The 51,511-nt window shown below is 47.0% G+C and overlaps 4 protein-coding genes across 12 annotated transcripts in view; all 4 read left to right on the top strand.

Moving 5' to 3' along the window:
* Window positions 1-9,518: 9,518 nt before the first annotated feature.
* Window positions 9,519-18,696, top strand: lpar2b (lysophosphatidic acid receptor 2b). 4 transcript variants are annotated; one of them, XM_034294546.1, is made up of 6 exons: window positions 9,519-9,780; window positions 10,746-10,855; window positions 10,953-11,367; window positions 12,600-12,862; window positions 17,599-17,681; window positions 17,727-18,696. In XM_034294546.1, the coding sequence occupies exons 1-6, from the start codon at window positions 9,573-9,575 to the stop codon at window positions 17,740-17,742; spliced, it is 1,095 nt and encodes a 364-aa protein (XP_034150437.1). In that variant the 5' UTR covers window positions 9,519-9,572; the 3' UTR covers window positions 17,743-18,696. The 4 variants fall into 4 exon arrangements, with proteins under 4 accessions (XP_034150437.1, XP_034150436.1, XP_012987508.3 ...); XM_034294545.1 differs by having other exon boundaries at window positions 17,599-18,696; XM_013132054.4 differs by lacking the exons at window positions 17,599-17,681; window positions 17,727-18,696 and adding an exon at window positions 15,415-16,713.
* Window positions 18,697-19,515: 819 nt separating this feature from the next.
* Window positions 19,516-23,751, top strand: LOC117594909. The gene is made up of 4 exons (XM_034294452.1): window positions 19,516-19,542; window positions 20,018-20,524; window positions 20,577-20,838; window positions 21,123-23,751. Exons 1-4 carry the CDS (start codon window positions 19,516-19,518, stop codon window positions 21,260-21,262), a joined length of 936 nt encoding a protein of 311 aa, XP_034150343.1. The 3' UTR covers window positions 21,263-23,751.
* A 3,300-nt stretch (window positions 23,752-27,051) lies between these two features.
* Window positions 27,052-46,789, top strand: LOC105005714 (calmodulin-regulated spectrin-associated protein 3). Of its 6 annotated transcripts, XM_034294518.1 has the most exons (19): window positions 27,052-27,574; window positions 31,525-31,793; window positions 31,911-32,051; window positions 32,664-32,750; window positions 33,926-33,958; window positions 35,474-35,521; window positions 37,420-37,558; window positions 37,894-38,033; window positions 38,477-38,570; window positions 39,212-39,263; window positions 39,755-39,816; window positions 40,209-40,239; window positions 40,364-42,923; window positions 43,090-43,202; window positions 43,394-43,698; window positions 44,079-44,343; window positions 44,792-44,907; window positions 45,013-45,131; window positions 45,543-46,789. In XM_034294518.1, exons 1-19 carry the CDS (start codon window positions 27,442-27,444, stop codon window positions 45,843-45,845), a joined length of 5,010 nt encoding a protein of 1,669 aa, XP_034150409.1. In that variant the 5' UTR covers window positions 27,052-27,441; the 3' UTR covers window positions 45,846-46,789. The 6 variants fall into 6 exon arrangements, with proteins under 6 accessions (XP_034150409.1, XP_034150410.1, XP_034150411.1 ...); XM_034294519.1 differs by lacking the exon at window positions 33,926-33,958; XM_034294520.1 differs by lacking the exon at window positions 35,474-35,521.
* A 4,290-nt stretch (window positions 46,790-51,079) lies between these two features.
* The window catches only part of LOC105005706 (keratin, type I cytoskeletal 9), an 8,939-nt gene continuing 8,507 nt past the window's right edge, over window positions 51,080-51,511 (top strand). The window contains exon 1 of the mRNA XM_029121991.2: window positions 51,080-51,511. This exon is cut by the window's right edge and continues 168 nt beyond it. Within this exon, the coding sequence (XP_028977824.2) occupies window positions 51,212-51,511 (300 nt within the window). The 5' untranslated portion in view covers window positions 51,080-51,211.

The raw sequence follows: 51,511 nt of genomic DNA, 5'->3' as shown, positions 1-51,511 counted from the left end.
GCTAAAGGAACAGACGCTCACAACTGAAACTTTGGATTTTAACTTTTGTCCAGGTTTGTGGATTAAGAGAATTCTGCGCGTTACCCCGGAAGGCGATATGGAGAGATAGGCTCTAAGGTAATCAAGACAAAGACAAAGGTAAGGAACTCTGCCTTTTTACGAAATTACCTTTTGATAGTGGACTTGGTTAAAAGCTAAGCTAGGGTAAGTGCGACTAACGAAACGAAAGGCTTCTTTATTAGTCAATTATGCAATCACAAACTAGGTGTTAAAAAATGTAATGAAATGTGTTCATGGAGTTCGTCAATTTCTGCTGGACTAGGTTGGTGGGGTTTTGCTGCAGATATTCTCCACTCAATGTTTTTATCTTCATAAAATAATGTTGTTTGTTATTTTTTGCTTTGTGACGCGTTGCTTTCTCTCCACGGCACCGCTGTATCGCATTTCGTTCTATGGCAGCTGCTGGGTTGGTTGCCTCCAGAGGTTTGAGCGTGTCTTGTGTACTAATGTGCAGTTTGCACGTTTTCCGGGTATAGCCTGTAATGTATGATTCGTGGTGGGTTTTTTTTTTAACCCGCAAGTCGCGCTTTGGCACTTTACTGTAAGCATCCAGGCGATGTTTTTATATCCTATAAGACCTATCAAAAAAAAGTATTATAAACATGCGTGTGCTTTACCCAAAGTGTTGCGTTAAAAGTCGTTATTTCTCCGTTCACGCTCTCACACGCGCAATTGTTCCGCGCCTGCTTTGTGTGTGGGAATTCCCACACACACTGTGGCAAAAAAAAGAAAGGAAGGTATTTAGTGGGTCAGAGTTGATCTCCGTGTTATCTGTTATTTTTATTACCCCCGGGCGGCTCCAAATTCACCCCGCCCACAGTGATATGACCTATCCCGCCCTGAGATGCCCCTTGTAGGCTTACTCCGATCTGATATGACCTACCGCAGTACCATAACAGAACTTTGATCTCTCTTATCCGCTCGTTAAATTTAAAAATTGTCCAGGTGTGTGCTTGTGAGTGGTTGGTCTAGACAGATTCAGAGTGTCGGCGTTTCTTCTCGGAAACAGTTTTTGTAACGCGTATTTCCTCTCCTGTAGACCACACTCTAAAAAGCTGAAACTGTGGGGAAAACCTAAGTTCTTCCAAGAACACTTTAAACGGTTTCTTCGAATAATCACTTTAAATTACCTCTGGAAAATTTGAAGAGGGGTAGATTTCATGGTTCATAGTAGTAGTTATTTACAAAACGCTTTGGCATTTTCTGTTGAAGAACTTCACGGGGTTCCCCCAAAGATTCAAACTAAAGGGTACTTTTTGGATTGTGTATATCCTTCCAATGCCTATATGTCCTTCCAAACCAGAACAATATGAGTTTCTAGGGTCTATATGTCATCAGTATGGATAAGGAGTTTCCGCTTGCTGGTGTTATTGCTCTGTTGACGCCTCATGTGTCTCTGACACACACCCACACAACCCCCCCAACACACACAACCACACACACACACACACACACACACACACATCCCCAAGGTCTAGGGCCCAGGATATGTGGCCCCTCTCTAGGTTCTATAAAAGACCCAGTAACGTGGGTTGTATAACACAATGTAAATGTTAAACGGGAAGACAAAGGATGGCATTCCCTGCTTCTCTCTCCCCTCTGCGTGTTTGTGTGGGCCGGGAAACACTTGGGTTTTGCAAACGTGTCCGTAAATTGCTTTGTGCAAAGCTTCTGCTGCGAAATCGGGAGCGAGGGAGAGACTGGGAGGAGCAGGAGGGTCAGGGTGTGGCTTTTTCTGTAATTGCCAGTTTTCATTCAAACTAGTGTTTACTGATTTAACCAGTCCACACAGACACACACACACACACACATGCAGCAGACTGACACACAGGTTTACCGCCATCAACGGTTCCCCAGACTATCTGGGGGGGGGGGGGACAATCATTGGGGAATCAAAGTAAGTCCTCCCAAAAACGTAAATATCAGGTTTTATTATTGACCTGATGAACATGAGCAGGCCTGATCAATATCTTTCTCTCTCCGATCCACCCCGACCGGCAGTCCTGTTTCCCATCCAGTAATGTGATTTATAGCCAGGTTTTAGTGAGGGGCCCTTTTGTTTTGTTTCCCAACCAGTAATGTGATTTATAGCCCGGTTTTAGTCAGGGGCCCTTTTGTTTTGTTTCCCAACCAGTAATGTGATTTATAGCCAGGTTTTAGTCAGGGGCCCGTTTGTTTTGTTTCCCATCCCGTAATGTGATTTATAGCCCGGTTTTAGTGAGGGGCCCTTTTGTTTTGTTTCCCAACCAGTAATGTGATTTATAGCCAGGTTTTAGTGAGGGGCCCCTTTGTTTTGTTTCCCATCCAGTAATGTGATTTATAGCCAGGTTTTAGTGAGGGGCCCTTTTGTTTTGTTTCCCATCCAGTAATGTGATTTATAGCCAGGTTTTAGTGAGGGGCCCTTTTGTTTTGTTTCCCGCTGTTTTAATTGACGGGTGCCTCGCCGGTCTGTCGCTTTCGCTGTGGTAAAAACCGTGTCTGGTTGTGGAAAGGGAGGGAGGGAGGGAGGCGGAGTGTTGACTTCATGACCTTCCATACAACACATTCCAGTACAGTAGGAATCTTGTTTTGCTATCAGGCTGGTTTTGAAAACAGGATACAGTGATCCAACTTCTCCAGTGAGTCTGAGGGGGAGGCTAATGCCGTCCCTCCTTAGATGTATGTCTTTATTAACCAGCTTCATCATGGAGGGTATTCATCATGCATCTGTCCAATTTCGGGCAAGGGCCAGATCATTCTGACATTTATTCTTTCAAAGGAATGTAATATTATTTCAAGTGCTGATGTATGACATTTCTAAAAACCTGTGAGATGCGTTACTCTTAGTGTCAGTCAGTTTTCAGTTTTGTTTCAATATATTTTCTTCTGTACACCGGAAGATATATTAAACCAAGATGCTTAAAGGGGCCATGTGTGAAATGTTTGACTTTACTGCCACCATAACAAGCAAAAAATGTCCCGTAGAAATCTGCAGTTACTGTTTTAAGTACAATTTTGGAAATATTATTGTTCTGCAAAATGGTTGCAAGTTCCTGAGATATTCCCCATTGTTAACATTTTCTCCAGTCTGTCTATTAGTTTGCCTTTACTTATTTTATACTCATACACACATTTAGACACTCAGTACTATACCCCCACCTTAAACAACCCTGGACTAGTTAATACTACACCCCCACCTTAAACCACCCTGGACTAGTTAATACTACCCCCACCTTAAACCACCATGGACTAGTTAATACTACACCCCCACCTTAAACACACCATGGACTAGTTAATACTACACCCCCACCTTAAACCACCATGGACTAGTTAATACTACACCCCACCTTAAACCACCATGGACTAGTTAATACTACACCCCCACCTTAAACCACCCTGGACTAGTTAATACGACACCCCCACCTTAAACCACCCTGGACTAGTTAATACTACACCCCCACCTTAAACCACCATGGACTAGTTAATACTACACCCCACCTTAAACCACCATGGACTAGTTAATACTACACCCCCACCTTAAACCACCCTGGACTAGTTAATACTACACCCCCACCTTAAACCACCCTGGACTAGTTAATACTACACCCCCACCTTAAACCACCCTGGACTAGTTAATACTACACCCCCACCTTAAACCACGCTGGACTAGTTAATACTACACCCCCACCTTAAACCACGCTGGACTAGTTAATACTACACCCCCACCTTAAACCACGCTGGACTAGTTAATACTACACCACCACCTTAAACCACCCTGGACTAGTTAATACTACACCACCACCTTAAACCACCCTGGACTAGTTAATACTACACCACCACCTTAAACCACCCTGGACTAGTTAATACTACACCACCACCTTAAACCACCCTGGACTAGTTAATACTACACCCCCACTTTAAACAAACCCTGGACTAGTTAATACTACACCCCCACCTTAAACAAACCCTGGACTAGTTAATACTACACCCCCACCTTAAACAAACCCTGGACTAGTTAATACTACACCCCCACCTTTTCATTTGAATTTGGCGTCTGTGGGTCTGTATGATTCCCTTTTTATACAAGACTTCATAATATTACAGTCTTACATGTCTAGACTAGGGTGAACATATATTTACAAAACATTAAGGGTGTCTTCGATGTGTGAAGGTTTGAAACCTCCCCCCTGATCCCTTCACAACCAAAACTTCTTAATTACTCTCTGAGATCTCATGGCATGACTTATTGCCTGATAAGGGATTATTACACCTTTTTTTTCAACAAGAACACAGACTGAGTCCAAGGTCTCTTTCACGGCTCGGCCCTGTGTTTATACGTTTACATGTACAGGTTAGTTTCAATGATAAAAAACGAGGAGAATACAGACAATACAGACAAAACAAAGCACACAGTTTAGGCACAATCACAGATAGCAGAAAACAAGCAAAGAAAAATGTCAGTTACAATTCTCTAACCACCCTCCAGTGGTGTGGATCGCTGCTTATGTTGTATTCAAACTGGTTGGACCACATGTCATTGTCTGAATTTCCATCCAACCTACTAGGGAATCAAGCAGCCATCTGGTCTTACGCACATTTAAAAATAAATAAATAAAAAGGTAATGTAAGCGTCCATGTGTTGTATGTCGCCCTGTTTTCACAGTGATGGGGCCAAGTCAAAGAATCTCCAGGTATAAAACGTTTTCACCGCCGTGTTGCAAACCCTGGTGTTTTATCAGAGGGACGTTTCGCAGGACAGTCTTCAGGTAATTGGTGGTCAAACCCCTACCATATGAGCTAGCAACACATGCGACATTGCACCTGAAAGCACATAGTCAAGGTTATGACACTGTGGTTTTATGTTTTCACTTCTGAGTTTCGTTTCCTTTATGAGGTCCAAGTTAGTCACGAGAGTGTCACTTCTTGCTAAACCTACAAACTGTTTTAGGATAGAAACTAGTAAATGTCTTTGTTGCACAATTAGGAACATGGAGATTTTATCGTCTGATTCACACATGCTTCAGAAGAGCAGTTTAAATGTAGGTATGTACAGATGATTTTTCAGAGAAGGTATGTACAGATGATTTTTCAGAGAAGGTATGTACAGATGATTTTTCAGAGAAGGTATGTACAGATGATTTTTCAGAGAAGGGATGAAATATGAAGCAACTTAAAGTTGGCACATTTCAGGACAGCTAGGTTGAAAAACTAGACGTCCCAGGAGCATTGAGCCTTACTTAATGATTGAGATTTTAACAACAATACATATTATGTATCTGCTGAGCAATCATTTTGTAGTCCTATAGGCCTGTCTAAACAGCAGTGTTTATTTCATTAACAGAAACTCGCATAGATGTGTATGTTTTGTTGTTCTGTGTACTATCATCTGCTTCCTGTGTTATGGTGCGGCCCTCTTATTGGTTGAATTCCCCCAATCAGGTGACCTACCTGTGTGCTGACGCCCCTCCTCTTCAGACTGACAAGTGTGAATGTATTCCCAAATTGTGGCTTTGACACTTGTTCTTCAAGAGCTTAGGTGGATCTCTGGATCCATTTAACCTGTCAGGAAACCGTGAGAGATCTCAAACAATGAGTCATATTTCGGGCTCAGAAATAAGGGGGAGCTGTATACTTGCACGATGACACAATCTCTCAAACAAAGAAGGTTTTATTGAGTAATAGTCAGGTTCTTATACACTCAACTGCCGCTAGTATATTTCAACTGCAGTAACGGCACATCTCCACAACCTGCTCTCCTGCCTCGGTTCAATAGACTGATTGGATTGGTTTGGGTAAGAGGCGTGAAAATATCATAAAGCTGTGGTCCCTTGGTCTAAGATTATTTAGATACTGTAGCATGGAATGCAAAACGTAAAATGGGACTACCCTGAGAATACCGTGAGAATTTTTATACAAACCAAAGAAGGCTCAAAATGACTAAAATGGGTGAACCTCAAATGCATATTTGTACAATGACTGTCATAATTAACCCAGCTAAACAGAGATGTAATGGAAATTAACATCTGCCGCTGATTTGTTCGTTATGAGTCCCCATGCTCCAACGTTCATTATCCACACGTGGACATTTCTTAATATTCTCTATTTGAGACTTTCTCATAAACCCGGCCTAGGAACTCATTTCCGAAGCGGTGAGTCCAAGACCCCCCCCCCCCTCTCGGTCCCCCCCCCCCCCCCCCACGTGTGCATAACAGGAATCATCCCGCGCGGACGCGTTGTGTAGATGGAACAGAAACACGCCTTTTGAAGAGCAATTTACAATCTTTAATGGGCCCCGTTTGTGTGTTTGTATGGCGAGGGCGGGGTCCGAGGCAGGCGCTGGCGAGTGGCCTCTGGGCTCTCGTACGATGTTCTCGGGTCTTCATGCTCACACGCTGGTCTCCAAGATGTTGTTCTAGTGCTGTTTGAGGCGTGTTTTGAACATAAAAGCGTTCCTGGTGTTACAAGTAACCGTTTTTTTACTTATTTTGAGCCCTCGCTTTCTGAGTGTTATTTTTTTTAGATACTTTTGGAACCGCATTTCATTCACCGTGAGACTTGAAACCGAACGTGTGTGTTGCTACCGAGCTTCTCTTCCCCCTGAAACAGACACTGAAAAAAAATGTGTGAGACTGACTTCCGCTCTTACTTTTAAGGTTTAGAGGTTTTGTACTCCACAAACCCTACATCTTTGCGCGACAAAGCAGTTCCTGTTTGGTATCAAGTACAAATAGTTTCTTACAATATCGGTTGACGTTTTCCTTGACCTGATCCCCCCCCCACAGTTTCAGAGCGAAGGACACCAAGAGACCTTCTCTTTTCAGCGTGTGATGTCTGACACTCAGAGCCCGACTGTCTACAGTAACACGACACTGTAGCAGGTCAGTTGGTTTGTCTTAGATCCCTGTAGGTCTCTCTTGCCGTCTCTCACTTCCTGAAACTGTTTTCCTGTAACAGTCATACAATATTTTACCCTAGTCCACTGTACCGGCACCAGAAGAACATGATTATTTCTACATGAAGAAAAAGCTTTTTTATTATATATTTATATTGTAATAAAAACAAATTCCTTCAACTGATCCAAGCGTTTTTCTTCGTCCTGTGCTGCAGATCGTTTGTAATCATCCATTTTCGGGGAGGGCGATCCTGTTAGAGGAGATAATGTTTCGATACCTATTTACCTCATGAAATGCCTGTCGTAGTGACATCGTAGGATGACGTCCGTGATGCCTGTTGTATCCACCGAGAAAGAAACGGGGGAGCGGAGTGATGGTGTGGAGAACGGATGTGTTGTGTCAGCACGAATGACCCGCAGTTCCCTGGGTCAAGGTTGAGACGCTGGATCGTACTGGTTGCCTCTGGGTTAACGCCTGTGATTTATCAGGTTACTTAGGTGTGGGAAAAGGACTTAAGAGGGGCAGGCTAGCTAATTAGTGAAAGTAGATAGTTCATCTTAATTTTTCTAGTGTTTGACATTTTCTTGTTCATTAAGGAAGGTCTGGGATCCTCCTTTCCGCCTGCGAAAACACGGAGTTGAGTTTTTATTTTTGTTTTGTGTATCTTTCAGAGTACTTGCGGACGTTAGTAGGATCAGTCCATACTTGGTTTATAGTAAACACCTGTGTTAGTGGGCTAACGCTTTGACTTGGCTTAAAACACACGCTACAGTCCAAAAGAGAATGTATGGTAGTGTGTTTGTCACTCAGAACTGTAGAACCTGTAGACCCACAACGGCTTGTAATACCAGGGTACTGGGTTCAAATCCCGCTGGCCACTCTTGTTCAAGGCGTTCAGGATGGAAGTGCCGGCTGATTGGATGATGTGGTCAGGATGGGGTTTGTTTGGGTCACATTTGAAATATTTGGCGGTTTTCCTTCTGGATGGCGGTAAGGGATGTGGGAGGGACTTCTAGGGCCGACCGTCTCTAACTGACGTGTCATTTCATTACTGTCTTATCAGTATCAGCTCACATCTAGAGAAACTTAAAGGAGTGACTGCATGGAGTTTCTCTCTCTCTCTCTCTCTCTCTCTCTCTCTCTCTCTCTCTCTCTCTCTCTCTCTCTCTCTCTCTCTCTCTCTCTCTCTCCTCTCTCTCTCTCTCTCTCTCTCTCTCTCTCTCTCTCTCTCTCTCTCTCTCTCTCTCTCTCTCTCTCTCTCTCTCTCTCTCTCTCTCTCTCTCTCTCTCTCTCTCTCTCTCTCTCTCTCTCTCTCTCTCTCTCTCTCTCTCTCTCTCTCTCTCTCTCTCTCTCTCTCTCTCTCTCTCTCTCTCTCTCTCTCTCTCTCTCTCTCTCTCTCTCTCTCTCTCTCTCTCTCTCTCTCTCTCTCTCTCTCTCTCTCTCTCTCTCTCTCTCTCTCTCTCTCTCTCTCTCTCTCTCTCTCTCTCTCTCTCTCTCTCTCTCTCTCTCTCTCTCTCTCTCTCTCTCTCTCTCTCTCTCTCTCTCTCTCTCTCTCTCTCTCTCTCTCTCTCTCTCTCTCTCTCTCTCTCTCTCTCTCTCTCTCTCTCTCTCTCTCTCTCTCTCTCTCTCTCTCTCTCTCTCTCTCTCTCTCTCACACACACACACACACACACACACACACACACACACACACACACACACACACACACACACACACACACATGCGCGCACGCCCAAACACTCCCTCTGCTTTCCTTTATCTGATTCCAGCTTAGCTGTTTAACACCCCTCTGTCTCCAAACAGTCTTTTTTTATCTCTCATTTCTCTTTGTATCCTGTGTCTCTCCTTTCATTTTAATTCAAAGGCTTTATTGGCACGGCAGACATTTGTTTACCTTTCTTTTCTCTTTCCTTGTCTTCCGTATCTCCGTTCTGACCCCCCCCCCCCCCATTTTGCGGGCGGAGGTCGAGGCACCGAGCCTGTGTGTGTTGGAATTAGGTTACATTGCTGGACTGTGTAATAATGAGGTGCGTCTCAGCTCCAGAAATGTGTTTCTCTTGCGAAGAGCCTGGCGCTGAGGATCTGAGGGAGGAAGGGGCTGAGGGGAGATACTCTGCCAGTACGTACAGTCGTCAGACTGACCTGCCACAACAGACTTCCCTCCAAAGGAGAGGCGCTAACTCTCCTGGTATAGTTATGACAACATAAAGGGATGAACACAGGGAGTGTTTTAAAATCACATCACTGCAGTCTGCCTTCGTGATGCTTGTTATTGGACGTGTGATTTAACGTTGATTTAACGTTGATTTAACGTTGTTTGGATTAGAGAGGGTGTGTGTGGTGTGTGTGTGTGTGTGTGTGTGTGTGTCATCTGACAACCAACACTTTCTTTATTGACCCACTCTTTTCCTCTACAGGCCGCAGCAGAGGGACGACGTTGGTTGGTGGAGATAAACATCAATCAAACTGGACGCCCCCCAGGGCGATACCACCCCCGACTCAACAATAGGGTGTCTTCATGCTCCCCCGACCCACGTAAACCCCCGCTAAGCCATCCAGCCCCCCCCCCCCCCCCCCGGCTCAGCCCTCCGCCCCCCTGCTCTGCCCCCGGCTCTGCCCCCGGCTCTGCCCCCGTCAAGATGGAAGGGAACTGTTACAATAACGAGACGATCAGTTTCTTCTACAACCGGAGTGGCAAGAACATCAGCAAGGAATGGCGGACGCAGGACTACGTGGTGGTGAGCCTCGGCCTCACCGTCTGCATCATTGTCATCCTCGCCAACATCCTGGTCATGGTGGCCATCTTCACCAACCGAAGATTCCACTTCCCCATCTACTACCTGTTAGGTAGGGGTGCGTGCGTGCGTGCACGCGTGTGTGTGTGTGTGTGTGTAAACCTTGGTAAACAAATTTACAGAGATGGTAAACATGGTAAACAAGTTTACAGCAATATTCCGGAACTGTTGACGGTCAGGAAAAAACAAAGCTGCCAAGACGCCTAAACATTTATCTTGGCTAGACCACTGCTGCCAGTATGGCGCTCTGTCTGTTTTGGAATGCAATTTTCTTAAAGGGCTAGCGGGCTATTTTGAGTTTTATCTTGAATCCACTCAAAATAATATACTGTACATTATCAGAAAATAAATAAATGAATGGCATGGCGTGAAACTGAATGGGAGATTAGTCATATATGCAGATGGGTGACAAATTAACAAATGCAGGTACTTCCATAAAGGTGTACTGCATGATACGATAAAGCAATTAACATCCCATCATGCCCTGTGGCGTGTATAAAAAGGCTAGACAGGCCCAGTTGGCCAGAGGAAAGGATCTAAGGGATTAGGAAAGAGAGTTAATTATTGGGGCTCTTCCATGGTGCTTCCATCCACAGGGCATGTGAGGTCAGTGAATGGTTTGATGAGTGTGAAAATAGTCTATGGCCTTGGCAGTCACCAGATCTCAACTCAGCTGAACACCTATGTGAGATTCTGGTCCAACGTGTTGGACAGCTCTCTCCACCGCCATCACCAAAACGCCAAATGAGGGAATATATTCTGGAAGAAAGGTCTGGAATTCATGCCCGGATGCATTAAAGCGCTGTCCTGGCGGCCCAGCACTTAACGGAGACACTTTGTGTTGGCTTTTCTTCTAATTTGTCGCCCGTCTGTATGTGTGCTTTGCTTCCTGATGCCATTAAACCTTATTTGTAGAATCTTTGAAAGTACAACCACATTGGCTAGTCTCCTGGATAGACTTCTGATGTTGCCAGTGACAATTCTTCCATGCTCATTTCCCCATCTGCCGTTTCCTAGGGAACCTGGCGGCAGCTGACCTGTTTGCGGGTATCTCCTACTTGTATCTGATGTTCCACACTGGACCCTGGACAATGAAGCTGTCCACGCAGGAGTGGTTCCTCCGCCAGGTAGGTCGTCGTCGTCCCCGTACCCCCCCCCGGTTAACCGGCGCCGCTGTATTGAGCTGTGTGCCGACTCCTCTAAACACGCTCCCTCCCGTCTCAGAACCTAATCGACACCAGCCTCACAGCGTCGGTGGCCAACCTGCTGGCCATTGCGGTCGAGCGCCACCAGACCATCTTCACCATGCAGCTCCACAGCCAGATGACTAACCGGCGCGTGATCCTCCTGATCTCCGGGATCTGGGCCACAGCCATATTCATGGGCATGGTGCCGGCGATGGGCTGGCACTGCCTGTGCAACCTGAATAGCTGCTCCACCATGGCGCCCATGTACAGCAAGTCCTACCTGGTGTTCTGGGCCGTGCTCAACCTGCTCACCTTCTTCATCATGATGGCCGTGTACACCAGGATCTTCGTCTATGTGCGACACAAGAGCCAGAGGATGTCCCAGCACACGTCAGAGACGCGGCAGAAGGAGACTGTGGTGAACCTGATGAAGACTGTGTCCATGATTCTGGGTGAGGAAGGCGCACTAACGCACACGTGCACACACTAACACACTAACACACTAACACATGCGTACAGAAGCAGAGCCATGCTGGTAGAGGGTAAACCCCCAAGGAGACCAAAAGCTGTGATCAGTGCCAAAGGCACTTCTACGAAGTAGTGAACATTTCCATTGTGTACATCAGTGTTCAGAATGGAGAAAGTTAAGTGGTCTGAATACATTCTGAAGACTTTGTATACTCGCTTTTATACACACACACTACTTTGGCGTGCCCCAACTCGTTCAACAAGCCACACCACTTCCTCTACATTCTCTTCAACATATCTCTTTTGTGTTTTACTCCCCCTCTCTTACACCCTCCCCCATCTCCCCCACGTGTCGCCGTCTCCCTCTCCTACTCCCCACCTACTCCTCTCTCTTCTCTTCTTTCACACTGTTTCAAGCTGATGCTGCTGCATTTTTGACTTGCGATTAGATTCTTTATGGAAAGGAATTAGATTTCTCTTTCACATTTAGACTGATTTTATCTCTGCTAATCTCTTCTGTCCTCCCCCGTCTCTAACAAGTCAAGGCAAGCTTGAATGTGTTTGTCTGTTTAAGCAAGTGTGCACATGGGTGCACATGGGCGCGTGTGTGTGTGTGTGCGTTTGTGCGTGTCCTGGCAGGTAATGGCGTGGTTAAAATATCTCAACACAGAACTCCTCCATTTCAGCCACTCCTTTCCCTCTCCTGTCTGTGTGTCTGTGTGTGTGTGTGTGTGTGTGTGTGTGTGTGTGTGTGTGTGTCTGTGTGTACATTAGGAATTCCTGAGGCGGGAAATTGTATAATTGAGTATTATCATAATGAAATCTGAATCTGTCCGTCCCAGCCCAGGCCTGTGCGTTCCACGGCCGTGTGTAGGAACCATGAGGCCAAGTACCCCGCTAATAACCGGAAGAGTGATTCGGCTCAGGGGTTCAGGATAAAGCTCTCAGCTGAGCGTCGTGTTAGAATCGGGGTTACCTTTACCTCATCGAGTCAGGGCTCACGGCAGGGGACCTCGGCTTTCAGGCCCACAATCAATAACATTTTCAATCAATCAAATGTATTTATAAAGCCCTTTTTACAACAGCAGTTGTCATGGAGTGCTTTTACAGAGACACCCGGCCTTAAACCCCAAGGAGCAAACAACAGTAGTGTTGGGTTTCAGTAAATAGAGTGCATGTGAATCACTGGGGGTGTAATTTTCTGCCTGTGGTGCAGGTTGCTTCGTGATCTGCTGGACCCCTGGCCTGGTGCTGTTGATGCTGGACGGCATGGGCTGCAAGTCATGCCAGGTCCTGCGCTTTGAGAAGTACTGCCTCGTCCTGGCAGAGTGCAACTCCCTGGTCAACCCCATCATCTACAGCTTCAGGGACAAGGAGATGCTGCTGACCTTCAAGAGGATCCTCTGCTGTCTCTGTCGCCGCGGGAACGACCGGAAAAACACGCTGTCCGGCGTGCACTTCAACACCCTGGAGCAAGAGGTACTCTCCGAGAGCAACGGCGACAGTCACCTTGACGGCCGCAATGACGGCAGCAATGACAGTAGTCACCACGGAAACCACTCCACCAGAACCGCCAGGCCACGCTAGTTGACAGTCAGACGGCGATTTGGTGAAAGAAAATAAAACAGTAACAAGCGGCTATGACGTCACGCGATTCTATAGCAACTGTCACCGTGACCACTCGGACCGCGCCGACTAAGACATTCACTTCTACATAACGACAGCGTGAAGGCAGAACAACAATACTGAACCATAGAAACCACCACTAAATGCACTGACAACCACTACAACGCGAACTGTAGCATAATACTGATACAACGTGACTCTGAACCTCCTATAAACACATATAAAACGTGACTCTGAACCGCCTATAAACACATACAACATGACTCTGAACCTCCTATAAACACATATACAACGTGACTCTGAACCTCCTATAAACACATATACAACGTGACTCTGAACCTCCTATAAACACATATACAACGTGACTCTGAACCTCCTATAAACACATATACAACGTGACTCTGAACCTCCTATAAACACATATACAACGTGACTCTGAACCTCCTATAAACACATATACAACATGACTCTGAACCTCCTATAAACACATATACAACATGACTCTGAACCTCCTATAAACACATATACAACATGACTCTGAACCTCCTATAAACACATATACAACATGACTCTGAACCTCCTATAAACACATATACAACATGACTCTGAACCTCCTATAAACACATATACAACATGACTCTGAACCTCCTATAAACACATATACAACGTGACTCTGAACCTCCTATAAACACATATACAACATGACTCTGAACCTCCTACAAACATTCATACATTGTGACTCTGAATCGCCTCCAGTCACAGATACAACATTACTATTAATCAATTACAAAACATTGGTGTCAATGAATGATCTATCAATCGTAAAACATGACACTTAATCATCATATACATATACACACACACCCATCAGCCATAACATTATGACCACTGACAGGTGAAGTGAATAACACTGATACACCCATCAGCCATAACAGTATGACCACTGACAGGTGAAGTGAATAACACTGATGATCTTGTTACCATGACAACTGGCCAGTGGGTGGGGTATATTAGGCAGCAAGTGAACATTCTGTCCTCAAAGTTGATGTGTTAGAAGCAGGAAAAATGGGGAAGCGTAAGGATCTGAGGGACTAGGAAAAGGGCCAAATTATGATTGGCTAGACAACTGGGGTGTTCCCGGTCTGCAGTGGTCAGTATCAAAAGTAGTCCAAGGAAGGAAAAGCAGTGAACCAGTGACAAGGTCATTGATGCACGTGGGGAGTGAACGCTGGCCCGTGTGGTCCAATCCAGCAGACGAGCTACTGTAGCTCAAACTGCTGAAAATGTCAATTCTGGTACTGACAGAAAGGTGTCAGAACACACAGTGCATCAGTTTGTTGCGTATGGGGCTGCGTAGCCACAGACCAGTCAGGGTGTCCATGCTGACCCCGTCCACTGCCGTGAGCATCAGAACTGGACCAGGGAGCAATGGAAGGTGGCCCGGTCTGATGATTCACGCTTTCTTTTACATCATGTGGATGGCTGGGTGCGTGCCTGGAGAACACATGGCACCAGGATGCACTGTGGGAAGGAGACAAGCCGGTGGAGGCAGTGTGATGCTTTGGGCAATGTTCTGCTGGGAAACCTTGGGTCCTGCCATTCATGTGGATGTTACTTTGACATGTACCACCTACCTGAGAATTGTTGCAGACCATGTGCAGCCTTTCATGGCAACGGTATTCCCTGATGGCATTGGCCTCTTTCAGCAGGATAAAGCACCCTGACACAAAGCAAAAATGGTTCAGGAGTGGTTTGAGGAACACAACGAGTTCAAGGTGTTGCCTTGGCCTCTAAATTCCCCAGATCTCAATCTAATCGAGCATCTGTGGGATGTGCTGGACAAACAAGTCTGATCCATGGAGGCCCCACCTCACAACTTACAGGACTTAAAGGAACTGCTGCTAAAGTCTTGGTGCCAGATATCACAGCACACCTTCAGAGGTCTAGTGGAGTCCATGCCTCGACGGGTCAGGGCTGTTTTGGCGGCAAAAGTGGGACCTACACAATATTAGGCAGGTGGTCATAATGTTATGGCTGATCTGTATATATTCAGTGTGTCATCTTTTATGGTTGATTGTAGATTAAAGTAATTAAAGTAACTTAAAGTAGTTATACTGTTGGTAATTTTTTTGTCTGAATCTGAGACACAATTAGCCAATTAACCTTGTAAACTGATCTCGATCTGACTAGGAAAAAAAATAGCATGGTTTTTTATTGGACTAAATCTAGCCTTCCAGGAATGCAAAATCACGTTTGAAATCAATTCTTTATCCTGCGGGACCCGGTCCAGAAGTCCGGTCCAGTGAGTGTGACTACTTGGGGAGATATTGGACTTGTGAGATGTCTGTAGCAACAACGTTTCCCTAATGTTGCTGTGTGGTTGTCTTCCACCTTTTTCTTCACAGTGACTTCCTACAGTCATATTCTGTGTTTAGAAAGTTGTTGGAAGCTTGGTTGGGTCATAGAGACGGCTAGAGGAGAAAACGTGCCCCAGCATTGGCGTTTTAAGGCCGTTGCCATTTTAATATTGTCTTCCGGATGGGCCTCCAACTTCCATTCACTCCAGACGAGTCATGAGGACGTATGGACCAATCAGTGATTACTTCAACGAGGAGATGCTGAGAAGATCTTTTAACGTTGTTGGAAGCTTGGCTGGATGTTTACTGGTTACTATGGGTCTGACTGTCTGTCATGCTTCCTATGACTTTGACATGTGTATATACACAAACACACGGGTGCATTTAAACGCGTGTGTGTGGGTGTGCACCCAGTATCCCGTGCAAACATCATTTAAACATTTACACAATCCTGCCAGTGCTGGGTAATAGAGATGGGAGGAATGGGGGGGGGACGTTTCAGCGTCGCACGCCATGTCTGGTGGGACAGTCAAATATGTTCCCCTCATCCCCTACCCAACCCATGGCAGAACGCAAGTACCATGGAAACGTACACAAACACACACACACACACACAAAAGTGTGATATACAACACTGCCCTCAAGTGTTCCCAATGAGAGCGTCCAGTTTTCTGCCCACTTGTTCGAAGTCCTCATGTTCCCCCTCCTGCTGTAGTGTACGCTTGGCCTCTTGTCTTTGCCGATAGTCAAGATGGCAGAACTCCTACTCCCCCGTTCCTGCTCCAGTCCAGTGCTTTAAGATCTGGGGGAGGTAAAATAACCAGAACAGAGAGGTTGGGTTGAACTCCCACCGCTGTTTTCTCAAAGGGAGCATGGTTCATTCTGAGAAACTATAAAGGGAAATGCTGATTCAAAAATAATCTTAGTGTTGGCATTTTTGGAGGGAATAAATGTGTCGGTTGTTAAGCATCATATTGACATTTTGTGAAGTACAATAATACGTTTTATAATTTTGTATTTTGAGTAATAGACATTTTAACACCGGGGGGAAAGCATTTTCCCCCCATTTCATTTAAAAATTCAGATACAGTTTTCTGTTTTTTGTTTGTTTTATTTTTGAATAAAAAGAAAGCATGTCACTAAAAATAAAGCCAAGAAGATGAACAAGTGCTCATGTCCAGTATGTCTGTCTGCCTCATTGCTTTGTCATGCCTGGCAGTGTCCTGCAGCCTGTTTCTCTGTTGACACAAGTAACAAGGACACAAGAGAACATCGCTGTGTGGGAGGGACAGAGTAGCTATGGCAACAGATTGTGGGAGGGGTAGAGACGCTATGGCAACATTGTTGGAGGTAATGTGCTGGAACAATTTGACTTTTTTTTTTTTTTAGGTCTTGATGAGATAAAATGTCAATGCAAGTCAAATCACAAACTTTAGAAGCCTCTTAAAGTGAATTTCACTTTGATTTTATGTAGTTCTCCACTCTGAAAGGAATCTGGGGGGCCAAGAAAAACTGCCATCCATGGTTCAGTTATTCCCAAACAGCTGTTTCAAACTTCAGCTGAATTTATCCACAGCTAGCTAAAAATCTATCTTTAGCTGTGGCTAAAGTTAGCTGGAGTTTGTAATTGGTGTTTAAAGAAAGCTAAGCCATGGATTACAGTTTGCCTTGGCCCACAGACTACTCAGGATGATGAACCATCCAACATAAAGCTGCAGAGAAGTTACATTGTGAATACAGGACCAGGTTACACTGTCTGCTGAAGTTACATTGTGAATACAGGACCAGGTTACACTGTCTGCTGAAGTTACATTGTGAATACAGGACCAGGTTACACTGACTGCTGAAGTTACATTGTGAATACAGGACCAGGTTACACTGACTGCTGAAGTTACATTGTGAATACAGGACCAGGTTACACTGACTGCTGAAGTTACATTGTAAATACAGGACCAGGTTACACTGACTGCTGAAGTTACATTGTGAATACAGGACCAGGTTACACTGTCTGCTGTTCAATCTTCAGCTGATGTGCTTATTTTAATCCATCTTATTGCTCTGCTTATCAGCTCAGGAAAAAGACTAGCCTTCATTTCTCTTTTTCCTCCCCTCTTCATTGGGCTTGACCTTACTAACTCTCTTCTCCTTTCTTTCCCTCCCTCTTTTCATCCTCCACCTAATCCCTTCTTCATCCCTTCCCCTCCGTCCCTCAATCTCTACGTTTCTTGACAGACTTATAAGATTCGGGATGTGGAGCCGGCGGAAAAGGTCAACGGAACGTCACTTGTTCTCAAGGGAGCAGAGGACACAGTGACATCCTCAGAGAGCTGAGACACACAGATATGCAGAACCACACACACATCCTCAGAGAGCTGAGACACACAGATATGCAGAACCACACACACATCCTCAGAGAGCTGAGACACACAGATATGCAGAACCACACACACATCCTCAGAGAGCTGAGACACACAGATCTGCAGAACCACACACACATCCACAGAGAGCTGAGACAGAGATATGCAGAACCACACACACATCCACAGAGAGCTGAGACACACAGATCTGCAGAACCACACACACATCCTCAGAGAGCTGAGACACACAGATATGCAGAACCACACACACATCCACAGACACACAGATATGCAGAACCACACACATCCACAGAGAGCTGAGTCACACAGATATACAGAACCACACACACATCCACAGACACACCCAAGGCTAAAAATGCTGATCTCAGTCAGAAGTGACTGTATCTCGAATTCTTTTTTTTTGTTTTTAGAAATGACTTCTTCGATTTGAACTCGTCAGGTTAAATGTTTTTTTTACAGATGTAATTCTGGTTGTACTAATGTGAAGTTGTGTGCTTGACTGACTATGTTTAACCAAAGTTACCACACTGACATTTACATTTTAAAATAGAAATCTTTATTTGCATTCACATTTTGCACTGTAGACATTTTCACAATGCAGAGGTTTGTTGACATGTCTATTTTACCTCCGGCTCATTGTGTATGTTTCCAACATAATTATACATTATAGACAATATTTTAGGCCACATTTTAATTATAGATGCTATTTATCAAATAGCATCGTGTGCGTGCGTGCGTGCGTGTGTGAGACAAAGCAAATTTATTTTTTTATAGACCTTTTACTGTTATGAAATATATGAAGGGACATCTTTTTCTGAGTGTTTTAGTGCCACAGCCATCATTAAGATGTATGCAATAGAATGAAGACTGAATAAATGAATGTATAGAATAACATGGCTTCACAGAATATATTGCGACTAGTGGAAAGGCTTTTATTAAAGAGAACTACAGACACGTATGTCCTATCTGTCAGTGTGTCCAGGGCTTGGTATGTGTTTAAAGTGGATCACATTTGCCAAGGAAAATCTCTCTCTGGGAATTTTTGGGCTGTAAAACATCCTTCCTGGTTGTCCCCAGAGAGAATATATTTTTGCGAGGTGGGGTTGGTGAAGATTCCTTCCTGGTTGTCCCCAGAGAGAATATATTTTTGGGAGGTGGGGTTGGTGAAGATTCCTTCCTGGTTGTCCCCAGAGAGAATATATTTTTGGGAGGTGGGGTTGGTGAAGATTCCTTCCTGGTTGTCCCCAGAGAGAATATATTTTTGGGAGGTGGGGTTGGTGAAGATTCCTTCCTGGTTGTCCCCAGAGAGAATATATTTTTGCGAGGTGGGGTTGGTGAAGATTCCTTCCTGGTTGTCCCCAGAGAGAATATATTTTTGGGAGGTGGGGTTGGTGAAGATTCCTTCCTGGTTGTCCCCAGAAAGAATACATTACTTCCCCCTTTTTTCCTTTCATTCTTTCCCTCTTTCTTGCATTTACACAGAGAGAGAGACTTCAGTGATATCGACTCCTTCCTCGTTTTACCCAATGACATTCTTTTAAATAAGGGCTCCCTCTTCTTACCCGATGAGAACCTCTTATTAGGATTAACGGTCTCCTTCAGGTTCTCTGCTGTCAGTTTGTTCAGTACAGGTAGAACGCTGCTTTTCTTCCTCTTGTTTTTCTTTTGAAATTGCACCTCCTTTAGTCCTGTCCAGGTGAACGATGAGTCCCGTCTCTCCTTTCTCCCCCAGAACACACTCTTTTTAGAGGAGGACCCACCCATCGTGGATATGGAGGAGTTGGAAACTGGGTGGAGGGTAGGTTCTAGAATGCTGATCTACAATGTGGCATATTGGTTAGTGTTCATGACTGACCTACCACACCGACAGATATTCACAAGAAAAGGCTCAAGAGCACAGTACAGTACTTGCGAAAAGAAATGCTAAACCCAAAGTATTCACACCCATCCTATACTCACAGAAGTTTTGTCAGTCTGCTGTTTCTCTTTCCATCTCAGTCAAAAATGGGGCCTTTGTGACCGAAACACGTGTGTTGTTCCTGTGTTGTTCCATGTGGGACATTGTGGGTAAACCCGCAAATCAAGTCTAGGAGTAAATTTTACTCGTCCCGGTGCAGCTTTCAAACTCCAGTGTTGACCGACCAACCTGTCTGCTGGCTGGTCTGTAACAACTGTTAGTACAGCCTATCTATCACTGCCCCAGAACACACACTGTGACCCACACACAGACACGGTAACTGGAAGGTACCCAGACAGGTTTTACTGCATTCTAGTCGATTGATGCCTTCCAAATACCTCCTCCCTGGTACCAGGAAACACAGCCTGTTGTGCCCTACTTAGAGAAAAGGGCCCTTGTTTGGTGCACGGCCCCAGTCACTCTACACAGTATCGCCCTACACTGTGTCACTCTACACAGTATCGCCCTACACTGTGTCACTCTACACAGTATCGCCCTACACTGTGTCACTGTATACAGTATCACCCTACACTGTGTCACTCTACACAGTATCGCCCTACACTGTGTCACTGTATACAGTATCACCCTACACTGTGTCACTGTATACAGTATCGCCCTACACTGTGTCACTCTACACAGTATCGCCCTACACTGTGTCACTGTATACAGTATCACCCTACACTGTGTCACTGTATACAGTATCACCCTACACTGTGTCACTCTATACAGTATCACCCTACACTGTGTCACTCTACACAGTATCGCCCTACACTGTGTCACTGTATACAGTATCACCCTACACTGTGTCACTCTATACAGTATCACCCTACACTGTATCACCCTACACTCTATACAGTATCGCCCTACACAGTATCGCCCTACACTGTGTCACTCTATACAGTATCAGCCTATACAGTATCAGCCTACGCAGTCACTCTACACAGTATCGCCCTACACTGTGTCACTGTACAGTATCCCCCTACACTGTGTCACTCTATACAGTATCACCCTACACAGTATCGCCCTACACTGTCACTCTATACAGTATCACCCTACACAGTATCGCCCTACACTGTGTCACTCTATACAGTGTCACCCTACATTGTCACTACACAGTATCACCCTATACAGTATCACCCTACAGTGTCACTCTATACAGTATCACCCTACACAGTATCGCCCTACACTGTGTCACTCTATACAGTGTCACCCTACATTGTCACTACACAGTATCACCCTACAGTGTAATTCTATACAGTATCACCCTATACAGTATCACCCTACAGTGTCACTCTATACAGTATCACCCTACACAGTATCGCCCTACACTGTGTCACTCTATACAGTGTCACCCTACATTGTCACTACACAGTATCACCCTACAGTGTAATTCTATACAGTATCACCCTATACAGTATCACCCTACAGTGTCACTATACAGTATCACCCTATACAGTGTCACTATACAGTATCACCCTACAGTGTCACTCTATACAGTATCACCCTATACAGTGTCACTGTATATATTTATATGTACTATAATTTTCAACTGCATCAATGAAATTGAAGGTGCCATTTGTAAGAATTCCACCATCCGAACGGTGCAATGTCAGTTGTAATATCGGGGTTATTAGGGAAAGTTGAAATGGTGCACTTCACAAAATGCTTGTTGATGTTGGTGCGTTCGCAGGGACTTGATGTTGGTGCGTTCGCAGGGACTTGATGTTGGTGCGTTCGCAGGGACTTGATGTTGGTGCGTTCGCAGGGACTTGATGTTGGTGCGTTCGCAGGGACTTGATGTTGGTGCGTTCGCAGGGACTTGATGTTGGTGCGTTCGAAGGGACTTGATGTTGGTGCGTTCGCAGGGACTTGATGTTGGTGCGTTCGCACAGTGGTGCCCCCCCCCACACTGTTTCTGGATGACTGCATTCATCAATCTAGCGAGAAGGCAATCCTTTGAGAACTGCTGTAATTCCCTGTTTATGCTTGGGGAAGTCTGTAATTCTCACTGTATGCTTGAGGGCAGTCCAGTGGGTTCTCAGTCACTGCGATTGGAAAAACCACTGGCAGGTCTCCAGCACAGTTTCCCTGCCTACTGGAAAAGAGTGCAGATCTGATGTTATCACTGAGCCTGTAATGACAAACCCATCAGAACTATGCTCATGACAGATTGACTAATGTCTTTAATTGTATAGGATGGGGGGGGGGGGGGTCTTCCTCCGACAAAACATCCAGATTAGAGAGAAGATGCAGTGGAAACTGTTAAGTGACTGCCCAATGTGTACAGAGTCTATCCAATATGTCTTGTAACTATTTGACATATTTTTCCTGCCAAATTTATTTTGCAACGTATGTCAAACAGCAGGATTTCTCTGTGGGGATGTGTTGGGCAATGCCCAACAGTAGAATGGGCTGGGCTTATGTGATCCTGAAAGATGAAGTAGACACCTGATTGGCCAGCTCAGTTTTAGCTTTGGGCCTAAGCATTGGACTACAGCAGTATTTATTTTTGATTCCAGGAATTACAAGAAAAACATTTTGTGTGAAGAAGTCATTTCTATTCTACCAGCACAAGAAAGATAGATAAAAAATATTTCTGACCCCAGCGTCTGTATCCGATATTGTGGACACGTCTTTCCAGCAGAAAGCAGCTTTGCTCCAGTATCCCGAGTTTGTACAGCAGAGAGCAGCTTTGCTCCAGTATCCCGGGTTTGTACAGCAGAGAGCAGCTTTGCTCCAGTATCCCGGGTTTGCACAGCAGAGAGCAGCTTTGCTCCAGTATCCCAGGTTTGTACAGCAGAGAGCAGCTTTGCTCCAGTATCCCGGGTTTGCACAGCAGAGACAGAGCTCATCGAGAGGTGAGATGGCCTGTGACTTCACAACCAGCGAGTCTCTACAAAAAGGAAAAATGTCTGTTTCGCCCCAGTGCCTGGGTCCTTTGTTGTAGCTAAGGTCCAGCTCTGTTAGACCTGAGCTGGCCAACAGGAAAGCCGCAGCAATGGTTTCACGTGTAGCGTCTTAACGCTCACACTCGGCCAGTCTAGGTAAAACAACCAGATTAAAATTGTTATTCATGGTAATAAGTGCTCCTAATAACGTGATTGTCCTGTTTGTTTGCTTTAAATATTTGGAGTTGCAAAATGTTAAGGTAAGATGGACTTTTGGCCTAGATTATGACATCACAATCAGTCATTCCAAGGGCCAGAGGACGATCAGGGAAAATAAAGATGCAATCGTTTTTGACAGTTATGCTTTTCGATACTCTACCGGCTCTGTCTCAGCAGAAATGGCTCAACAGACATTTTCAGGAACTCCACTGTATATTTGGTTTTGTGTTGTGTTATATTATCCCGATGGACATTGGATTTCTCTTCCAGTGCCTTGGGTGAATCAGACTGCCATGTGAGATGTCTGTTTCTCACAGACGCTCTCTGTGGGATCTTCACTAAATGCACCTGCTGCTAACCTACCTGAAGATGAAGTGTGATGCAGTAGACAAGACCTAGCCCAGACCCAGTGAGAGAGAGATGTTTAACTTGTTTAAGAGAACTCTTTAATTCATTTTCAATTGCATCTACATGTCATTATGAACTTATTTAAGTTAAAGGTTTTTCTGAAATAAGTGTTAAGAAGCCAAATATTATTGATAATGTCAATTCTGATACACACATGTATAGTTTAATGTAGATCGCCGTATTCAAGCCTTAACATTAATTGGTTGCTTAATTTGCCTTGGTAAATGTTGGTAACATGAAACTGACATCTCTCACTGTGGTTTTTTGTCTGACATAAACAACACTTCCTCTGGTGGATGACGGTGGGGGGGAAAAGAGGTCAACTGAAATGACCTAACCCCCAAATAAAGATGTGGGAGGGGGAATTTGGCAGCTTCTGTGTTATGACAGTGAAAAAATTACCCATTCCTGTAATTAGTATAAACATAAACTCCAGTTTATAATTTTGTCATCGTGAACATGCTCTCATCAAGATTTCATAGTTAATGATCTGCTTCTGTTTCCTGTTTTGAGTGGTGTAGAGTAGGCTACTTCCTCCTTTCAATGTTATAGGACCGGTTACTTCAGGAACTTTGTAGAGGAATGTCACGTCTTGAAATTCGTTCAACGTTTGTGTTTCTGACAACCTTGCTGATTGGCTGAGAGGACTGTCACTTGAAATTCTGTGTGTGCTGTTTGGTTGTTGTTGAACAGCATAGAAAGAGGATGAGAGAAGATGATGTTGTATATCTGTCTGTTCAGAGCCATGGTGAAGTTTAAGCTGAGGGGTTGACTTTTGCCAGTTATCATTTTTGTTTGGATGGTGAAATCTGTTTCAAGTTGATTGTCTGATTTCCTAAGAAGAAAATAAGTGTTCCATGTCTTTTAGTTCTTCCCATCTTTGCCTTTACCCAGAGACCAATGAAACTGCTCTTTTTTAGGAGCGAGGACCTCCACCTTTTCTACTGTCAATCTGACCAGATACAGGTACAGTACAGGTACAGCGAGTTCTCTTCCTCTCCTGTTTCTTGCCAAATTGCGCCCCCTTCAGGCCACTACAGGTAAACACTGATTCCTGTCTCTTTCCTCAGAATTTCCTGTTGTGGGCAGGGAGGATGTGAAGAGCAGGTGGAGGAAAGGATCTAGTGTACTGGTCTGGAGTTACATTGTAATAAATGGTTAAATACTAAAACACAGACTCGCATTAGTTTTTTCTGTCTTTGTAGGGGACCAGAAAACCAGAACAAGATGTTCTTAACCCAAACCCTGACAACCCCAATAACCTAACCTCCTTGTCTGACCTTAACCCAGCCCTAACATCTAACCCCTTCATGGTAATGCCTAAACCTAAAAGTAACCCAGATTCTATCACTAACCCGAACTGTACATTTGACCCTTGCCCTTTTCCCCTGGTGCAGACTGGGTTTGACCCTTGCCGTTAAAACGAAAGAAACTAAGATTGGATTTGTCTTTGTTAGACACTAATTGTGTCCGCCTCCTCTGTCTCCCCAGGTTGTGGCGACGTGTCGTACACGTACATGCTTGTTTCAGCATCAGTAGTAAAGCCACTGGTCTCTCCTGTGTTGTCGTGTTTCATTACGGGTGCCAAAATTGGGGTTTACACGCTGCCCTCAAAACGTCACCTTCTGCCAGTCCAACTGTTCACTGTTCGTATTCAACAAAGCACAGAACATAAAGACTGTCAGACATTACTCCGCCGTGTTGACAAATTACACTGGAACAATGTTGACTCAACCAGTTTGTGCCCAGAGGGTATGAATACAGGAGCTCTGAAATATGAGCAGCATGAAGTGACAGGAATAAGTCATACATTAATAAGGTAGTGACACATTATTAAACATGTTGGTACGTTTGTGTGTGCTATATTTATTGTCCTCTTATTTTATATTATACCTATTGTTATTATAATTGTGGTTGTTGTTGTCTCTGAGGCTGTTGGGATTGTTGTGGTTCGTGATAATGACTGTCTCATTGCGAATGAAGCATTATCTCTGACCCGATGTGAGTTTGATCGACCGTACGGTCGTTTTAAAATCGAATTTGATCGCATGCTCGTTTGAATGAGCGCCGGTGTTTTCAGGTGGAGACCTGGCTGTTATGGGGACAGAACATTCGTAAGCGCAGGCTCCAATATTTCCAATGACCTGACACAGTCAACTGACCATTACACACCATTTTAAAAGTTGTGTTTTTATTAATGAATTTGAAATGAGAATTGCAGAGAAGTAATATTTTAATCAGCTGACTGTATCCTGTGTAAAACACACACACAGTATCTCACCGCTATTCTTGAACTTGAGGCAGGTGTAAAAAATCAAGCTTGGGAAGGTGAGAAATAATGTCTCCCAGATAACTCCAAAAGAAAGTCTCTTCAGAAGTGGTTTTCCACCCCCTGCCTTTTTACCCTCTTTCCTTCCCTCTCACCATCCATCCTTCTTTCTTCCCTCTTCTCTCCTTCCTTCATTATCTCTTTTCTTCCCTCTCCTCCCCAATCTTTTTCTCCTCTTTGCCCGTTTCTTCCTCCCTTACCTCTCTTAAGGCTGACTTCCAGGCTGACTTCCAGGCTGACTTCCAGGCTGACTTCCAGGCTGACTTCCAGGCTGACTTCCAGGCTGACTTCCAGGCTGACTTCCAGGCTGACTTCCAGGCTGACTTCCTGGTTGTCCTTAGGCAGTCACTCTGCTCAGATCTTCACAACACGTGAATGACTGGGTGATTAAGGGCGTGAAGAACCAGATCAAACATGACCTAGTTGTTTCACACTCACAGCCGGACTGGAACTCCGCCAGAAACTCTTGAGTCACGTCTTAACAACACGAAGGGATATAATGCCTACTGACACAAACCTACGACTCCAAAGGTATATAACCAAAGAATGGAACTGAGAGGACACGTTTGCAGCTTTTTTATGTGTGAAGGATAAATGCAACAGGAAACAGCTGATCAACACCTGTGTCCCAATACCTAGCCTACAGTTAAATAAAATGGGGCGATGGAAGTCTGACAGTTGTTAATCTAAGGTGTTAAAATGTGTTGAAACGAAATGAAACAAAGGGTTAAATTCAGAACTTTTACCTCATATTTATATTATCATATTTTCACGTGCCTTGGGTGTACAACTCTTTACTGTCCCATATGGAACGCACTGTACGGTATGCTGGACCAGTAAAAATAAAAAGTGCGCTGGCTTCTTTAAGTCGCTTTATGTATATTATATAAATGTACATGAGTTTACATTTATTTAAGGCTAACCTCATTACATTAAGCGTCGGATCACTATACCACCCGCGATGTAAACTCAGATATTTCCCGGGATAGGTCAACAAAAAGGGGATGTATTCTCACCTTGTTTATGTGACGCAAACCAGTATTGGAACAATTCAGTTTCAATTGAAACTGTTAAGTGATTTGGAAAATACTTTTCCTGAAGCTGGTTTATTTCATCCTTTGTTTATATCTGTGATTTTGTTCTCCCGCGTCTTTCCGATTCCAGGAGCTAGGATATGCCTATTCCTTAATATGACCTATATAATTTGTCGTGTAATACTTACAAAATGCATTTATTCTTATGTGGTTTATAAATACAACCTGACACAATTTCTCCTGTAGCCTATGCAGCCAGACCAAGTTTGCGCACTCAAAATGTCAGCATCCAAAAGGGAATTACATAGGCCTACTCATTCCAGAAAAGTTGAATTAACCTACTTGCATTTTACAGGCTATAATGTCCAAAAAAAACGACAGCCCGCTTTACGTAGTCTAACGAGCGGTGGCGCTCTAATCTAAAGACACATACATACACAGCCTACATCTGATAGCGCGTGCAGCTGGACTAAAGCCTATCGAAAGGGGGAGATTTCCTGGTAACGGGTCTCAGCGGATTCATTTATCACTACGGACTCAGCCCAACGTCCTCACTTCCACTGATGCCAATGACCATCGTTACAGGCTGGCAGCACGTCGCCCAAAAAATTACTGGAAATTGATAACAGGCTACCTTATTGAGGCCGCATCCTGCGGTATTTTAAATTCGTCAGGGAAAAACCCTCAAATAGGATTATTTAAATCGATCGTCATATCTTTCCTTTCTTTCCGCGCTGCGGGTGCGGCAACACCCTTCTTTGTAGCAATATTGCTGGCTTGCACTCCTCCCCCGCCCCTTCTTCCCTTCTCCTCTCCCGGTATTCCTTCCTTCCCGGGAGAGGCTGGGTGGACCGTCGGGGCTATGGATGATGCGGGTGAGATGAGGAAGACGTCCACTGTGCCGGAGATAAAACCGTTGGATCAGTACGACTTCAACCGAGCGAAGGTGTGTGCGAGCGTCCGGTGGCTACTTGCGAAGTCTTACGGTTCGGCAGGTAAGATGTATTTATTTATCGTGGGCTATTTGCCGGTGGACATTCCTCGCGTTAACAGGTTTCCATGTAACATGCACACTGACAGGCCGGAGAGCTGCTGCTCTTCCAGGGTTGGGCGTCTTTTGCACGTAGTGATATTTGCTGTTAATGAAATTTAATGTTAAAAACAGATTTGGTCAAGGCGCAGAGGCATCTGATAATGTGCTAGGCTAGTTATATTTCTGGCCTCTCACGCACAAAGCATCTACTAAGTAAATACAGAGCCTCTATAGCCTCTAATAACCACTTCTTCCCATACCTTTTGCAGGCTCCTTGCGCCTGGGTGTATCTGATTAATTTGAAATCTTGTGGTCATTCTATCGAATCAAAAATAGGAAAGGATGTACACAAGGAGAAGGCCTTGCCGTGCGTGCTTTATACAGCTGTGTGGAGGAGGAGGATGGCGTCCGTGCTCTCTTGTCAATTATAGGCCCGTTCGTCTAACGGTCAATAATGATCCCGCTTGATAATCTCTTTCTCCGCCTGTTTGTGTCTCATGCCCACATTCTACGTCTAGTGATCAGATTAGGCAGGTTATCCCACCGCGTACCCATTAGCCCAAAAGAACACCTGCGTATTTGTGACAGTAAGTAATACGCACGCGGAGGTTACAGTACGGCGTTGGATCGTTCTCGTAGCAACAGTGGCATTGTGTGCGTGCACAATGATGACACCATGCTAAGTAAACACTGCATACCACCTTTAGCCTGTTTAAGCAATCTTACTGCGTCCACAAAGGGAGATGGTGGATAGGCATAAGGACACGCCTATAGGTTCTGCCTGCCCATCCGTGACTCCAGGGGAAGCAGTGGGTTAACAGAGGCGGTCAGTTCCACCTGTCAATTTACGTCAGGATAGTGTTTTGGCGATCGTAATGGGGAATTGTACATGTGAAAGTAATGCCACCACCGCAGACCAGAAATTGAGTTTGGCTCTGCTACGATAATCCTGTAAATATTGTATATCATGTGGCGTAATCAAGCAGGATATGATAAACCCTTGCATGCGCACCTGGGGTTTTCTTTGTCAGCCTTCCGGCAGGCTGGACACGCCCACATTAGGCTATATAATTTTAATGTAGTCTGCAGTGCTCAGCTGGATGCAGCGTCTTGGGACGTTCCCACGGAAATAGTTTCTGCTAAAATATGTATGTGTGATTATATAATATGTGTATATATAACGTATGACACCTTTATATTTGAAGGGAGTCGTAGAAAGCTGAGCTCTGTAACTGTGTCCTGAAACATTTTTAGATTCCGACCACGGGTCTGGCTTCTGGGCCGAGATAAGGCAGAGTTGGTTATTAATGAATGGAGGAATACGTAGTTTATTCCAGAGAGACGTCCTTCCTGGCTATAATGTGAGAGCTTCTTAACTCTATCGATTTACGCGTGTTTTGCCTGATGGTACAATTCTCACCATGTACGGGGGGTGGGGGGGTTGTAGAGCCCGGTGTACTGCTACTGGACCGGATCGTGTCTCTCGGGGTGTTTTCATTTGTGGATATCCACCCAGCATCAATTTCCCATCATAACTCATACACGATATAGCGAATTTTGAAAAATAATCAAACTGTTTTGGCCCCCGCACACGCCTTCTCATTTTCACTCGTTTCAGGGGCATTTTAGACGCTAATCAATTGACTATGTCAAGGTTAAGTGACTTTACGAGATCAATATAGGATCCTATGTCTGACAAGGGTAGAATCTCAATTACTTCATGTCCTCCCTCGATCGCTTCTCGAAACCAATTGGACTACCAGCCTTCTCAGTCAATGGTTTTGAACAGGAGACGAGGACGTGACGAGCAGGCTATGCCATTCAGATGTTGACATCGTATGCGTTCGTTTCAACGCTCCTTTTCATGCACTTCGGTAAACACCCTGTGTGTTTCTGCTACCGCTAGCGTTGTTAGCCTGTTTCCACTCGATTAGATTAGCACGGTGCTAACTGGGTTAGTCGGAGCCTGTTCAGCAGTCCAGAGCCGCAGTCATGCCTTTTTGAATGAGACGGGATGGCCCTCTTCTCTTCCACTGCTCCCATGGCAACCAGTGTTCCATTTATTCCCAATGTCCTGGTGATGAAGACACAAAGCTGAACCCACTAGAGTGTGTGTGTGTGTGTTTGTTTTTGTGACTTGTCAGGACATTTTGTCCCCATAACTATACTAAAACCTGAACAAGGTGACTTGTGGGGACATTTTTCATGTCCCCACATTTCAAAAGTCATTTTCTGGCTCAGGGTTAAGTTTTAGGGTCAAACTTACAATTAACTTTAGACTTAGAATTGGGGTTTCTTTAAGGTCCAGGTGTTGTTGGTTAAGTTTAGGGTTAAGGTTAGGCATTATATCTAGGTAAAGTTTAGCCATAAATGTTACTTTATTGAGGTTAGGTAGGGTTAGGTTAGGGTTAGGGTTAAGGTTAGGGTTAAGGTTAGGGCAAGGGAGCATGGAATTTTGTTTTTCTGGTCCCCACATTTCACAAAAACCAGTCTGTGTGTGTGTGTGTTTGTGTGTGTAAGACGATGACACTAAAGTCAGCAAAGGTAAGTGAAAAGTTACAATATTGACCATGAAGGGACGTCCCCTACAGGAAAAACTAGATTTTCTGAATTGAACCATTATGGGTTAGGGTTAGGCATTAGGGCTAGGTTATTGTGAGGTTACGTTTAGGGGTTAAGGTTAAATGTTTTTGTGTCCCCACAAATTTAGAAATACAGTCCCGTGTGTGTGAGAGAATGAGAGACTATTGTTGCATGCATACAGTGGCTATAAACAGAGTTGCACCATCACACCAGTCTTTCCCTTGCTTCTAGAATTACTAGACTCTTTCTCTCTTCTGGAGCCCACTCATAACAGACTGGAGGAGATGAGATGAGGGGAGAGGACAGGGGGGAGACGAGAGGGGGAGAGGAGTGAGGAGAAGTCCAGAGTTAGATAATTCCTCCAATTTATTTTCCAGTGGAGAGCCTGCCACAATCACTCAGATTATCCTGCCTGGTTCTTATGGAAATGTGGGTCACTGGTGGAAGCTGAGGGATGTGTGTCTGTTGCAGTAGAGTGTGTCTTTAGTGGAAAGCAACCCTCTCCTAGGGTGCTGCCTGCATGTTGCGTGCAAGATGCCCGAGTCCAACTTGTCTGGCTCCCTGAGGAGACGGGCTCACACAAACTCTGTCACTCTCACACACACGCACACCCTCTTTGTTGCCTAGTTGAACTGGAGTTCTTCATGCAGATGATGACATTATCTTCCTCCCCTGTGCGATGTGCGGTTTGGAGGAGGGAAAGGGCATTGCACATCACCTTCGTCCTTCCCTACATTTTCACTGTACTGACCGGTTTCAGAGCGCGTCTGGTTGGTTCGCGAAACAGGAAGCCAATTATAGATTTAGATCAGAGGAACAACTGACCGAACGCCTCGGCCCGATCGGTGAAAACCGCTTCACAGCACTGACCGCTGTCTGTGGCGATTCCGATGTCGTTCTAGACCTTCCGGGTCGCTGAAGTGAACCTGACTGAACTTGGAGGACGGCGGGACGCAATGCGCTCCGTTACCTGTTTGTTTATCAGTCACACAAACACCCTTGATGAGTGGGGCAGGATAGAGATTAGGCGGTAACTTTCTGCGTTAAGTTTATCGCCCCCTGTTCTTCCAAATAACTTTCTCTGCTAGATAGTCAGGCAGTATTTGCATTTCTGCCTTATGTCATGTAAAAACATCAGCCAATATCTGACCCTGCTAGAGGTCAGTATTCCAGTCAACTGAAGCATATAACAGAGTGATGAGTATGAAAATTTGCACCAGTGATAAAACGCAAGGCTGAATGAGAGTTCTAGTTCTTCAGAGCCTCTCTCCACCACCATAGAGTCTGTTCAGTTAGTTCTTCATTGGTTTCTCCTCTCCCCCACCACAGAGAATGTCCCAGTTGAGCTACGGGATCCTCTGTATAGAGACCAGTATAACCAGGAACATCTAAAGCCCTCCGTCTCCAAGCTACTACTGTCCCCAGAGCTGTACTGCAGGACCCACGCCCTGCTCCATGGGGCCTCCCAACCCGCTGCCCAGGGGCCCCCGGGGGACAACAGCGCTCTGCTACAGCTTCTTACCAAGAGAGGCCTTTTGCCCTGGGGTCAGGATGGAGCCGTCACAGAGAGCGACCTGGTTCACACGCCCATCAAGACGGTGCGTGTGTGTGTGTGTGTGTGTCTGTGTGCATGCGGGCGTGTCTGTGTGCATGCGGGCGTGTGTGTGTGCATGCATGCGGCTGACGGTCTGCTTCTCTCTTTGTGATTGGTCTAGACAGCTCACTTGGTCCTGATTGATGCGCTGATGTCACTAGCTGCCATGGAGACGGTGGGCAAGGTTAAGATGGCGGCAGAGGCGGACCATATGGGGGGCGGAGCTCCGTGGGAGAATGCCCTCCTCTTCTGGGTCAACCGGGTAACGCCAGAACACAACCAGGACATGTGCATATCATACTAGAACACACACAGAACATTAAAACACAGTCAGGCCAGTCTGGAACACAGTCAGGCCAGTCTGGAACACAGTCAGGCCAGTCTGGAACACAGTCAGGCCAGTCTGGAACACAGTCAGGCCAGCCTGGAACACAGTCAGGCCAGCCTGGAACACAGTCAGGCCAGCCTGGAACACAGTCAGGCCAGCCTGGAACACAGTCAGGCCAGCCTGGAACACAGTCAGGCCAGCCTGGAACACAGTCAGGCCAGCCTGGAACACAGTCAGGCCAGCCTGGAACACAGTCAGGCCAGCCTGGAACACAGTCAGGCCAGTCTGGAACACAGTCAGGTTATTCTGGAACACAGTCAGGCCAGTCTGGAACACAGTCAGGTTATTCTGGAACACAGGTCATTCTAGAGCGCAACCAGCTCTTTCTATTGAACTAGGTAATTTTAGGATTGAATACAGATAAGTAAGAATGGAACAGCCATTGTTTTATCTTCTCTCTCTGTCTCCCCCTTCTCTCCCCATTGTTTCTCTCTCTGTCTCCCCCTTCTCTCCCCCATTGTTTCTCTCCTCCCTCGGTCCTCAAAGTTGAATCAGAAGCTGAGAGAAAGCACAGAGGAACAGGACGCACCTGAAGCTCCTACCTGCACAGACCTGCAGCCTGTTCAGCCAGCCGTTAGTACACATTCTAGCTCAGACCTTCTCTCACACACACAAACCTTCACACACACTGGCCCTCATTTATCATTCTTGCGTAGAAACGGGCGTATATGTTGGCGTAAGATTTTGCTTACACACCTTTCACCGCCTGATTTATGAAGCTGTGCGTACCTTTAAAATCCAGGTGTACGCAATACCTGCCCTTGATAAATGCCGCGGCTGAAAACGATCGTCATTAGAATAACACGCCCCTATATATTCAAGTCTCCGCTTCCCCCACGCCCTCATTTTACGCCATGGACACACGGAAGACGGCAAAAAAGAGAAACTTCTCTGACGTGGAGATTGAGACGATCACCAGGGAGGTAGAAATTACGAGTGCTGTTAATAGTGTGGGGGTGTTCAATAGTGATGATGATGATGTGATGTGGAGTACCATTCATTCACATTAATAATTGCATGACAATTTGTAATATTCGTCTTATTATTTTATGATTTTTATTATTAATGAAGTTTATTGTTATTTAGAAGAAGAATGTCATTTTTATTATTTTGTCAGTCTGAATTATATTTTGGTCATTGAAAGCCTTTTATTACTGAACCCAGTCCGTGCGCAACTGCCGGGCCAAACCCTGAAACGTCATGTAAAGCGCACAGGCTCGCATCTGAAGGAATACATATAAATCAAATGCTTTGGTAAAGTCACACAAATTAAACCTTGAAGTCCATGTTGCACAGAAAAAGTTTTACAGTGGGTCATGATATATCATATCTTTTAGTTTGTCAGTGCGTTAGGATTTTTTTTTCTGCGCATTTCCGCACTAACTCTAAACGTGCGTACACCACCTCCTGAGCTGGCGTAGGATTTGAGAGTGCCGTACGCCAACGTCCATATTGATAAATCTCAAAGTCACCGTGGTTTTGGGTGTACGCCAGGTGTAGGCTGGAAATTTGGTGTACGCACTTTTGATAAATGAGGGCCACTGTCACACACACACACACACAGTCTTTCTAAATAGTAACTAAGACCTGCTGTCTCCCTAAACTCTTTAACGCTTCCCCTGGTCTCTCTTTCTTCCTCTCTTTTTCTCTCTTCTCTCTCCTCTCTCTCTCGCTCTCTCCTCTCTATCTCCTGCCCCTCCTCTCTCTTTCGTTCCACCTGCCTCCCATTCCTTCCTTTTGTCTGACAGTGTCCCAACCGCTGGTACTGGAAACTGGTCCCAGTAAGTGTCCCCCATTTATCTCAGTCTCATTGTCTTCTCTCTCTCTCTTTTGGCCCTATTCTCTCTCTTCTATCTCTTCTCTTCCTCTCTGTCCCATTTTTCACACTCTCTTTTTATTTGGACAGGGATGGGTAAAGTTCTGAAAATCTGTGAAAATAAAACAATGTCTTCATGCTCTTTGGAAATGCTATTTTCTTCTCTCTTTCTCCTCCTGTCATCCCTTCTTTCCTCTCCTTCGTTCTCTCCTCCTGTCATCCCTTCTTTCCTCTCCCTCGTTCTCTCCTCCTGTCATCCCTTCTTTCCTCTCCTTCGTTCTCTCCTCCTGTCATCCCTTCTTTCCTCTCCTTCGTTCTCTCCTCCTGTCATCCCTTCTTTCCTCTCCTTCGTTCTCTCCTCCTGTCATCCCTTCTTTCCTCTCCTTCGTTCTCTCCTCCTGTCATCACTTCTTTCCTCTCCTTCGGTCTCTCCTCCTGTCATCCCTTCTTTCCTCTCCTTCGTTCTCTCCTCCTGTCATCCCTTCTTTCCTCTCCTTCGGTCTCTCCTCCTGTCATCCCTTCTTTCCTCTCCTTCGGTCTCTCCTCCTGTCATCCCTTCTTTCCTCTCCTTCGGTCTCTCCTCCTGTCATCCCTTCTTTCCTCTCCTTCGGTCTCTCCTCCTGTCATCCCTTCTTTCCTCTCCTTCGGTCTCTCCTCCTGTCATCCCTTCTTTCCTCTCCTTCGGTCTCTCCTCCTGTCATCCCTTCTTTCCTCTCCTTCGGTCTCTCCTGTCATCCCTTCTTTCCTCTCCTTCGTTCTCTCCTGTCATCCCTTCTTTCCTCTCCTTCGTTCTCTCCTCCTGTCATCCCTTCTTTCCTCTCCTTCGTTCTCTCCTCCTGTCATCCCTTCTTTCCTCTCCTTCGGTCTCTCCTCCTGTCATCCCTTCTTTCCTCTCCTTCGGTCTCTCCTCCCATCTCTCATCTATAAATGGTGTTGAGTTTGTGACATAGCTGACTGTACATTACACTGACCTTATGAACTTTGACCTTTTAAACCCAGAGGTTATAGTCCCAGGCTCAGGGTGTGTTTAAGGTAATCTGGGACCATATTCATGATGCGTATGTGACCAGGAGGGCTGATCTAAGATCAGTAGGGCTTTTTCTTTTTTCGACCATAAGGAAAGAGATGTCCTAGGTTAGCACTCTGGGACAAATGAATACTCATCCTGGATGAGCGTTGAACCACTTATACAATTCATCATCTACCCTAAGATGACGGAGGGGGTGACGGGACGAGACGCTCTGATCTGGGGTCAGTATTGCATTTCTCTCTCTAATGGTTAAGGTTAGGACTGGAGAGGTTAAGCTGATCTTAGATCTGTACCTGGGGTTAAGTTCACCCTGGAGGGGGGGTAACGAGAAGATCCAGGCTCTTGTGGACCTCACCGTGAACCTCTTCTGCCCCCTCCCATCCCCTGGCCGGTTCCCATGGCGACACCTGGGCGCTTACGCTTGTCCTTCTCTCTGCCATCCTCATCCAGCATGCCATCGCTTTTTGTTTGAAGGAGTCTGGGAATAAACCTCCAGTGGTAATGTATACGCCACTCCTCCTCCTCCTCTTCCTCCTCCTCCTTCCCGTGTCCCCTGTCTGTCTCAGCTGACTGACGGACTAACTGACGGACAGACTAACGGACCAATCGCGGCCCCTCCAACACCGTGGCTGGATGGACAGGCTGCATATGTTTCTCATGTGTTTATTTCTAGTTCACCACTGTTTCCTGTCGTTGCACATTCTTGTTCTAGTTACACGCTTAATTTAACACACCAGGGCTGATAACGTCTCGGGCTTTTCTGAAAGCCTCCAGAACCCCTTCGCGGGCCTTCTCGCCTGTTTGGGTCTTGGAATTCTACAATGAAATGCTGAACCGCGCCCACTCTGTGCGTCTGTGGGCTGAACTTCAGACGCCACTGACCTGGTTGGGACGTAATATGTGTTCTTGACATGAAGACCTGGTCTTTTCTAAATTACACTGATTGGCCAAGGAGGCTTTATTGCCCTCACCTCGTTCCAGCTTATGTCCTGTGGTTAAACGGGTTACTCCTCACAAGGAAAGCATCCAATCAAGAGCCCATCATGGTGTGCCGTAACGGACCAAACTGTTACAACTGGCACCGATCTGGTCTGTCCGGTCTGAACAAGACTCAACATTAAAACCCTGTAAAATTTGGCTCAATTCTATAGGCTGCTTTTTGATTAGTGCATAAGACAAAATGGTACTGACTAATAAAGATTTGTGGGGGCGTGGTCTGGCACAAATGCGCATTCTGGCACGTCACAATTTGGCGTAGAATCTATGCAGCGTAACATTTGGCTGCACGTGCTTCCAAGACTCAAGAACGTTTACGTCAAAACATACGGTCATACTGGGTACGTCTGTTGATCTGTTCGGATCAAGTGAGTCTTGCTAATGTACGTGATGCCTCGAACACTGTTGGCAAGATTTTGACGAAACTTGAACAACGCATGCTATCACAGACATCCGGCATTTACAAAATGTAATTTGTTGGAGCGGGAGACAGTGCGTGGTTCGTCACGGACGGCATATTCATTGTTGCTTTGCTCGACGTTGCAGCCGACGAAAGACTAACTGATCTACAAATCACCTGGCATCACAAATAACCTCTAACCATTATTTGTAAATTAGTCAGTCTATCGCAGTGAAGCCATAATACCTCCTGGCTTCGTTGCTCTTCGTTACCATAAACTGAGCCTCTACCATACCGCTCTCACATCAAGCTGCAAACATGGTTCTCCCGGCCTGGCCAGGCGTAGCCATCCCTGTTTCTGGAGAACCGCAGGGTTTTATCCCAGCAGGGCCACCCCACCCAACTAGCTGTTCTAATGTATCGATTCAGTGATTGACAACCTCTTAGAGACCTGGTACTTTAACGAATCTGATCTTTATGGTCGGTGTGATAAAACGGCCTTTGGCTCTCCCGGACCAGGGCCCCTACACCTGTGGTTCTCAGGACCAGGTTTTCACTTGTTTCTCTTTTTGTCCACCTGTCACCCAGGTGCCTTGTGGTGTTACTGCCTGTTGTTCCACTGCATGTCCACCAGGGGGCGGTATATTCTCAGCTGAAGCTGCTCCATTCACACTTCACGTTTATCCTTTGTCTTGTTGGAAGTCTGTCCTGTCAATCTGTACGGTTTTATGCTTTGTTTTGTCCTGTTTTCTTTCTCTGCAGTTTTAGTGGATTGTTGGCTGGCTTTGGAGTCTGTGAAATGTCTTGATTGTTCCGTTGATCTTTCTGTAAACAGCATTCAAAGTCATTTGTACAGTAGGAGGGATTCTGGGATTTATAACTAATTTTACAATGTGACGGTAATATCTTCTTTCTTTCTCTCATCCTATGGCCTCTACTCTCCTCCTCCTTTTTCTCCTCACACTTCCTCTCTTGTCTCCCTCCCTCTCTCCCACCTTAGATCCGCTATAGAAAGGATAAGGTTCAGTCCAAGCAGACTCCAACCTTTCCTCTGGTGTCAGGAGTGAAGGATCTGTCTAATGGTTGTGCAATAGCTGCCGTTCTTCACTACTACTGCCCTGAGCTGCTGCCGCTGGAGGGTACACACACACACACACACACACACACACACACACACAGGTAAAACAGACACACACACACACACAGGTAAAACAGACACACACACACACACAGGTAAAACACACACACAGGTAAAACACACACACCTCCCCAAATCCCAGCCCCCATCGCCACCGGATGCCTTCTGCCTGGCCGTCATTTGAAATCAGAATTGCTCTTAAAACGTTGCAAATGAAATCAAATTGGGGATTTCCATCTGAGGAGACCGAAACCTCCAAAATAAAACATAAATGATGCCCCCACCCCCCCTACACACACACACACACACACACTCTGACCGTGTGCTTTTCTCCAGATGTCTGTCTGAAGGACACCATGTCGGTGGCAGACAGCCTCTATAACCTGCAGATGATTAAAGACTTCTGTGAGACCAGCCTGCAGAGCTGCTGCCCCCTAGCCCTGGAGGACCTGCTCTACGCCCCGCCCACACTGCACGTACGTACTGACACAACACTCTACCATGCGCTATGCACCGCCCACACTTCACGTACGCACTGACACAACACTCTACCATGCGCTACGCACCGCCCACACTTCACGTACGCACTGACACAACACTCTACCACACGCTACGCCCCGCCCACACTGCACGTACGCACTGACACAACACTCTACCACGCGCTACGCCCCGCCCACACTGCACGTACGCACTGACACAACACTCTACCACGCGCTACGCCCCGCCCACACTGCACGTACGCACTGACACAACACTCTACCACGCGCTACGCCCCGCCCACACTGCACGTACGCACTGACACAACACTCTACCACGCGCTACGCCCCACCCATACTCCACGTACACACTGATACAACACTTTACCATGCTCTACGCAGCACAGCTGTGGTATTCCAAACCCCTGTCCTGTGTTCTTCAGGTGAACATCATGACCTTCGTATCTGACCTGTTGGGATGGTTTGAGGTGCAGAAACCCGACTTTGTCAAGCCTTTGCAGCCAATTGACCTGACAGGTAGACCAGTGGGGTAGGCCTGTGGGGGAGGCCTGGGTGGAGACGTGTGGGGGAGGCCTGTGGGGGAGGCCTGTGGGGGAGGCCTGTGGGGGAGGCCTGTGGGGGAGGCCTGTGGGGGAGGCCTGGGTGGAGACGTGTGGGGGAGGCCTGGGTGGAGACGTGTGGGGTAGGCCTGTGGGGGAGACGTGTGGGGGAGGCCTGTGGGGGAGACGTGTGGGGGAGGCCTGTGGGGGAGACGTGTGGGGGAGGCCTGTGGGGGAGACGTGTGGGGGAGGCCTGTGGGGGAGACGTGTGGGGGAGGCCTGTGGGGGAGACGTGTGGGGTAGGCCTGTGGGGGAGACGTGTGGGGGAGGCTTGTGGGGGAGACGTGTGGGGGAGGCCTGTGGGGGAGACGTGTGGGGGAGGCCTGTGGGGGAGACGTGTGGGGGAGGCCTGTGGGGGAGACGTGTGGGGTAGGCCTGTGGGGGAGACGTGTGGGGTAGGCCTGTGGGGGAGACGTGTGGGGTAGGCTTGGGTGGAGGCCTGGGGGAAATGTGTGTCTGTGTGTGAACTACAAAAGAACGTGTTGATTTCATTGCCTAACATTAATGTGTACGCGTGTGTGTGTGTGTGTGTGTGTGTGTGTGTGTTTGCGCGCACAGATGCCTCAGGTTTATTGGACTGCACCAGTCCTGTCAGTGGAAACAGCAACAGGTAAAGACACACACTTGTTTTAATATGGACTAAAAAACAAGAAACCACACAGACTGACAGAGACATACAGTGACATACTCTGATGCACACAGATGTTCGGTTTCATTAGGGTAATATATAGTTGCTCATCCCGTGATACTATACATTTATGAATGAAGAAACATTGAAGTGCAAAGAACTGGGAAACTACATCAGTTGAAGCACTAATCCATTTAATTCAAGGCATTTCCACCGAAATGTATCACTGAGGTTTTAAGAATATATATATTTTTTTAATGTTTTTTATTTAATTTGAACAGAATATTGGCATGATTCAAAGTCAGGCAATAGGGTGCCTTCAGGTATGACCAGAATACGAGTGTCTGATAATTTAAAAGGCAACATTTATTTACATTTCCAGAAGGACACAACATGATGTACTTATCAGGGAAAACACAGTCCATGCTGGTCTTAGTTGGAGACGTTTTTCATGACACCCTGTTTTCTTCCAGCGGATCGCCTTCTTTTATCTTCAAACAGCCGTTTGTCCCAATATCCTCACCTATGTCACCTGGTAAGTGAAAGATGAGAATTCTGGGAAATGTAGTTCAATCATGTGTCTGTGTCTTCATGGGTCAATCCCATATCACCACCTTCCACTTGGCCCTCCTCTGTTTGCATAAACGTTGGGGATGTGAGACTTATCTCGGGTGTAGTGGACTCCTTGATGTTTAATTTGAAGACTTTACTCAACTGAATAAAATGTTAAATTTGTTCAAGAGGATCCAAACGACTGCAGGCACACTGTATCATGGGCAAATTTGCGTAGATTATGACTGACTGATCTACAAGTAATGGAGTGTCATTATTTGTAGGTCAGTTTGTGTCTGATCCTCTTGAACACGTCCTGCTGTGTGTGTGTTAGTTATCTCTTCCTGACTACATTTCTCTTTACGACGCGTTCAGAGGGAAACATGTGGACCAAGAAACAAATCAGGTGAGCAAGAGGGCTCCCAGTTACAGCTGTTAGGTACCGTATTTACCATACCCCGGAACCTCAAGATGGCTGATGTTTTTCTCTCTCCCCCTCCCTCCCTCCCTCCCTCCCCCATTCCCTCCAGTCGTCCTCTCTCGGCTGTGACCTTCAGTATTCCATTCGGTCTGGACAGTGACGTGGATGTCGTCATGGGCAACCCTGTGCGTTCCGCCAGCTCTGACAGCCTGACCGCCGGCGTCCCGGCCACGATGACCTCATCGGGCATGAAGTCATCGGGGATGACACGGGTTCCCTACAGCCCCCCCGAGGACCTGAGTCACCTTGTCAGCTCCTCTGCCCCGAAGCACTCCTCCTGGGGCCCACATGCGCACTCACACACACCTCCCCTTGGCGAGCTGCCGACCATCGAGGAGGCCCTGCAGGTCAGCCATGCTCCTGGAGGAGGGAAAGGAGGAGCAGAAAGAGGAGGAGGAGGAGGGAAAGGAGAGCGGGGAGGGGAGAAAAAAGCAGTAAAGAGGCCAGAGCCCCGCCTGCGTCCGGAAGGTGCTCCCGCTGGTTTCTTCCTTCATTCTCCTGAAGACAACCTCACCCAGCTGAGCAGCTCCGCCCCCTGTCATACCGGAATGCTTTACCGGCCAATAAGAGTGGACGGGGGTGAGGGGAAGAGACCGAGAGGGGGAGACGGGGAGAAGGGAGAGATGGATGATAGGGGGAGACGTTCCTCGAAGGGCTCAAGAGACGACGACTCGGTCCTCCGCGACGGGAGCATGGATTCCTCTGAAGCCTCCGACGACGCCCCTAGAAATGCCCCTGGCAACGTCCGCCCCGCCCATGGTCGTCAAGGAAACGGAAGCGTCAACAACACTGGTGGTGGCAGCCCGCGAATGACGAGTTTTGCGGAGCGCCGGGACAGACGCAGGCAATCCGGCATGCCGGGGGAGGAGTCCGTCACCAACCCCGCGACCCCTGCCCTCAGCGGCCCCAACCCAGGGACCCCCACCCTCCACGCCTCCTCCAACCCAGGGACCCCCACCCTCCACGCCTCCTCCAACCCGGGGACCCCTGGCCGCCAGGCCAGCCCAGGTGGGAGGCACCCTGAGCCGGGTACAGAGGCCTGGGAGCTGGGCGTTCGCCTGGAAGAGAAACGCAGAGCCATCGAGGCCCAGAAGAGACGCATAGAGGCCATATTCACCAGGCACAGGCAGAGGCTGGGCAAGACAGCCTTCCTGCAGCTGAAGAGAGAGCAGGGAGAAGGGGGAGGGGAGGGAGAAGAGGACCCCATACCTCTGGAGGAGCGCCTCACACGCATGGAGGAGCAGCTGAAAGAGGAGGAGGAGAAGGAGGAGAGGGAGAAAGGGAAGGAGAAAGCGGAAGAAGGGAGCTCCCGCCTCCTGCCACGGTTGGAGAAGCAGGTGACTTTCTCCGTGGATACGAGGAAAGGGGCGGGGAACGTGGAGGTTCCTGAGCAGGGTGGAGGGGCTGTCCTGGGGGAGTGCAACGAGGTGGTGCTGAAGCTGACGGAGGCTCTGAGGTCACTACAGGACGACATGCAGAAACTGACACGGCAACAACAACAGCTGATGGGTCAGAGGACCACACCCAAAACCACACCTAAAACCACACCCAGAACACCACCCAAGACGCCCAACAAATGTCTCACCCCGACCAAGAGTCCAACTCGGACCCCGACTAAAAGTCCCACCCCGACTCCGACCAAGAGCCTCAGTAAGGCCTGGATGATCCCCGCGGGTGTCAAACCCTCCTCCCCCGCTAACAACGGCTCCCGCAAAGGCCACGCCCACTTATCCTCCACTCCTCCCAAAACGCCTATGTCCTCCTCCTGCCCTGCCCCTCGCACCAAGATCCACTCCTCCTCGTCCTCTGCCCCCCGTAGCCCCAAACACCACCCGCGGACCTCCCACCCCCACCCCCGCCCCTCAGAGCTCAAGTTCCCCCCTTCGACCCGTGTTCTCACCCCCGCCCAGCACGTGGACTCCCTGCCCCACCTAAGACGGGTGTCCCCCAGCCAGTGTCAGGTGCAGACCGCCTCCTCCTTCCGTATCGGCAGCCCCCGGACCCCCAAGGACCCCCCGCCCGCCCCAGTGCCGCGGCCGGAGGAGAGTGCCTCGGACACGGGTTCTGGCGAGACACCCACCCAGTTCAGCCTGGAGCTGGAGGAGCTGGAGGGAGGAGGGGGAGGCCTGCCCGTGTTTCCCCAGAACAAGAGAGGTCCTCCTGGGGGAGGCGGCAGCAGCTCCGGTGCCCCCTCAGAGTGCTCCTTTGAGAGCGAGACGCTATCACTGTCAGCCGCGTACTGCGGAGGAGGAATGGAGGCTGGGGGAAGTGGAGCAGGAGGAAGAACAGGAGGAGAAGCAGGAGGAAAGCGCTGCAGTCTGATGGAGGTGTCGTTGTCATCCCTGGGAGGACCAGAGGGGGGCAGCGACGAGCCAACTGACACAGAAGGACAGGAGTTCTTCTCTGACTCCATGAGCGACCACACAGAACCAACTTCGGGAGAACCAATGGAACCTTCCGATTCTTTGGAACCCATAGTAGAACCCAGAGTAACTGCTGTGGAACCCAGAGTAAAAATGACACAGAACACAGAACTCTTGGAGCACACGATGGAACCCGTGGAGCAGACCGACCTGGAGGGAAAAGGGGGGTTGGGTTTCTTCTTCAAGGTGAGAACAGGAATCTGACAGACAGACACGTAGGTGTAGAAACGGGTTTAATTAAGTTATGTGTTTAATGTGGTTGTAATTACATTACAGTAATCACTCATAACACCTGTGCGGGTGCATGTGCGTGCGTGCGTGCGTGCATGTGCGTGCGTGCGTGTGTGTGTAGGAGGATGTGCGTTGTGAAGATGAGATGGCTCAGCGGAGAGCTGCTCTGTTGGAACGACAGCAGAAAAGAACAGAGGAACTGAAGAAAAGATATGAAAATGACAGAGAGAGCCGGTAACAGACAGACAGACACACAGACATAGACAGACAGACAGACAGACACACACAGACAGACACACAGATGGATAGACAGACAGAAAAAGACAGACACAGACAAACACAGACAAAGACGCAGCCAGACAGACACAGACAGAGAAAGACAGACAGACACAGACAGGTGTATTATCTACCTTTTCTCCTTTCAGACCACGATCTGCTGAGGAGCTGAGAGGCTGTCTCCCCCACACTCCTCCCACCTCCTGTACCCCTGCCCCTGCCGCTGGCGTCCCCTCCCTCACTCCCCCAAGCACGCCTGGTCGTCGGGGTGATTTCACCCGGAGGGAATACGCCCATCGGCAGCAGATACGCATCATGGCCGATCTGGAGAAGGTGCTACAACAGAAGCACAACAATCAGGGACGGGGCTCCATAAAGAAGCCTCGCCCGCGACCTCAGAGTGTGACCCGTGAGGAGTCACAGCTGTCCCGCAGCCCGGCCAAGGGCCCTATGGGTAATGTGTGTGTTAGCAGTGGTGGGACGTGTGTGTGTGTGTGTGTGTGTGTGTTAGCAGTGGTGGGACGTGTGTGTGTGTGTTAGCAGTGGTGGGACGTGTGTGTGTGTGTGTGTGTGTTAGCAGTGGTGGGACGAGACATGCATTCTAGTTCTGCTCCACTGCTACGTTCAAATGTCTCTCTCTAATTCCCCTCTCCCCCTGTCTCCCTCTCCCCCTGTCTCCCTCTCTCTCCCTCTGTCTCCCTCTCCCCCCCTCCCTCTGTCTCCCTCTCCCCCTCTCCCCCTGTCTCCCTGTCTCCCTCTTTCTCCCTGTCTCCTTCTCTCCCTGTCCCCTTCCTATGCTGACTCCTCCCCCTCTCTGTCTGGTTCTGTCTCCAGGTTCTAAGTTAACTAAGGTGTACTCTCATTCCTCTCTTAACTTGGCTGCTACGACTGATGATTCAGGAAACATGGCCCCGGACCAGACGGCCCCGGACCAGACGGCCCCGGACCAGACGGCCCCGGACCAGACGGCCCCGGACCAGGCGGCCCCCGACCAGGCGGCCCCCGACCAGGCGGCCCCCGACCAGGCGGCCCCGGACCAGGTAGCCCCTGACAACAATGTTCCTGACAAAAGCATCACTCGCCCAAGCAACAAACCAAGGTAACCATTTTCTCTGATCCTGACTTTCCTATATTTTTCCTTTCCCATCTCTTCATTGCTCTCTGTCTTTCTGTTAGACTCAGATTCTTGTCTGTACTTGGTTTGTCTCCAGGGTATATACTGGGTTGTAACCACAGTACCTCAAATAATTAAGTGCTGTGGTGACAGATCCTAACTGAATCTGTCTCATCTGATTGTATGTCTGACTATTGCCAAGTTTGAAACACAGCTGGGTTTCAAATGCTACTTGAAATGGTACAATCAGACTTTTGTTGTGCCACGTTTTAAAAATGAATTGAAATAGCATGTCGCTGTCTAAATACTTATGAGGGAACTGTAGACAAGAGAATGGGTGAGTATATAGAGAGATAGATGTACATAGGCTAGATAGATATTTCAACTATATGATAAAATAATATTCTCTTGTCCCACGCCCCCTCCAAACTAGCCAACCCGATTCGCCCTGCCGTCTGATGTCACCAAGCCGGCTGGTCAATCAGAATGGGGATAAGGACTGGGAGAATGAATCCAATGGCTCCTCCCCATCCATCCCAGAATACACCGGTACGACACCATGTACAGGAAATGGAATGATGGCAGATCTGTCTTGAATTACAGTTTGTGCCCTAACTCAAAGTGTGTGTGTCTCTTGGTGTCTGTCTGTCTCAGGGCCGAAACTGTTCAAAGAGCCGAGCTTCAAGTCTAATAAGTACATCATCCACAATGCGTTGTCTCGCTGCTGTCTGGCAGGGAAAGTCAACGAGACACAGAAGAACAAGATAATGGAGGTTCCCAGTCATCACTATTCTTCATTTTACTGGGTTCATTTCAAAGATCTGGGTCTCACTTTGACTCCACATTTAAAACTACTAACAGAGTCCCCAATTAAAAACCAAATGTTATCTTATTGTTTACTAAGTGTATGGATTGATGAAATCTTAATTCACCATTTGTATCACTTCAAAGTGCTACTAGTGATTAAGAGTAATAAGAACTGCAGCCTTCCAGCAGGACAACATCCCCAAACACGCGTAAAAACCACCCGTGGATGGTTCTAGGAGTCCTGACAAACCTGACGAACAAGCTTTTTACGCTTACTCACACCTAGTATTCTCTTCAATTTCTCCTCTCCTCCTCTATTCCTCTCCTCCTCTCTTCCTCTCCGCCTCTCCTTCTCCTCCTCTCCCTTCCCTCACCAGGAGATGGAAAAGAGTCCAGCCAACCACTTCCTGATTCTGTTCCGGGATTCCAACTGTCAGTTCCGAGCCGTCTACACCATGAGCCCCGAGGCCGACGAGCTGGTCCGGCTGGCGGGGGTGGGCCCGCGGGTCATAAGCCCCGCCCTCGTGGAGTCCATCTACAAGTACAGCTCTGACAGGAAACAGTTCAGCTGCATCCCGTCCAAGACCCTGTCGATGAGCGTGGACGCGTTCACCTTACCGGGTCACCTGTGGCACGGCAAGAGACCCAGCACGCCCAAGAAGTCCGGCACCCCGAAATGAAGAACCGGAAACATGGGGAAACCGATGAACACACACCTATCACCTGTCGTCCTGCATGGGACACAATGTCCTTTTCTCCCTCAAATCTCCTGGGACTTACTGACTAGTCAGGTTTCCTCTTTGCATGGACCTTTTACAGTCCAACTGTCTGCCCTGATAGATGAATTTGTCATGTGCAGGGGGGCGGGGCAGGGGGGCGGGGCAGGGCAGGGCAGGGGGGCGGTGCATGACACAGGAAACACACTTTTTACTCAAAACATTTTCTCTGGTCATGCGGTTCTTCTGTGAGACTGAGGTACATATTTATGTTTCTTTGTCTACAAGCCTTTAGCCTTAATGTGCTGATCTCATTGGTTCTAGCTGAAAGGTTAGAGGTGATGCTTATCGCCATTGTTTCTGTTGACTGAAGTCTTCTCTTTAAACAGCAGGATATGTGTTTCATAAAACAGACAGGATTCTTCTATTACCTTCTGCCCAGCAGATGCAGGACAATTATTTTCAAAGGCAGACTTTTATTACCCTGCGAACGGATCATTCAAACATAGAACAGGAGATATTTGACTTCTCTGAAGACTTGGAAAAAGACATGGCTATACTTTACAGTTAAGTCCCAAGAGTAGAGGATAAAAATGTCACCAGACGTTTTTGTCTGTAAAGGAAATAGCACAAAATCAAAGACTGTATATAGTTGAGTTGTATGAGCGATTGTTGGCGGACTAAATCGTTTTCTCTGACCGTTTTGTATAAAGACACCACAGTATGGAAAAGGACTGGGGTTGTCAGCCATTCGAAATGAGACCCTAAATGTTAATTGGCTAAAAGGTCAGACGTCAGGGGTGTGTGTTATCATTGGACAGAAGCTCACGAGAAGTACAAACAGGCTCTCGGATGTTCAACTTTGTCATTTCCTGCACCTCCTGTAGAAATAAAAGCTCCAAACTATGGTGGGGTTCTGCACCTTGTAGCGACGTTCTTGGCACCAGTTCCAGTCCAAGTGGTGGACGAGTTCGCATCCCCCAATGTTACATTTATCTTTACAATCAAGCTGGCAGGTTGAAGTGGCTTTGCAAAGCCAGGTTCTTATTGGTTGACATGCAGTAAACAAATGGAAGGTTTGAACTAGTTAGGGGTTAATTCCCTTCTCAGTAGGTTTAATAAATAGATGTGTTTTAAAAACAGCCTCTTTATCTGAACCCCACGTCAAAACACCTGAACCTGACTGTCTGTTTATTCATCCTCTCTCTCTCTCTCTCTCTCTCTTGCTCTCTCTCTCTCTCTCAATACACATTTATCCAGTGTAACTGGCTCATCTAATCTATACTGTACATAAATGCACAAAATGCAAAGAAAAACCACTCAAATCACAGAAAGGAATGCCCCCAAAAAAGTAGCAGTTTTCAGGGTGGGGACGCAGAAACCACACACACACACACACACACACACAGGTGTTGTATCGGATTCCTGTTGTGTAATTGTTTTATCCAAGTGACTGAAAAAAGGGTGTTTTTTTAACTCACATTTTAAACAGGTAGGGTTAGGGTTAGGCATGACTGCATAACATATAATCAGTGCGGCCCCATAATTCAATATCAGCGCAACAGCCTGGAATTGATTGGGGTTTACTGCCTTGCCCCGAGACAGAACGGACGATCATTTGTCTTGCTGACTCTGGGATTTGATCTAGCAACCTGCCGGTTACTAGATCACCCAAACCCACGCACAGCGATGCCAGCGATTCCTGTACTGTAATTAACAGGAGAATAACAGGGTCAGGTGACACGTTGCTTCTCTCGGCTCCTCCCTGAGCTCGTCCATCTGTTGGGGATTTATCACTGATTGCTCTCCCAGCTTGTTGCCTTTTGCCTCCCTTTGGTTGTTTTGACCTGTAATGTTAGAATGTGACCCCATAAGTCAGGTCTTCTTTTTTTTCTTTTATATATATTTTTTTTCTTTTGCAAATCATTCGTCTTGGCCGCCGTCCATTACGCTGTAACGCGGAGTGCAAGACGGAGGACTGTTCGCACTCGTCAAGACTTGTGAAGACAGTTTTGGCGTCCGTTAATAACATGGACGTGATCCAACCAGTCCAGACCCGTCTGCATTAATCCTTTAAAATGAATTTCACGGCTTTCTCTGTAAATTAATTAGACCTGTCTGTGTGAATTCGGCACTTTCATTTTTTCTGTCCCTTGTTCTCTCTCTCACACACACACCCACACACACATATATATATATATATATATATATATATATATATATATACACAAATACTCAGCATGTTTGTGTTGGAGAGATTCTCATATTTGCTTTTTTTTTCTACGGCAGTGTTGGGATAGTATTAAAAATGTTGGATAGCAAAAGTAGTCCAAGAAATGTAGCTTAGAAGGGAATCTGGTCGTAACGAAGATAAGCTGAGCAGATGAGACGTCTGATCAACCTGTACAGTGATCGGTGGTCTTGATTGGACATCCACATGTTAACCCGTGCTCACGCGGCTTTTGAGATGTAAGCACAGATTTTCCCATGAGTGAATCAGCAGATTGAGTTAGAAGCCAAGTAACAAGGGGGGGCGAGAGGAGCTGGGGTCTAGTTTCTCTTTCCGTATGTCCTTATACTGCAACCCTAACCACAACCCTTAGGTCAGTCTCTGCAGACAGATTGTATGTTCTAGTGTTGATCTCATAATACCACTGTCACCACACCCCTGGTGGGTAAAATGGCACATAATCCTATTCCAGAACACCCCCCAGGGTGACAGCTAGAAGATCACCTGAGTATCTTAAATGCTGTGTCTGTGACACACCCAGATCCGAGTGCCAGAAAACAATCACTGTCATCTGTCTCATCTCTCAAGTGTCAGACTTTCTTCTCTCTATCACACTCTACCTTCAGTCTATCACACATTACCTTCTCTCTAACAAACTCTACCTTCTCTCTAACCAACTCTACCCTACTCTCTATCACACTATACCTTCAGTCTATCAGTCTATAGCTTCAGTCTATCAGTCTATAGCTTCAGTCTATCACACATTACCTTCAGTCTATCACACTCTACCTTCTCTCTATCACACTCTACCTTCAGTCTATCAGTCTATACCTTCAGTCTATCAGTCTATACCTTCAGTCTATCAGTCTATATCTTCAGTCTATCAGTCTATAGCTTCAGTCTATCAGTATATAGCTTCAGTCTATCAGTCTATAGCTTCAGTCTATCACACTCTACCTTCAGTCTATCACACTCTACCTTCAGTCTATCACACTCTACCTTCTCTCTATCACACTCTACCTTCTCTCTATCAGTCTATAGCTTCAGTCTATCACACATTACCTTCAGTCTATCACACTCTACCTTCTCTCTATCACACTCTACCTTCAGTCTATCAGTCTATAGCTTCAGTCTATCACACATTACCTTCAGTCTATCAGTCTATACCTTCAGTCTATCAGTCTATAGCTTCAGTCTATCAGTCTATAGCTTCAGTCTATCACACTCTACCTTCTCTCTATCACACTCTACCTTCAGTCTGTCAGTCTATACCTTCAGTCTATCAGTCTATAGCTTCAGTCTATCAGTCTATAGCTTCAGTCTATCAGTCTATAGCTTCAGTCTATCAGTCTATAGCTTCAGTCTATCACACTCTACCTTCAGTCTATCACACTCTACCTTCTCTCTATCACACTCTACCTTCAGTCTATCAGTCTATAGCTTCAGTCTATCACACATTACCTTCAGTCTATCACACTCTACCTTCTCTCTATCACACTCTACCTTCAGTCTATCAGTCTATACCTTCAGTCTATCAGTCTATAGCTTCAGTCTATCACACTCTACCTTCAGTCTATCACACTCTACCTTCTCTCTATCCCACTTTACCTTCAGTCTATCAGTCTATAGCTTCAGTCTATCACACTCTACATTCTCGGTATTACATTCTACCTTCTCTATCTCCTCTCTATCTCTCTTGTTCTCTCTGTAATCCCCCACCGCTCCCAACCCCAAAATCTGTCAGTCAATTCTAGAAGATTACCCAAGATTTTGGCATGGGTCTCATGGGCGTGAGGCAAGAAGGGCAACGCGAGCACGTTCTTCCAACACCTCGAAGAAGCCCCGTCTTTGAAACATGCGTTTAAACCACCTTCAGGCCTTTAGGCGAATCTCGTTACACTCCATTTAATGACTTGCGGTAATGAACAACAAAAAGAACATCCAACCCATTCTGTTCCCAGTAAAAAAATGCAACCAGGTCACTTTGTCGTCGCACTGCTGCAGGCGGCGTCGTGCATGCGATGGTTCTGAACCGTGCGAGACGTCTCTGCTGTTACCTAGCCCCCTCCCCCCGATGGGTCCAATGTCTCGGCCCGGAGGGGGACTTCTTTTCTTTCTTTTATTTTCGGGTTAAATCTGAGAAGATGTAAACTGTTGAAATCGTTTGGAATGTCAGTACACAAAAAAAGAGCAGAATCAGAGGACACTGTGTTCGGGCTGTGTAATGGGTTCTGTGCCAGCTAGGCCTGTCCCAACCAGACACACACCAGAAGAGAGACAGCCCAGGGGTTAGGGCATCCAGGTTGACTCAGTAAACACTGCATCTCTCTCACTGAGCAAGACCGTTATCCCGAAGTGCTCCAGTACGTCGCTCTGGGTTAAAGCGTCAGGATGAATTACGTGAATGCGTGCACATACCGGCATTGTGATGGAGTGAAATTAAAAATAAATGATGAATTGTCCTTGGTCTGACACAACACAACACACACACACACACACGCAACACACACACACACTAAATACATGTCGCTCTCATTGAAAACACCCTACAATATTGTACCAGAGAGAAAAGGAACTTGGTGTGCGCATCTCAAATGGTACTCTGTCCCCTCGGTGGCGCCCCACCTGTCCGCCCCCTCCCTCCTGCTGTTTACCAAGTGTTCGTTGAGGGCGGAGGAGCCCCTCCTCTCGGCCGTTTGACAGTTACAGCTGAACACAGAGCAACTCCAGCTGGACCCCAAAAATGATGGAATGTTCGCCTGTCTGGAAGGTTATTGATAAGAGATGGCCAATAGCGCTTAACTGTGGGGGTGGGGTTTAGTGTGGGGGTGGGGTTTAGCGTGGAGGTGGGGTTTAGTGTGGGGGAGGGGTTTAGCATGGGGGCAGTGGGAGTGAGGCTGTCCCTCTATATATACACCTTGTTGCTCCGGATCCTCACACTTGGAGCTTGGTAGCGCGGTCTCAGTATCCATGGTAATAGCTGCGGTCAGCCGCTACGTATACGTTTACTGCACAGCCGTGGCAGAAGAGCACAGACGACAGAAAGTACCTCTCTGTTTATCTTCTTGTTAGGCAGCTTTTGTAGTCATTTTCCTGGGCTATGAATTCCTATGAGGGGCGCCGCTTCTCCGCCAGCTCGTTCTCCGGGTTCGGGGGGCGGGTGGCGGCGGTGGCGGGTGGGTCAGCCGTGCGTTCCAGCTTCGGGACGGCGGCCGGAGGTGCCGGACTCGGCTTCAGGATGGGCTTTGGTGCCGGTGGCGGGATGAGCTCCGGTGGCAGCAATATGCTGGGCTTCATTGGTGGGGACGCTGGCAGAGGTGGCGGTGGCGGAGGAGGTGGAGCAGGTTTTGGATTCGGCGGTCAGGACTTGTCCCCCGGGCTTGTCGGTAATGACAAGGAA

This window comes from Esox lucius, chromosome 9 (assembly GCF_011004845.1).
Source record: "Esox lucius isolate fEsoLuc1 chromosome 9, fEsoLuc1.pri, whole genome shotgun sequence".
NCBI classification, from domain to species: domain Eukaryota; kingdom Metazoa; phylum Chordata; class Actinopteri; order Esociformes; family Esocidae; genus Esox; species Esox lucius.
The sequence above is the reverse complement of the archived record's forward strand: the minus strand, read 5'-3'. Positions and strand labels throughout refer to the sequence as shown.

What these genes read in the sequence shown, in the direction of transcription:
- lpar2b (XM_034294544.1), top strand. Translation starts at nt 9,573, where the DNA reads ATGGAAGGGAACTGTTACAATAACGAGACGATCAGTTTCTTCTACAAC. An exon ending in CCCCATCTACTACCTGTTAG is followed by an intron (nt 9,781 to 10,745) that starts GTAGGGGTGCGT and finishes GCCGTTTCCTAG; the next exon opens with GGAACCTGGCGGCAGCTGAC. An exon ending in GACTGTGTCCATGATTCTGG is followed by an intron (nt 11,368 to 12,599) that starts GTGAGGAAGGCG and finishes CCTGTGGTGCAG; the next exon opens with GTTGCTTCGTGATCTGCTGG.
- LOC117594909 (XM_034294452.1), top strand. Translation starts at nt 19,516, where the DNA reads ATGGAGGAGTTGGAAACTGGGTGGAGG. An exon ending in GTGTCACTCTATACAGTATC is followed by an intron (nt 20,525 to 20,576) that starts ACCCTACACTGT and finishes CTACACAGTATC; the next exon opens with GCCCTACACTGTGTCACTCT. An exon ending in ATCACCCTATACAGTATCAC is followed by an intron (nt 20,839 to 21,122) that starts CCTACAGTGTCA and finishes ATACAGTATCAC; the next exon opens with CCTACAGTGTCACTATACAG.
- LOC105005714 (XM_034294518.1), top strand. Translation starts at nt 27,442, where the DNA reads ATGGATGATGCGGGTGAGATGAGGAAGACGTCCACTGTGCCGGAGATA. An exon ending in GCAGCCAATTGACCTGACAG is followed by an intron (nt 38,571 to 39,211) that starts GTAGACCAGTGG and finishes TTGCGCGCACAG; the next exon opens with ATGCCTCAGGTTTATTGGAC. An exon ending in AGAAGAACAAGATAATGGAG is followed by an intron (nt 45,132 to 45,542) that starts GTTCCCAGTCAT and finishes TTCCCTCACCAG; the next exon opens with GAGATGGAAAAGAGTCCAGC.